At 40.0% G+C, this 72,089-nt stretch overlaps 3 protein-coding genes across 4 annotated transcripts; all 3 read right to left on the reverse strand.

The window, feature by feature from the left end:
• Nucleotides 1–25,792: 25,792 nt before the first annotated feature.
• Nucleotides 25,793–30,462, reverse strand: SPTSSA (serine palmitoyltransferase small subunit A). Its single transcript, XM_030240251.2, has 2 exons — nucleotides 30,293–30,462; nucleotides 25,793–27,029 (listed from the first exon to the last, which is right to left on the reverse strand). The coding sequence occupies exons 1-2, from the start codon at nucleotides 30,393–30,395 to the stop codon at nucleotides 26,926–26,928; spliced, it is 207 nt and encodes a 68-aa protein (XP_030096111.2). The 5' UTR covers nucleotides 30,396–30,462; the 3' UTR covers nucleotides 25,793–26,925.
• Nucleotides 30,463–35,270: 4,808 nt separating this feature from the next.
• On the reverse strand, nucleotides 35,271–40,341 carry EAPP (E2F associated phosphoprotein). Its single transcript, XM_030240546.2, has 6 exons — nucleotides 40,199–40,341; nucleotides 39,547–39,728; nucleotides 38,810–38,908; nucleotides 38,355–38,478; nucleotides 37,402–37,521; nucleotides 35,271–35,891 (listed from the first exon to the last, which is right to left on the reverse strand). Exons 1-6 carry the CDS (start codon nucleotides 40,270–40,272, stop codon nucleotides 35,627–35,629), a joined length of 864 nt encoding a protein of 287 aa, XP_030096406.2. The 5' UTR covers nucleotides 40,273–40,341; the 3' UTR covers nucleotides 35,271–35,626.
• A 754-nt stretch (nucleotides 40,342–41,095) lies between these two features.
• On the reverse strand, nucleotides 41,096–70,254 carry SNX6 (sorting nexin 6). 2 transcript variants are annotated; one of them, XM_030240125.2, is made up of 14 exons: nucleotides 70,198–70,254; nucleotides 69,989–70,036; nucleotides 64,395–64,499; nucleotides 62,534–62,644; nucleotides 60,855–60,976; nucleotides 58,786–58,909; nucleotides 57,506–57,601; nucleotides 56,190–56,295; nucleotides 53,708–53,783; nucleotides 52,376–52,415; nucleotides 51,167–51,253; nucleotides 50,103–50,262; nucleotides 48,976–49,061; nucleotides 41,096–42,410 (listed from the first exon to the last, which is right to left on the reverse strand). In XM_030240125.2, exons 1-14 carry the CDS (start codon nucleotides 70,201–70,203, stop codon nucleotides 42,357–42,359), a joined length of 1,221 nt encoding a protein of 406 aa, XP_030095985.1. In that variant the 5' UTR covers nucleotides 70,204–70,254; the 3' UTR covers nucleotides 41,096–42,356. The 2 variants fall into 2 exon arrangements, with proteins under 2 accessions (XP_030095985.1, XP_030095984.1); XM_030240124.2 differs by having other exon boundaries at nucleotides 69,989–70,039; nucleotides 70,198–70,251.
• Nucleotides 70,255–72,089: the final 1,835 nt, after the last annotated feature.

Here is a 72,089-nt window from a genome sequence, read left to right on the forward strand (position 1 = left end):
GGTAATTCTGAGGGCATCTCAAGCTCACACAGAGTCTCTGTCATAAAAAATTTCGCATTTTTTTCCTTCCTCTTTAGTATAATGGTGATATTGCAATACATTTTACCAAACTTCTGTGCTGAGACCATTTCAAAGGCTCTTTCCTATCCACTTTATCTAACGTCATGTGAAACCCCAGTCAGCAGAAATGAGAATATACTCTTGTGTTGATTGATATTTTAGAGCTAAACAGACACCTACATCATGCTTTGCAAAGTTTCACCCTAAAGGATGTAAAATTTCAAGGACCAAGGAAACACATTTGAAGGAAAGAATCTGACCCAGAGATCTCTCTCATTTCCACTGAGCTTTGACATTTCTCCTGGATCCGGCATAGAGACAGATTCAAATCCTCTAAATTCCACATTTCTCATTCTACATGCTTTTTGCTGCAAGTATAGACAGATTTGGATTACACACACAAAAGCAAAGCCTTAAAGAAACCCAAATGGACAGCTGAAGATCAGGCTTGTCACCAACTGGTTTAAATTCTTAGGTACATTGTATATTACAGCCCCTTCTCCAGAGCTCAACCTCATCCTCAGACTGAACAGGATCAGAGAATGGTCTTCTCAGACTCTGTTATGTATCACCATCCTTTAATTTATCCACAGATGCAGCAAATCTATTGAGAAAGAGACTGGAGAGATCTTGCCAGACCTCAGACATTGCTCTCCTCCCCCACAGCTGCCCACTGCCTACATCCAGGAGTCTCCAGGGAGAACAGGCTGGCCTGAGTCCCATGTCCACAGCCAGACCAGGAGCCAGAGATCACTGGGGAGAGGCTTAGCCATGCTCCCAGCAGAAGGCTCACAACAGCACCACATAAACCTTAACCTGCCTCTCCTCTTTCATCAGCTGGATCCAGGGCCACATCCACCTGCAGAAGGAAAACCTCTATGCCCATGTTGGTCTGAACCAAAGCCAGGTCAACATCTCTCACTACAACACTGAAGCCTGGTATTCCACACCAGCAGTGATCATGTGGTGGGAGGCAGGGAATAGAAGGGATTCAAATAAAGGCCTCTACCCTCATTCACGTGGTCATGAGAATCAGCTCCTGGCAGACTTGGGAAGAGAGATGCAGAAGCATTTCAAGACAAATCTCAAGCACTTAGGCAGCAAAATGGGAGATGCTTAGAGAGTCTCTCTATATGGCCCTTGTACAGCACTGTCTGTGTTGTACTGAAAAGGCTGCCTTTATTGTCTTCTGTGCTGGAGATTATTGATTTCTTTCTTTTGAACCTATCCAATCCATTTTTTAATTGGAAAATACAGCAAATTGCTTTAAGCAGATCTGCTTAGAGTAGGTTTAAAGGGGTTTTCCATTATATTCTTAAACAGCATTTGAAAATATAAGCTAAAAATGGGAGCATATAAGGAGGGGGGAGGGAGATGGGGAATTATAGGAACAGATTAGAGAGAAATGAGATACTGTGGCTACCAGTAACCCCAGGTCTCTGAAGCCTGTGACATCCTTTGCATGGACCAAGGAAACACAGGAGGGCCAGAGCTATTTCTAAAAGAAAAGGAAACATGTAGATTGGGCTGAACGATGTCCAGGTTTGGAGCAGACCCCGCACTGACAAAAGCTCATGTTTAGAGCTAGGAAAGGGTCCTTCCACTGCCGGCAGGTTTCAGTGAGGAGAGCGCAGCGGAGCCGAGGCCGGTGCTGCAGCACCATCTAGTGCCAGCGGGGACGGGCAGCGAGGGCTCCCTGCCGCCTCCCCACCCGCCCGAGGGACCCTGCGCTCCCCAAGCCACTGCCTGCTGAACAGTGAGCCTGCTGACCATCATAAACATGCGACTTCCCGACAGCCAGGCGGGCCAAGGAACATTCTGGCTCAGGATGCGGAGCACGGGGCTGCGGCAAGAGAAACGGGAGAACATGCTGGGCTCTTCACAGTTCTTTACAAATGTGAGTGGAGAAAGCTTTGGTTCTGACACTGATGACACTGTATTCATCTTGTCTCAGGAAAAGGATTTGTATCACTGAGCCTCCAAGACACTTGGTTTTTTGAAGGAAAACCTGTCTTTCCTTTAACTTTTTGAAAATATTGCTCCAATCCTCTTCGATGTTTGAGACTTTGTCATCATATAAATTGGTTAGATTTATTCCCCAGCAGAACACTGAGCAATAATAAACCAAAATTATGTTTAATACCCTCTCCACATAGAACATAAAAGACAATTTCTGCAAGTGGAACCATTTAAGAGAAGCCAGGGACTTGCCTTTAGCAATACACATGCTGAAATCCTGTCCTCAATGGAGTACACTGAGTGTTACTGCTGATTTCAATGGGACCATGATTTCTTTCAATCCTCCTACATCTCATATGGCAAGTGCCAGATGCTGATATAACTTAACTGAAGCCTCCTGTCATATGTACTGCACTTCACTAAATTCACAGGTGTGCCAAATAATGCAATCTACTGGAGCTCTAGGCAGCAGGATAGAGCTGAACATAGGAAGAAAATTGACTGCCTTTCATACAGGGCTTCAGTATTGACAGCTGATTGCTGTACTTCACTTAAGTGAAACAAAATCTTTAGAGAAGCATATTGACTAGTCCGTGCATAAAAATCATTCCATAGCTATAAAGCTGGAAAACACAGACTTTTCCTGACAGCAATATTCTGCTGTCCCTTAACAGGGATAGGGCTCAAGGAGATGATACTTTTTAGAGAAAAATAAAATTTCAATAATTAAGGTATCTTCATTTTCTTGTAAGCAGCAGAATAAGGACTGCTAAACCAACTAACTAGAGGTGAATTTATTCCTCTGCTTATAGAGCATCTTTTCAATATGGCCCTTGTCTCTGCAGACTTTGCACACCATAATAGCAAAAAAAAAAAAAAAAAGAAAAAAGTGGTAATATTTTTAGTAGTTTATTAATAAATGTTAATTTATAAAAACCCCAAACCTAAACATAATAACCAGAGACCAACAAAAATGACAGTTGTTTTTTTGCCATAGGTGAGATATATGAAAAGGAGTGAAAAGCATCAGTTGTTCTTTCTTTACCTCTTATCTTTAGTGGTAAGAGTAAAGAAATCTAACACAAAAACAAGGGGAAATCTAATGTGGAACTAATGCAACATTTACCACTTATTATCTGATTATTGTTCCTGATGATATTTCCATTTCTCTAATCTTTAATCTTCTTGTATGTAGATTGAAAGACCTTCAGGGCAAGACTCTTTCTACATCTCTGCGTAACATCTAACACAGTGAGATCCTGATCCTTCCTCTAGCCTCCAGAAACTTATGGAATTAAAACATACAAGTGATAAGTCTCCAAGCTTGACTCACCAAAGAGTTTGGGAAATACAGTACTTAGTTTCTCAGCACTCCTAGGTACTTTGCCAGCTTGCAGAACTGGGATTCCTTAATTAGGTGCCCAGGTGGCCTGGGCAGAAGCAATTGCAGCATGGATGACTGACCAGTGCCAAAATATAACCACAAATAGGCTAGTCAGGAAATGCATGATCTTGAAGGTCTCTTACAGAATTTTGATGATTCTATGAAGCATTAGTGGGACCCTGCAGGGCCCCACACCTCCCTGGAAAATCTGTATTGTTGATGACAGGCTCAACAGAACCATGTGCCTGCACATTACCCCAGAGCACACACAGTCACAGATTTGCTCTGTGTTTTATATTGGCTCAAACAGTTCCTCATTAAATGTCAAACTGTGTCTAAATAGGAGGTACTGAGCCCAGGTGCTGCTCAAGCAGAGCAGTGCTGTTCCACAACCCCACAACTTCTGCCTTGTTCAGAGCACAGACATGCAAGCAGGAGTCATGAGGTGGGAGATACAAAAGAGAATTGTAGGTGTAAAACCAGAGACCTGCTGTAAGGAACACTGTCCCTGTCTGATCTGGATGCACAACCTTCAGCTCTCCCCTGCATTAAGGAGCTAACCCTTTATGATGGAACCTGGTCACAAGTCACACCTACCAAAGAGAGATTTTGGTACAACTTCCCTCATGTCCCGTGGGAATTCATACTCACATAATAAGTGTGCAGCATCCAGGGCCAGGATGGTGTCAAAACCACCAGACTGAACAGCTGTTCTAATTTTTCAAGGAATACTTACATATTCCTTGAGCCACAAGAACAAAAGAAAGTCCAGCTACATGCTTAAAGCTCAAACTCAAGAGAAAAGAACAAATTCTTCTTCTAATGAATACTCTGCTGTTCAGATGTAGGGCCACATTAATATTAATTGTTGTGTTTAAAGCCAGCTATCATAGAAGTCTTTCTGAATATTACTTTCCCCTGTAAGTAAAAAACTACTGCCATAAAAATTTTGGTAGCCATCAAAGGGATATACGAACTGAGTAAGTACAGATTCAAGATCTCCACAAAATCTATTGTCACTTCCAACAGTTCTAGTAAAATTTCAGAAACTTCGACTAGGAAATTTTTAAATAGTCATTTAGTGCAAGATGCATTGTAGAGAGTTTAAATCATGTTCAAACCAGACACAGGAGCATAACTTTATTTTTAAGTTTCTAGAACATGCATTTCTTTGAGGGCAAGATATCACCATTCCCATATCTTATGAGTATAGCAGCATACCACTTTCATGCAGTGCAAAGGACCAAATCAGGCCAAAACTCACCTCACAGATGTTGTAAAAGCAGGGGGAAAATCAAGGAAGACACAACTTGGAGGGGAAGATATGAGTGACATGGCATGGCTATTTAAAAAACAAAAAAACAAACAAACAAAAAAAAAATCTTCTCCAAAGTGAAAGCCATCAAAAGACATGGCAGCCATCAAGGGAAGGGACATGCACCAAAGCATGCCCAATTGATCCCCGATGAAATCACAAGATTTCATTTCCTGTGGGGAAGGGAAACGAAATCTTGCGGAACAGCAAAGAAAGGCTTACAAACACTCTGGAAAGGAGATGTGATCAAATGAAATGCAATTGAAAATAAAACCAAAAAAAAAAACCCAAAAATCAGGAGATTTAGGGACTACAATGAAGCAGTCTGGGTGGAAATGAGGTGCAGTGCAAAGGACCAAATCAGGCCAGAACTAACCTGACAGCTGTTGAAAAAGCAGGGGTAAAATCAAGGAGGAAGACACAACTTGGAGGGGAAGATATGAGGGACATGGCATGATTACTTAAAAAAAAAAACAAAAAAAACCCCAAAACAAAAAGAAAAATCTTCACTAGAGTGAAAGCCATCAAAAGGCATGGCATGCCATCAACTGCAGGGACATGCACCAAAGGAAATGGAGGAGGGAAACAGAATCTTGCGATTTCAGTGGGCATTAATTGGGCATGCTTTGGTGCATGTTCCTTCCCTTGATGGCATGCCATGCCTTTTGATGGCTTTCACTCTGGTGAAGATTTTTTTGGTTTTAAGTAGCCATGCCATGTCCCTCGTATCCTCCCCTTCAAGTGGTGTCTTCCTCCTTGATTTTTCCCCTGCTTTTGCAACATCTGTGAGGTGAGTTTTGGCCTGATTTGATCCTTTGCACTGCACCTCATTTCCTCCCAGACTGCTTTTTTGTAGTCACTAAATCTCCCGGTTTTCAGGGTTTTTTGGTTTATTTTTCAATTGCATTTCATTTGATCACATCTCCTTTCCAGAGTGCTTGTTAGCCTTTTTTTGCTGTTCTGCAAGATTTCGTTTCCCTTCTCCAAAGGAAATTGGGGAGTTAATTAGTAACTGATCAGTTACTAATTAACAGATCCCAGGAACCTTACATTTGACAGCTTACTTTCACTGTCTTTGCAGTCCTGCGGTTACCCAGTTTTTTCCAGTCCAAGAGCTCTGCTACACTGCTGGAATACTCAGGGTACTACCTCTGCCAAGTTCCTTCACTGCAAATGTGGCTCCAGCCTGTCCCTAGATAGGAATTGTGGTTACAAGATCATTCTCAGACACAAACATGTCTTCATGACTCACACACACCTACAGCCACAGCCACCATTTAAATACTGCATCGTCTCCCTCCCTCAGACACAGCAGCACAGAGCCTGCCAAGATGCTCCACCATCTATCCCGGGGAAATGCATCAACGGCACGTAGCAGATGATGTGGAAGTATCTACCTCCTGACCACCTATACTGGGAGAGGTGGCAGATGAAGCTCTAGCCTGTGTGTGTGCCAGAGGAGAAGTCTGGCTTTGTGGGCAGCGTCTGAGTGACAGAACAGGCAGAAGTGTGCATGGGCCCCATGCAGCCTACACACTGCTGCTCACACCACACTGTCATGCATCATTCAGAGAAGACACTGTGTGCTATTACAGCCTTCCATCTAATGAAGCCCATGGTGAGGAAAGTAAATACTTACTACCCAGCTAGTAAATTATTCAAGGTTTTGATATCCCCTATTTAGCAGAAGGTTTTGTGACAGTCTTTTTTTTTAACTTACACCTTTTATTTTCTTTTTTTTTTTTTTTTTAATTGCAATGTTTGTGAAAGTAAAAATACTAGCACTGGAATGACATAAACAAATTCTATATAAACTTGTAAGCAGATTCCTACAAACAGTTCTTCAGCCCAGCCTGAAATACCCCTGCTGATCCTATGCAAAACCTTCCAGTTTCACACAACTGTCTGCTGCTGATGTGACCTTTCAAAGATGTCAAGTTGAAGGGAATTACAGAATAGTTCAGTACACCTCAAACAGGCACTGGGAAGAAAGCACAGTAGTATGTGTTGTTCAGGAGAGGGGAAAACACTGTTATGTATGTGCCTTGCTGGAAACCAGCCCTTCATTTCTTTCTAGCAACAGGGTCTCCCATTCTGCACTCATTTCTGCAAGGAGCACACATTGGTTGGTTTAATAACATCAATGTAAGCAACACAAAAAAAAAAGGGAGCTTCCACTCTCTTTTGATTTCACCCTCATCCCCCAGCTCTGTGTGTATATGAGATTTCCCTCCCCTTCTCAATCGCTTTATGTTGATTCTAGCAATATGCCTCACAGAAAGAGGTGCTGAGGTTGATTGGGACCCTTTATGGGTCATCTAGTCCGTCCCCTGCCCTGCTACAGATTTCTAATCTCTGTGTTACAAGCATGCAAAAGCAGAACACATGCAGGAGGTATTCATCCATGAACTTTTCAAAGGATTCAAAAGCCTTCTAGCCTATTAACTTATCCAGACATCATATTTTTCCACCAGAAAGAAAAAAGGTGTCTCCGTATGGCACCACGAGAAACAAGCTACGGCAAACTCCCATAAACACACAGCGGGGATCACCCCTCGACAATGAGCACGCAGAGGCAGGCACAAATGAAGGCTTTGTAAATTCACACACTCAGCACCGTCTATTGTCAATGGTAAAACTATTGAGAAGGTCGTGCTGCCACTAGGTGCCATCTGCCAGAAACTGCAGCAATTCAAGTCACTTCATCTGTAAATGTGAATACATCATTTGCAGCTCCAGCTCCTTTCCCTGAGAGCACTTTGCTAGGAGCTGTAAAAACAGCCCCACGCAAGAGCTGCCCCTACATGTGCTCACACGAGCGTGGGCTGAGGCTCCCCTTGTGCGGCTTCTTGGTGGGGTGAAGCAGGGACAACGTTTACCCGGGAAATTTTTGAGAGACTTTATGTATTTTTTTTTTTTTTTTCAAACGAAGATAAGCATTTATAACGTTGAACTAATATGTAAACACAGCATACCAGCCCTGCAGTAAAGAAAGAAAAGTACGTGGGCAATATCCCTAAAAACTGTCTGAAAATCGGGCTCATGCAGATGAGCTGAAGCCGGGCTGGGAGGCTTCCCACCCGCTCACAGCAGAGGGCTGTGTTGGGCTGAGCAGAGCCGGGAGACTGAGACAGCTGCAGAGAAAAAAAGAGCTTTCAAGCAGAAACAAATCCTCAGGTCGCTCATGGTAGGACAGGGAAGAATCAGGAAGGACTAGTAGGACCTCCTCTCATCTTCCCCCCTCAGAGCACTGGAGGTCCTGCCATCGCTTCTGCTCCATCCCAGTAATTCACAGTACATTGTGAACTCTGGGCCATGCAACCATCCTCCCCTGAAATAAGCTTACTTTTCCTGTGGTCTCACCCATTTTCAATTCCAAACATTAATTTATTTTGTTACACACATTTATTCCAGGAGAGAGCAGCTCCTTTGCTGCCACTGTATAAATCCATTGTCCGCCCTTTGCCATGGGCACACGCGCATTTCTGCTCGCTCCGCTGCAGAAGGGATACATCAGCACTGACAGTGTTTCTGGGACAAATGCTATGGATGATTAGAAACCCAGGAAGTGTAGAGCAAGTGCAAGGAAATGAAGCTGTTATCTGAGAAAGGAGATGGGTGCTACAACATATCCTTTCAAGCACCACAGATTCTATGTACCTGATAGAACATGAAATATTTCATTTCAGTGATATAAGGTGGGACATTCTGAGATGTACAGTATGCCCTGTTGCTATAACAACATGTCAGGAGTGCTGCCATCACAGCATTAAAACTGCAGATATTTGTGATGGAGCTTGATTCATAAGCAAAGACACAGGAGCCTAGAAGGCTGTAATGAGCAGAAGCCTGAGGTCAGATCAAATATGTTTAGGGGAGGAGGGGGATCTAGAACTGCAGGAATTGAACATGGAAAAACCAGCATTAGGTGGTTGCAATGACCATTCAGCCCAAACAACTGCCTGGCACCAACACTGCTTCATCATAACAGATTCATTTTGCTGTAATGTCAAAAAGCATCCCGTGTCATCATGAGGAAGAGCTCTGCTTCACCTCTTGTATGACTTCGGCACATGAGGCTCACCTTCAGTGTAAGAGGTGCTCATTTAAGGGTGAGCTCTTCTGTTCCTGGCATATCTTCGGAAAGAGGAGTTCTTATTTTGCTCACTGTGACATGTCAATACTCTGAAGAAATTACAAGTATTGTGGTCTAAATAAATCTATTGGTGAGCAGCTGCCTCTCATGTATTTTTGAGAAGTAATAGTTCTGGTGTCTCCTGGAGTTTTATCAAGGGAGCTCTTTCCTAGCAATAACATGAGGCAGAAGATCAGCAGAGAGATGTTCAGGCTTTATGGCACTTACTGTTGAGCGGGCTCTGTACCCCACTGCTTTTTTCACTGTTGAGTCACCCAAGCACTGAGGTACTTCTCACAGGAACAATTTGTATAGAAACCTATTTTGAGAAGAGCAAGGTTCACTCTCAGAGGTACAGTGATTGCACATCAGGCAACTCAGGCCGTTCCCAAATGAATCACAAAAATCTCCTCACAAGGGTAAATGTCAAGATACACTGGCCATGACTCACAGCTGTCATCCTCCCTTCTGTTCTGAAAGGTTTGAGTCCTTATGAACTGTCATTGAGACTGAGAATGAAGCATGATGCTGCTAAACCTGAAACACTGAAATTAAGCATTTCCACAGGTCTGTCCTAAAGCACTATTTCAGGCATCTGAGTTAGCAACTGGACCAAAAAGGTGAAAATTTATATAAATAGGAAAGAGCAAGAACTGTCAGAAACAGCATCCCACAGCAGCAGTATATTTCAAGTCTTATTTGATACAAATCTCATTTAGAGGTTGTGGATTACTGTCTCCCTTTTTATTTTCCTAAATATCTAGTATAACCTAGGAATGGGGATGAGTCTGAATATAAACAATCTAATCAAAGCAAAAATTAGGCAGTGTGAGAAACTAACAAGGTGGTGATACATATTTTTCAACCATCTTGTAAAAAGAGTGGGTCTCATTCAAGAGATACAAATCAACAATCAAAGACAAATTTAGCAAAGTGCTGCTTGTTTTTTCAGACAAAACTAGTCTGCTCATGCCAGCCTGATACACACAGTGATATACTAATGGAAACAAACTAATCCCACTGTCACATCATTTGAGGTTTTGAATAATTTGCAGCTAAATTCATTGACAGCTTACAATAAAGCTTAATTGGCTCTAGATTATTGCATTGTATTCTGTACACCTGGCTTTGTTTTAATTTCAATTAGCATTGCTGACATTGTAATCCCATTATTGCTCTTATGCTGGCAAGGAACAAGTGTTTGCACATGTTGTCTATCTGCCTCCAGAACATAAGCTCCACAACAGGCTGCAAGGCTCATCATTACTGAGCTGACCATGCCTCAACATTACATTCAGAAAGCAGTAAGCATCTAAAATCATGGGCCAGTGCAGATTCAACCTCCTCTTTTCAGGGCTGACAGCTGTGAGCACCACTTTCAGGCCACCTGCATGCAGCATCAGTACCCATCCCTGGAGATTGCAGGGTGCACCAACAGGAGATAAGCACTGCCCTGGCACAGCACCACCCACATTTGCTTAACTTCTCCCAGTCCATCACAAAATCCAAGAGGAGGAGGCAGTGGAGTCACCTCTGTAATTAATCAATCACCAGTCATTATTTAATAAATGCACATTCCCCTGTGCAGGGGAATAGATGGAGCAGGGATGTTGGGAAATCACCAGCACCGGTGATATCTCAGGTTAGACAGGCAGAGGTTAGATAGGTTAGAGTCTAGTTCAACAAAGCAGATGCTGCTGATCTGCACAACTGGTTCTGCACTTGGATGAGACAAGAGCAAAGCCATGTCCAGTGTAATTTTTTCTGTGGAACTCAGATTTTGCTATCCTAACACTGCCATTTTTCTTTTGTCTGTTCATCAAAACAAACCACTTATTGACTTTAAAACCCACAAACGTGCAGAGCAGTGAGAGTTGCCTCCCCCTTACACCAGACTAACTTAGACCATCATTACACTGTCTGAAGAAAGCTAATTAAAGGGGACTGCACCTGCCAGTCTGCTCAAGGTCACCTCAGCACTGGCAGCACAGGCCAGAACAGCGTCACACACTGGTCCTATTTGCAATAAATGATGTGGGAGTATTGCCCAAGAGTAGCTGAAACACTTCAGATCAAGCAGGTAAAATACCTTCCAGATTAGACATAACCACAGTGCAATTAGAGGTGTGGTTAGGAGCATACCCAGACAACCCTGTGGGTGTCCAGCAAACATATCTGACACAGTAACACAACCTACTTCTGCCACATTTCACCATGGAGGCAAGATTTATATGGACCTTGAAAACTACAAAAGCAGGTACTTGCTCCTTCCCCACACCAAAAACTTCTGATAAAATTAGCCAGCAACCTGGTTGTACAAGCATTCCCTGACAATTCCCAATTATTAATTCAAATTCCCCTCACAATTAATTAATTAAAATTACTAATAACAATTATTAATAATTAGACCTCTGTTAATACCCAGAAGCTGTGTCTGGGAGATGACACTAGGTAATAATCAGGAGTAATTTTAGGGCAGACCAAGCCAAAACAACATATGGACCCTGACTCATCAGGGGAGCTCCTAAATAATCTGTAACTAGCACTCCACAGTTCTTTCCTAACCAAAATATCCACAGCTAATGCATGAAAATGACTTCAGCAAACAAACACAACACAAGTGTAAATTGAAATGTTGCAAAAGCTAAAAATTCTGGGCTTTATTTGTTACAGGGTATGCTAAAAATCAGACCAAATAAAATCAGAATAGTAGGGTAATAAATATGGAGAGGATATCCATAAGTATTACTATCCTTGGTTATTAATAACCTTAAACCAAGGAAGATTATAACCAACCGAAGCCTTAGGAAATGGGATTAATTAGGAAACAAACTTTCGATGCAATAAGAAAGAGCACAAATTTAAAATAGCATGAAAACTGAAAGTGAAAATGGTGAGTAAAGAGAGGAAAGAGGGCCAACAGCAGAACAAAAGCAGGAGGACAACAGAAAGAGCAGTCTTGTCAACTTTCGTCTTTATAAAAATATCAATTCTGTCTCCAAAACATCATTAAACACAACAACAAAACTCCAACCAACAAACAAAAAAAATGCAGGATTTCAAGACTGAAAATATTTTCCTCCTCCTTTTTTTTTTTTTTTTTTTAAATTAAGAACGGCTTAGCCTCACTTTGTTTATTAAAGATTTTGACTGTGGGGAGCCTGCACTTGGGTGTGCCTTGTTTGGCACCGAGCTGCAATACAAACAAACTCCAGCTGTGATGCTTGAAAAGCTTAGGAGCAGCAGAGAGCTTAATGTCTCTAATTAATGTCTGTTTGGACCTAAAATGAGGCATTGGAGACTCCAGATAAACTCTGGCATGTAACACATTTGAAAGGGGAATTAGGAACCAGATAAATAGGAGCTTGTCACTACTGTGCCCTGGATATATTTTGCAAAACAGAGATGGTGATGAGATCAGAGTATTGTCTTCTGTGCTGTGCCTAGGCATCCACATTCTTGTGTCTCCCTTTTACTGCATGCCCGGTCAAGAAAAAGAGAAAGATGTGAAAGAATATCATATTTAACTTAGCTTCAGACCTACCCTTTAAGCACTGCAGCTATGTCCAGATTTGACTTGAAACAAACTACCTAAAAGTACAGGTTTGCTCCCCTGGAACAGGTTTTCAATGCCAATCTGCTTTTCAAATAAAAAATGACTGAAAGTCAGCTTTAAGTGAGGATAAAAAAGACCAGGTTTATCAAAGCTTTCATTAAACCCACAAGCCATAAAGTAATCATAACCTTTCTGGTCTCTGTGCATCACAAAGAAGAAAACACACACGGAGTGTGCTTCTGCACTGCTCAAAAGCTGAGTGCATTTGTGGGCACAGGTGATCCTCACTCAGGGGCACCATCCTCAGAGCACAGATCTTGGCTCTATATTCTCCTGTTGGGGTTTCACTGGCTGTGGTAAAAGTGCAATTAAAGGCACTATACAAATACTATCTGCCTGAACTTACAGTCCAGAAGCCAGGGTTTTTACTCCTCACATCAATACCCCTCCTTACCAAGCAATGCTCCACACTTCCACACTTTTGTTCCATTACCTAGGTTCTCATTACTGCCCACTTGCTCAGGCTTGACCACAAATACATAGATCCATAACAAAAAGAACCTTAAGTCACTGTTCTGTCTTGTGCTTAAGAAGAGACCCCAGACAGCCAGCATGGGGCAGAAAATGTGTGTACAGTAGGATACAGCATAGAAATAGTATGCTCAGAGAATGCAAAAATCAATTACCACTGTGAAAAACAAAATAGACACAGAGTCTGGGATAAGTCAATATAAAACAGAATGTCAGTCCCTTCTGTTCCCAAAACAAATCAGACCACTGTGAACAATCCACAAATCCTTCAGCAGAAGCTGGCCAGCACAGGGTTGGCTCTAACTCAGCACACCCAGTTAACCAATTTCCTCAGCTGCCCATTGGTCACAGCCTTCAGAAGGGGCTTCTAGGAAAAAGGAATCAGTGATGCCTTCTGGAGGGCTCCATCCTCCCTCACAAGCACTTTGTGAATGGGAACTGTTGACCTCAGACACAGATAATCATTGCAATTATCAGTGGTCTACTAATACAGTGGCTCATAATGAAAATAGTATTTAATGACCAAAATTTCAAAAAATTTCCAATGGTATTGTCATAATTATGAGCTTCCATTCAGGAAGACAGAAACATTCAATACCAGGTAATCCCATCTTTCAGATTATCACCAGTTTTTCAATACTGTATCAAATAAAGTGGCCCATACTTCAAATCAGGATTGAATCATCCTATTACCCAACCAGAAGCAGGGAAAAAGATATGGACTTCATTTGGATTACCAATTTTTGGCCCTTCATTATGCCAAAACAGATTGTGTTTAGCACCACTACAGGTCTGCAGGAATTAAAAATCTGATATTTTTTTTCTTCTCAGTTATCCATGATTACCTTCCACTTCTTCAGCTGCTGCCAAGCTCTGTGTTGAAACTAGGGGAAACCAAGGTGCAGAAGATGAGCAGTAGGAATCTTTGTCCCCAGTTTTGCAGGGCATGCCCCAGTCCCACCCCTCACATTTGGGTTGTGCTGCAGGGTGTGCATGGGGTAGCACCATCACCTGTGGTGCAGCATGGAGGTATCAATGCAATAAATGCCCAAGTAAGGGTGAGGCATTAAGTAAGGATAAGATGGAGTTTCATCTGACTTTGAGAGGTCTCAAACAGTATTATAAAGCTTATGGGAGTAAGCCCTACTTGAACACCATCCCAGGGAAGGCAAGACGCCTTTTCCACACAACTCCCTAAGCACAGCCTGAAGTGCAATCTAAATTGAGAGCAGCTTTTTAGGCAGTTTGCCACAGATATACTCATTATGAAGTACAGCAAATGGACTCTCACCAGAAAGCGAATTTTAATTTTATTCTTCACTTAAGTTCAGTGTGCCTAACTATAGGAAATAAGGTAAAAAAAAAATCTCATAGAACTGCTCTATGCTGCCATAGACTGATTTGCTGTACTGTAGTCAGATCAGGCTATCTGAAGTTCTCAGCCCCGTGCAGAACTGAACTGTTAAGCCAAGGACCTTGCATCAGAAGTTCCCAGTTGATTTGCCCTAAGGATAGAGATCTCCAGCTTTAAATCCTTCAAATTGGCACCCTTCACCAGTGCTACCTTCATTTTACAGAAGCATCAGATGCAGTAACACTGAGTGCAAGGCACATGTAAGTGTTCATGCTTTGAGAACAGACTTTCACTTATTTCTCACAAATATTCAGCTTCACTACAATGGATTTAGCTGGCTAAAGGTTTGAATATTAATAACCACTTACAAAGGGAGAATTAGTAAGTGCTAAATATTCAGCATTCAATACAGCAAGGTAGCACCGGATCTCCAAGCAGTATATCTGGTATCTCCAGACTCACTCAGACGAAATCCTGGCACTTGGCACGATACCAAGCCCAGACTTGAAGAGGCTGGGATAACTCAGCATTTCAACCAAGCTACCCTAACAGCACAGTTACCTACGCCCTGCTCTATCTGAGCACAGCTAGGACACTGGGCAGAAAAAGAGCAGTAAGAGCATTGACTGAGGCCAGCCAGGCCCCATCTCCTGCTTGCAGCAGGGTGCTGTGCCATGCCCATGAGGCCCAGAGCAGAGCACAGCGGAGCCTGCGGCCACGGCACCGCGAACACCACATGGGAGCCGAGGGCGGCCTCGGCTCCATCCTCTCTCACAAACACCCCAAGTGACAACCTGTACCCCTACTGGCTTCAGCAGAGTTTCAAAACAAGCTACGATGTGTTTGCCCCAGATAGAATATCAATAAAACCTAAAGAAAAAGCAGAGTCACTAGATTATTATCTGCTGCTATCATCTGTATATCCTGCAGTAGCGTTTGCTCTGTCTCTACTCAGTTTCCTTTCAGGCACCAAAAGGGGGACGTTCAGCAGCAAACATCAGAAACCCACCCAGGGTTTCTGTGGAATTTGTAGGGTTATCCAGTTCTGATGACAATCTGATGATTTTGCCAGCCTCAGTACACAAAGCTCTGCTCTCTATTTCAGAGAAGGGAGAACCAGCCATAGCAGCATGGGAGGGGAGCAGAGCAGGACATAGCCCTGTGGATGGTGATAACAAAAATCCTTTCTGATGTGGAAGGGAAGGATGAGGAAGCCTTGCTAGATTGGGCGCTAACATGTAAGGAGGGATCACCTGGGAAAGCAAAGGTGACAGCAACCAAGAATGACAGACTGACTGATCCTTTGGAAGGCTGAGTAAAAGGGATTAAGAAAATTACCTTCAGTACAAGGTAAATGTAAAGAAAGATGACAGTTACAAACTCATTCTGTACTCAGGAAATAAAAAAAAAAAACAGAGGAGTTAGGGTGCCAGTTCCTCAAAGAAATTACATAAAAGCTCTTTATTCACCTCAGATAAAAACAGGGAAGTATACAGAAAACAATCTAGGTTTTACTATTAAAGATTAATGTAGAAGAATTGTAGGAGAGCCTAGAGACAAAATCAGGAATGGTAAGACAAAGTGAGATGCAACTAAGAAGGAACATTAACATATACACTTTGGCAGCTAGAAGAATAGGAAATTGAGTTTAGGAATTCAAAAAAGAAAAATATTTTAAAAAGGCAAAAGTCCACAACACTTAATATCATCACAGAAGAGTCTTCACTACAAACATCAGCAGTATGCAGATGGTTAATAGAAATAATATCAAAACCAAAAAAGGTAAAAGATTACATATGGCACTGTTGACTAAGTATTTCCAAGAAAAATACTTTAAAATAAAGAAATAAAATCAAAGAAGATTCACAGATTGCTTGAAATTTAAAGCCAAAATCCCCAGTAAGAACAATAGGTTATGGTAACTTGGCCATCCTTTTTCATATTGGTAAAGCATCATGATGTTTTCTGTTCTAGGATAATAATAATTTTTTAAAAATTTAAAAATTAAAAATCACACACACACAAACAAAACCACACACCAAAAAACAAACACCAAATACAACCCAGAGGAAGTCAGTAGTCATCCTGAAGAACCCATAGGCAGTTTCTAGAAGGCAGAAGATCTACAGCACAAGGGGAGAAAAGAAGAGGAGGTGGAAACTAAAAACCTGTCATGTTCAATTATCAGAAAACCACTAGAATAAATCATACCATCTGTAAATCCACCAAAGGCACTAAAGCAGATGAATGGTAGGGAACAAATCATACCAAACCAGTCTAATTTCCTTCCACAGCAGGCCAAGAGGCCTTGTGGACAGGGAAGAAGAAATCAATGTCAAAGCTCACTTTCAGTAAAGGCCTTTGACATTACCCAGTATGACAAACTTGTAAGTAAGTAAGCTGCAGAAGCAGAGGTTAGATCAAACCACCATAGGATGCCTGCAAAAGTCATCAGACACTATTCCTAAGGATGAATTATCTGTGGTTCCCTTTCAAAAAAGGAAAACACATTGAGGTGGATATTTCATGGATAACTGCACCACTTCAACTCCATTCAGTGCTTTCACTAATCATTTGGACAATGGAATAAACAACCTAATAAAATCTGCACATGAGAAAGTAGGAAGAACTGCAAGTACACTGGATAGCAAACAGAATTCAACATAAGCAAACTGGAAAGCAGTTGGAACGAGGCAAAAGGACACAAACCAAGCAGGAACTTATGTCAAGCACTGTATTTTCATAATTCCCCCCAATTTAATGACTTTGGGACAAGAAATGGCTGGCAAGGTAACAGCTCTTGGGGGAGGGGAAGGCAGCAGATACCAAGCAAAAGGCAAGTCAATATAATGCCATCGTGAAAAGAGAAACATTGGTCAGGGATGTATGAAGAGGATTATTTCATGTGGGTTTCAGTATACAATTTGTCTATTTCAGTTGGCACTGATAAGGCTTCAGATAAGGTAACATCCAGTTTCAGAAAATACTTGAGGCAATTTAGTTTATGCAAAATTATTAATTCCCTGCCTTGTCCCTCCTGTCCTGAAGTAAATAAAAACTTATTGCAAAAGAAAAATCACTCATCTTTGCACATGGTATACAGGACAGGCTTAAAGGAAAGCAGGGTTATGGTTAGAAATAAGGACAATTGTTATAACTGGCAGAGTAGTAGCCCCACCCCACTAGAGATTACCTGGTTTATTTCTTTATTTGTACAAGCATATGACACATACAAAAAGCATCCTGAAAAGACATGTAGGGACAAAAACAATCAGACCACTTTTAGCTTCCAAAACTACAGAAGATCCTGCTGGTCATGAAAATAGTCTCCTTTCTCTTCAAAACCATGCACTGCATATTGCTGTGCTAGCAGTCCCCAAAATGAATCTCTAATTGGAACAGAGCTCTGCAAAAGCACACAGCTGGGAGCAGCTGGGAATCAGCCACTTGTAGACAGACAGGGGCCACTTCCTTTTCACTAGTGTAAATTGTAAAGATGCTGTCCACGGCTCACTTGACTTCATCTTTGTTAAAGAGTAATTCTTGCAGGGTTGTCGTTTTCTGATGGCTTTGGGAGAAGGTTGTTTTGACTAGAAACCTTAGACCTACCACTCATTTAGAAGCATAGCAGTTGTTTGATGTTTTTAATCCACTTGACATCCTGGCTTGTTATACCTGTACATCAAGATGGTATGAGAAACAGGCTAATTAAATGGAGAGCAGGGACTATTTTCACGAGCTTCACCCCACACTGTAGAGGTGAGCTCTAATTCCTTGAGTGCCATCATTCAAAACAAGTCACTGAATTTAGAGTTGTTGCCAGGAGAATTGCAGGGATCAGGTGAAGGTGCCCTGAGCTCTATCAACTGAGTTGTCAATGGAAAATCTGTCTCATTCCCAGAGTAAAATTCTCCATGAAGGTGTAAAGAAAAACTGGAAGTTAATATACTTGAAACCAAACACAGTGTGGTGAAGGGATACCTAGCCTGGACACATGCTAAGAAGGATGCTACAGTCTCCCTGATACTCTCCTAAATTTATTTGGATGTGAAAGCAATGATTGGAAGCTGGGTTTCCCCCAGGTGAGTGACCATAGTACTGCATTTTAGCTACCAAAGTTAAAGCTGACATAACTTCAGCTAGAAAGGGTAACCACATCCCAAGCCCATTAGACTGGACATAAAGACAAGAGGAATTCAGGTTACAGGGATCCCCACGTTTGCCAAGATATCAGAGACCTTATAGTCCAAAGAATATAAAAATCAGCTCCAGCAGAAGAAAAGCTCTCTCCCTTTTCAGCTACTGCAAAAGGCCAAAAAATAAAAGGTTGCTCTCTGACAGAAGACATCTAGGTGGCATTTTTAAAGTGTTCTGACCCATTCAATAAAAGAGTCACTTACAAGGTGCATTTTTTCTTGCTAAGGAAGATCCAGGGCTGGGAGACAACAGAGCATTCTTTTTAAACAATTCTTAACCACATGTCATTTGGAGATTCACAAAAGAACATTAACAGCAATTCTATAATAACCAAAAGGAAGGAAAAAAATTGGTCCATAAATATTTACTTCAAAAACAAGCTTTTTTTCCCTGGTTTGCAGTTTTCGAACTTCCATAAGAAGAACAAACTCCCAAAAAAAAGCTATTTTCAAGTTCCACATGGAACAGCCTCAAATTGAATGAGTGGGAATTAGATTCTTCATTTTGTTCTCTTCCAGAAACAATACTTTACAGAAAATGAGAAGAAATATTTTGATTTCATGGCAGCAGAGCCATTCAAGACCATATGTTAAATCTCAAATATAAAAGTCCTCAAACGTGAACAAGAACAAATCAATATTTAAGCCTAGAAGACAACTCAGGACACATATTCCAAGGCAAAAATAACAACAAAGTACAGGGCAAGTCCATGAGACACCTGTTCTAGAAACAGAGCTCATGAGAAGGTAAATAACTGCTCAGCTTACAAGCTGTTCAGTTTTACAGGAAACATACTTGCAAAATATTGCAGCAGATGCCTGTCTGAATTTTTTCCCCTCATTTCAAACTCAGAAAATAGTGGTGCTTGTTCTGTTGGTTTCAGTCTTATAATGTTTTATTGACTAAAAATAGCATTGAGGGAAATGCAGTATTGCTGTAAAGATCACGCTGGAATCATGTCACCCCTGTCACCTCAGCATGCTCCCTATGCTTTCACTCTGTCATCCTCTGAGGTTCTAACACTGGATTCTGCATCATTCTCCTAATGCCTATGTTGTCATCATATTGCAAAGCTCTCATCATCACCCTTCTCGGTGATTTCTCATGGGCAGCTCCTCACAGCACTGACTCCTTCTTCACAGCCTCCAACTCCCTACACAGCACAAGCAACAAACCCCAACTCTCTTCTCAACTAGCTAACCCACTCTTTTTTAGCATTCTTGTTATTGGATAGAGCTGTGGCCCATTAAGGGCAGGCCTGTTCCTAATCTTTGGTGATTAGAACAGCTGCAACTCCTCAGGTGTGAGCTTACCTTCTGCACTATCTTTATTTTCTTACATTCTATCCCTCCACATGCCTACTCCTTCAGTTGCTGTTATGAGCCATGTAAATACTTTTCTCACACTCCTTCACCTAACTTCTTCATTGTCTTTAAACAATAGAAAAGCTGTTTTAAAAGCGTTTCCTGAGATCACCTAGTCCAGCCTCCCACTGAAAGCAGGACTAATAGCAACACTAGTTCTAATCAGGTTAGTCATGGCTTTGTCCAGAGGAAGTCTTGAATACTTTCAAGGAGAAAGGTTTCACAACTGCTCTAGGAAACATGTTCCTAACTCCTCATTTTCTTTATAGTCTCTTCTCTTACCATCCTTCTGAAAATCAGACACAGTATTGCAGCAGCTGCTTTAGGACATGATGAGGACAAAAAACTTTTCTAAATTTGGTGGCCACATTCTTCTACCATAGTCCAGCATGCAAGCTGCCATGATTGTATTGTGAATTCACTGCTGGCTCATGTTCACACACCACTGATTCCAAGGATCTCTCTCAGCAAAGCTGAGAATTTTGCTTGTCAAAAAGCTTGAGGTTTCTGTCAGCCAAATTCTGAACCCAGGCTCTATCTTGCAGCATACTAATTCTTTTCCCCATAAAGGAACATTGACTAATAATTAGGGTCAGCTATGAAGATACTGATCATCAGCCCCAGTATCACCTTACAGGGTACTCCACTTATACCCACTTTACAAATAAACATTGAGTAACTGCTCTGAGTACAGCGATCCATGCAGGTCAAACCACCAAACAGTCCCTTCATGTTACTCATGGTTCCTCTGGTCCACATGCAAACACTGTGGGAGAGTGTGTCAGAAGCCATTCTAAAGGCAGTGTATGAGAATGAGATATCCACCACTGCCCTTGCTGATGTAACAAGTCATTTAATCTTATAAAGCCATCTGGTTGCCTAAGCAACTTTTTATAGCTTCTATAGTGTCCCTTCTTATTTCCACTTCTTTTTTGGTCTTCTAGTTCACTAACAAGCACCTTGCTTACATCAGTAAGCCTTCAAAAAAAAAAAAAAAAAAAAAAATTTCACATTGACCATCACAGAGCAGACCCTCACCACCACGGTATCACAAGTGATATTTTCCAGGTCTTGTTTTCCTTTGTTAATGTAATTCAATGCTTTACCCTTGGTAACTCCAGTCTTCAACAGTCAAAACACACCTGGTAACTCAGCAGGTGAAATAAAATGGACATGGATGGATATGGATTTCTGTTTCTCTCATCCCTGTTTCCCTGGCATGTCTGCTGCCTGTCTAGGCCTGAAACTATTTAAGAAACCATATAGTGGCTGAAACCAGTTTAATGCATAATGCAAAGGGTTTATCAGGAGTTTTATGGAGTTCCAATGTTGCTGAAATGTCAGACAAAAGAGGGTTTTCCAGCAAGACTGCTTCTTGCAGCAAGTAGAGATATCCATGTCATTGGTATATCATGGGATTTATCTACACTGGTTTCAAAAGGAACGAGTCATCATCTGTCAAATTAGAGATTACCAATCAGTGTAATTGCACCTGGTCCCCAGATTGTAGTCACCAGGCAAAGGAGGAAAAAAAGACTTGAAACTACACTTGCCACCCTTTTGAACAAGCCTTGAGATTTTTCAAAAGACACAAGACAGAACACTTGTGCTCACACGTGCACGTGACATTGTCAGAGGCAGTATGGAAACCCAAGATGTCATGCAGATACCTACAGGCTGTCTGCCTCACACCATGCAGCACAGAGACCAGAGCTGCCATGCTTTACTTCAACTTCTTCATGATTCCTTACAAACACTTGAAATTTTTCCAATGTAAGCACAGCTTAATATAACTCTCTTTTCAAGGAAATGTAGAGAAGTGGCATAAGTCCTTCTGCAGGGCACTTCTGATCTCAGCATTAGGCACCATCACATTGTGCAGGCAGACCCTGCAGCTGTGTCCTGACCCAGAAAGCCACAGAAGTTATTCTCTGGGTACAGACAGTCCCTTGATCCCCCTCCAGTGAAGTCAACCTTTCCATTTGATTAGAAAATCAAGAGTTCAACGGTCCCTCTTTGTAGTCTAAGACAAGCAGACTGCAGATTTTATCCTCAGTCACACTGAGCTGAGCACCACTTTTTTGCCCAACCTTCTGAAATACTCTACAACACAGAAAGGGTTTTGAAGTTTTTTTTAAAAACAAGTCTAACAAAAAAACATCCACTAATTCTATTCTGAGTTTGGGAACTATTTGCTAATTCTGATTAAAATTCAGGAAGTATTACCTAAGTATATAAACTTCTTGGATCCTGGGACGTGGCACAGGAGGCTTTCTCTCAAAAATGCTTACTTTGAACTGGTAACATAACATGAGCAAAATAATAAACTGTGAGCAGTCTAGCACTAGTCAGTAGTCTTAACTAGTTATTCAACTTCACAGTGCATGCATGCCTGTAGATCACTCCTCAGATGAGCTCACAGGATAATCCTATTATTCCAGCAAAAATATTATTCAAAGACATCTTCCAGAATTTCACAACCTTACCAGTGTGTATTAAATAGCAACAAAGAGATATGTGTTCTGAGGCATTCATTTCTTCCTTTTTGAAGTATGCAGCAAGAACATCTTGAAGATTTTCTTGGAAGAGAGGACAACAGCCAATCATTACAGAGGCAAGGAACATAAACCTTGGCCAGAAGACATTTGGTTTAAATTCCAATGTGATCATAGCTACACGATTTTTCTGCCACAGTAGACAAAAACAAATTTCACAGAAAGGACAAATAATGTCATTGCCATGGCTATTTTTTCCCCAAATAAGTTCTTTTGGCAGTTACACAGTGCATCTTCTTGTCACTGTAAAATCTGGGCCTGAGATATGCTATCCATCTCAAATTGCAGAGAACACAAAATGCAAGACATGCTGAGACAATTCCACCTGCAGATACAGGCATAAATAAAAAACAGATACATCATACAATAGGTTATCAAAGTGTTGATCCCCTGTTAGTTCCAACGATGTGATAGAAATTGGATCACTGTTTGACTAAGGTTTACATCAAGGTCTGTTCAACTATTATCCAGCTAAACTCTCAGAAAGGGTTCTTCATACCTTCATAACTTCTTTGTGTTCCATCATGCAGTGCTAGTTAAGATGGACTGATGTGGTGATGCACTGAAGGTTATGAAAAGCAGAGGGATTTCTGCCCAAATCCTACACTGGAATCTAGATCAGACCTAGACATTCATCTCTCCCCATTACAAGGAGAGGGCAGATCCAGCTCTGGGCTCAGATGACAGATTTTCTTCTTAAGTCATCACTACACAAACAAAAGGCAGAAAAGACAGCAGCTATTGTGTTCAGTGATGACTACTGTTTAAGGCTGACCTAGCAGATCAAACAGAGAAACAATGCATAAAGGTTTTGGTTTCCTTTTGTCTGAAAAAAGAAAAAAAAAGACAAAAGCACCACACTAGTAACAGGATAACAAGTCAGCAAGTGGGGAAAAACTGTCTTTCTACAAGAGCAGTTGTAGAAGACATGAGCAAACCAGCAAGTGCAAGGAATTTCTGGCACAGAAAACCTTTATTGGGGTGCCAATTCCAGAGTCCGCAGCTCTGGTATTTTACTGGAGCAGGATGGCTGCTCTTTCCACACCTTTGTTCACAGGTACCCAGTTCTCTTCAAGTTGTGACTCTTCACCTCAATATAACCTTTATTTGCTGTTAGTCAACAGCAAGTACCCCTTCTTCAGCATTTATAATGCACACTTCATTTCTTCACCTGAATGGAACAAGGCAATGCTTCACATCACATGAGTCTGCAGTAACACAATGCCCATCTATCACCAAAGATTCCCCTTTGCAGTGCTATGCTCCTTTCACACCTACTTTTTTTTAATATTGATGGATATCCAAAATATATTTCTTACAAAATTTTGTAAAGAAAGTCTCACTCTCTTGTAAAGAAAGTAAAGGATTCTCTGGTGTTTTCCTTCATAGGGAAATAGGGAAGAAACCAGAAAAGAAACTCCACTGCCTCTGTCTCCAAATAAATTGCTACATAATAATTTTTGACAAGAAATAAACAGTATTTACATATATATATATATATATATATATACACATATATATATACACACACAGACACATACTGAAAAAACAGAGTTTGTGCATATATGTGTATATAAAAAGATAGAACTGATTCAAGCCATACATACACTACACGGGTCCCGGATCTGTTTCTGGCTCCAGCCTGACATTCTGCAATACAATGCCTGTTTTGGTTAGAGCAGCTCCTTCTGCAAACGTTTTTAATAAAACATTGTACAGTACCCTGGAGGCAGTCAAGGAGCCTCTGCAGAGCTGGCTCTGGGAGCCCCAGGGCCTCCAGCACAGCGAGTCACCCCGGCTCAGTCTGCTGCCTCACGAACTGGAATTATCAGTTCTGCTATATGACACACCTAATGCATTTTTAAAAGCTTATTTTTAATGATGCAATCTAAACCCCAAGAGCTCTGACTATTAAAAGATTAACATACAGCCACTTGCATGTCTCTCAGGTAATTTTCAGGTAATTTTTTTTTCTCATTTCTCACTTTTTTTTTTCTTCCAATTTTACCTAAATTACTAATACCTCAATTTTTATCAACATGTTTGAACAAAAGCATGATTGACCAGCTGCCTCCAAATAATATTCAAAACTTGCACAAAAAAGAAAAGGAAGCTTATGGTTCTATCATAGAGGATATGATAGCTGATATGACAATAAGGCAGACTGCAGTGGGAAAATAACTTGGTAACCTTCTGATTAATTTATTATTATTCAAATGTAATAATTAATTAAATCCCTACCAATACCCCTACTTTGAAAAAGAAATCTCTGCTTTGTAAATATCACCACTTGAATCATTTCTTCACTAGCTCAACCTAAACAAAAGGACACACTGCAAAAACTTTCTTCTGGAAATTTAAACTTCAGTAAACACATCATATTTTATTAATGAAATTACTCCATTTTTAACAAAGTATTCAGAATCTAAAAATAACTGTCCAAGACGAATAGATTCTTGATTTATACTAAAAGAAATATTGAAAAAGACTGTACTCAAATTAGCAAATTGAATTCAAGTATGGTATCAATCAAGCCAACATAAGGCAAGTAACTGGAAATTAATAGTTACTCTTCTTTTTCTCAACAAAAAGCACACATCTAATAAAGTCAATATATCAAAGGCCTTTTATAAAACATTTCACAATTAAAAATCATGCTTAACATTCCTAATGCCACCACACAGAAGGGATTTTCTCACCCTTATACAAATAACATTATCCACTGCTGAAAAAGAGGTTATCAATCATGGTAGTAGTTTGCAAAGAAACATCACAATCAAGTACTGATTTAATTCACAGAGAGATTGGATTTATGCTATGTTACTTCAAAAAGAGTACATTAACTTATCATTATCTCCATGTATACACTTGAAATACTCACATACAACTCTGGATACATTTAAATAAAACCACACTAAAACACCACAAAAAATAACAAAAAAACATGATCCCAGAAAACTACCCATGTTTTGTTGGCCAGTTATTAAGAAGTGAAAGCACTGAATTAGAGGGAGACTCCTACCAACTTCAGGAAAGCTCAAGTTCCTCTAAGAAGTTTAAGGCTCACTCTTTTTGGTTCCCAAAACAACAACAGGGTTTTTAATCAAATACATATGAAGTTTTTAAATACAGGGGAAAGCACTCTCTTCTCATGAGTACACATTTGAGAAAATGAAATAATCTGAAAGACAATATCTCTATAGATACTGTGAATCTACAATTTCTGATGTCAACAGACGTTGCATAAAAGACGTAACAGTACCGATTATTGGGCCATTAAAATCACAGTACTTTGGTCAAGTATCACTTTTGGGAAGTTCTAAGAAAAGCAAGCAGCACTCAGTAACACATTAACTTCTCCAAGAAAGTTTTGCATCAAAGCTCTGCTTTTTAACTTTTATTTTTTAAACAACAACAACAACAACAAAATTGTCCACTTAGGAAAGTTGTTACCCTCTTACATTTCAGAATACAAAACTGAAAAAAATCCCTATTAAAAAAAAGACAGGACTTCAGCCAAGTATTCAGCTACTTATTGCTGTAGTTGTAACTCAAGTCCCTTGAAACCCCTATGTTTTGGTTGTTTGTAGCGAAAACATGTTTGGAACACTAGCAGCAATAGAAAACCCCTTGAAAACCTAGACGTAGTTACACTGTTGAGTGAAAATCATCAGAAACCATAGCCACTGGAACAAAATAAAGAATCCTGTAAAAGTGAATTGGTAGCTAGAAAAATGGTTGATTTAAAGTGCTATCCCAAAGCCATATGTGGGCCAATGCCAGTAAAGAAAAGTCCATTTCCCCCCCAACTAGATAGAGTCCAGAACCACAGCACTACCAAAAACCACAATGAATGCAGTCTTCACTCTGCTTCAATGCCTCATCTCCCCCTCCCTCCTCCCACAGGTAGACTTGAAATAATTGCTAATTCCAAATTTAGGTGTTATGCACAAATATACTGTTGAACAAAGTTTGGACAGCGAACAGTACACCTGAGTTCAGTCATACAAACTAACTTTTGTAAATAGCATTAGACTAATATATCCATGTCTCTAATATGAATCTAGATGTATCTTCTTACAAAATGCATTAATAGAAATATCCAGGCAAATACATACCATACAATAGCAAAAGCTTTAAGCCCCATTTAATAAGATGACTTTCTGATTAAAAATAGAAGGCAATTAAGATTTACTCAAAATTACAATTAAGAAAAGCTTTCACAGTGCAATATTGAAACTGTCACAAAGTTAAGAAAATACTGATATCAAAGTACAATCACAATGTTAAAGTAGACAAAACTACTATACAAGGGCATATCTTGTAAAATTAAAGGGAATGAACACAACATAGGGGACATCTCACGTCCCTGCTCTACATATCTCATTTCCTAGTCTTCAGAGTCATAATTGTGTCTTCCGGACATCAGTAGAAATCTTGGTAAAACTAAGAGGTTCATTCTTCTGTGTAGACCAGATTTCAAAGCCCGGTTACTTCTTGAAAACATGTTCTTCATCACTGCACAATTTCAAAGTAGTGCAATATTGCCATGATGTGCTGAGGCATGAACACATAGCCTGTGTACAGTGCCATTCCGACAATGGAAACTAGCATGGAATCTGAACCACAGTTGAGGAAAAAAGCATTTGAATTAGAAACAACAGAAGACATCACAAACTACAGCATTAAAACTTCAGTGGTTACTATCTTAGAACATTATATTACTGAAACAGACACAATCAACTCTATTCAGCAATTATAAGCCAAAGAAGAACCTACTGAACACTGAAAACCAAAAAGAGTAGAAGCAATCAGCTGAACTGCAAAAGATGCCTTGCAAGTTATCCACTGCCTTGTCAGTGACACAGGAGGACAGGGCAAGAGCATGGGAAGCATGATGGAGAACAGAAACTGGGCACTGAGAAAACACACGTTTTCACATTCATCTTCTCAGATGTTGAGCAAGTCTCGCAGAAGCCAGCCCCACTCGGCCAAGCAGAAAAAAGTCAACCACCACAAAAATACAAAAGAAAACAAAACTACAATAATATGAGCAGCTTTACTGAATAAGAGCACAATAAATTTGTAAATATCACCACTTGTGATAGTTGTGGACAACTGCCTTTTTAAGCAGACAGCATTAGATGTTTTCTAACTACTTCACTCATAATGCCTAAAGCATAGTTTTGAGTCAAGGTGTGTACTTAAATAAACACACTCATTAGTACTTTACTATAGGAAATTGCCCTGCAAAATAAACTTCATGTGAAGCTATCTGCTAAAAAATCTGCAGATGACTACTACTTTATTAGCTGAACTCCTAACGGGGAGCTTTTGTAAAACTTATATAGAGAACTGAGACAACAGCTTATAAAGTACAAGTACAGTTGGACTTCTGTCAAGCTGTAGGGCTTTTGAAGCTTTACCTAAACAAATTCTAGCATCAAAGGAGACAGGAAAGCCCCCCGCTCAAAAAAGAAGGGGGGGAATGATCCCTCAGGTTTTAGTTTTCATATTTTTTAGATTCCGCACTGCTTTAGTGTGTAGCTCTGAGATTCATATTAAGGGATGGTAAGGTCCCTTCACAGAGTAGCTAGGCAAAACAATTCCGTTTTCTAGCTTGGGACAAGGACAACTTATCCAAATTTCAGGCCCAAGAGCATAAACAAAAACAAGAAGGATGGGACTTCATAAACTAAAGCTATAATACGACAATTAAATCCAATATGCTAATGGAGCAGAACTTATAAAAGAGAGAGACCTCACTTTCGAAGGGTTGTCCATTTTGTGGCCATTCTGGGTTCATCTTGGGTGTAGCCCTGGCTGGATTCTTGTACTGCCCAAGGTGTATCCATTGAGGCCTTTTAATAAATATCTTCCTTATTCTTTAACTCCGTCTAGCCTCTGTTCTAGGTCAGCCTTGAAAAGGCATCAAGATTACTACAAGATGATGGTTTCAGAAAGCTTAAGTTTTCAGAAATTCAAAAGTACACAAAATGAGAAAGAAAAGCCGTTGATTTCATCCAACTACCTGCAGAGATTCAGTAAACTTAGCCCGAAACACTGTAAAACACACTGGAGATTAACAAGCGTGATAAGGCCAGACAGCAGCACTCAGTTTCCACAGGTGAAACCAGAGGAGCTGTGCGTGCTCTGCGCTCTCCTGAGATCAAGTCTGCACAGCACAGGCGCTCCACGCCCAACTCATCCACGGCACAGCAGAGCTAGGAGGTGCACCTATTAGAGCTGCTTGGTGTATTTATAGTCCCAGAGGATTATGCAGTAAGAGATACTAAAATGAAGGTCAGCTCATAAAGCCATGTTTCCATATCAGTGCTCGCTTCTGATACTGGAGCACAGCCACGCACCATTAGTTCCCAAGGCCACTGTGCCCGCACTGCATCCATACAGCACCGGGCACACATGAACCACCTACAGACAAAGCATCCAGTTTGGGGACAAAAAACATTTTTGCTGATCTGAGATCAGAAGTGATGCTTGTGCTGCTCTTTACATTTGTATGTTATGTGGCAATTACAATATGAACATTTTATGAAAGTAAACATGCACAGGCTTTCATTTACTTAAATACTTCGCAGAAGGTAAAAAGGAAAAAAAAGTACTCGTGACTAAATATAACTGCAAGGAAAACAAAAATTAGGCTTCCTCAGTGATACAGGCATGGCATAAAAGGAAGAAGGTATGTTAACATGGAATACAACAAAACAATCCCAACCTGAACAATTGCAAGCAGTCTATAAAACTTACTACTTTTCTTTTTCAGTAATCTCCATTTATACTGACTTGACACAGGAAGAAAAAAAAAGACTGATCACACCGCTGTAACTTGGGCAACCACTTTTACAAAACAAATGTGAATTTCTTTACAAAACTAAGCAGAATCTGAATAAAAGCAGCTTCTTGCTACTGCTTATACCCTTCTCTATGTTAATGTTTTAGTTAATTTCTCTCTCTACCACTCAGCATTAACTGGAGACAGCTCAGGATCACTCATAATGAGACATCATTTTAAGTCAAGATCAAAAAATCAGAGAAAAATACTTGTGATGCCACAGCAATACTTTGTAAAATGCACTATCTGTATGAAAGGGCCGGGTAAGGAAGCAAACCTATAAACAGTCTTTATAGAGACGCCTTTACATGAGCATCTGTCAAGCTCTTCCATCCTAAAACAGCCAAGCAAACTTACCAGCTCGAGGATTAAATACCGATGTAATAAATGCCATGTAACAAAGCAGCATGAAAGCTTATGTTTGCAATGTTTTGCAGCGTGTACATTTACTTTCCTCTAGGTAAAATACAAAAGAAATCATTAAAGACACTTATCCTTAACAAAAAGGTCAGGATTTCGGTGCAAAAGACACAACTACCATAACTCCAAAGATATTAACTTATGCCGAAGGAGAAATGGACTAGGCTGCCAGACGCCCGGATACAGCATGCGAAACAGCACAGCGAGGTTCATGCCCAGCCCGGGCAGGATGTTAGTTTGGAAGGGTGAGAAGCTGAGTCCCCGCTAGGAGAGGTCAAGCCTCGGTCCCAGGCGGAGACTGCCGCTCCTCCGGCCGCGCTCGGCGCCTCAGGCCGGCTGCCCCCGGCTCCTCCGGCCGGCTCGGCTCCGCTCCCCTCCCGGCCCGATTCTCCCCCGCCCCCGGCACGACCAAGGCCGGCGCCAGCGCTCTCAGCACGACCACGGCCCGGGCGCTTCCCGAGCACCGAGCAGGGCCGGCGGAGCCGCCGCACCCGTCCGGTGGCCTCGGGGCAGCCCCGGCGCGGCGGCCGGACACAGCGCGACAGGGAGCGGGGCAGCCCCGGCCCCGCACTCACACCTCCCCGCCAGGCCCGGCCGGCAGAAGGATACTGAAGACGGTGCGCTCCCAGGGTTCCAGCATGTAGAGCGCGGTGACCAGCAGGTACTGGTAGTACAGCCACGACATCTGCTTCCACGCCGAGCCCAGCGCCATGGCGCTCCCCCGCCCGCCAGCGGCCCCGCGCCGGGCCCAGGCCGAGCGGAGACGGGGGCGGCGCAGCCGGGACCGCCCTCCCCTGGCCCCGCCCTGGGCCCAGCCGGCCGCGCTGCCGGCAAGGAGGCGCCGCGGCCTGTGGGGGTTGAACGGGACGCTGCCCGCGCTCCCGGAGCGGGGGAGAACGGTGGGATTGCACAGCGTTTCCCCGGTTCTCCCCGCTGAATGCCGACATCGGGCCCGATCTGATTAAATTATACGGCTGACCCTGAACCTGGTAACCTCCCGGCCCGAGTCACGCCGAGGAGATGGTGCTGCAACCTCCTTTCTCTCATCCTGTTTAGTCTGAATTGGCGTTCTGAAAATCGCGGAAGAGCCAAAGCCTGTGCTTGGCCGGGCCTAAGGGAGACATCTTAAAAATGATCTGCACGAGTCTTGAATTTTATTTACTTGTTGGAGGGTAAAGCCTGCCCAAAAATGTGGCTCAGATAAATGCGACCTTAAGATAGGCCAGCTTTGTCGAGGTTAATCCATCTGAGTAGGAAAAACAAAGAGGTGATGAATGGCTGTTTACTGGGACTGTTCCTAACGTTGCACTACCCTAAGGCACTCGGAGCCAGAAACCAAAGACTCCCAGAGACTGGTTTGGGACTGTGTGATTAGGAAAGCCCTTGGCAGTTTATGCTGGCACTGTAGAAGGCATGGGTTGAAAACCCGCTGGAATAGGATGGCACAATCATCAGGCACCTTAAATGAGCAGAGCGTGTGTTGCAACTTTCAGGCCCTGGGTCCAGGCCAGTAGTCCAGACCACACATTCCAAGTGAGCACAGAATAGCTAAGAAACTGGAATTGACCCACTATACTTACTCTGCTTAGTAAATCAATTTGCAATTATGTCACTGAGCAATGTGATTCTGTCCTTGTAGCCGTCCCACCCCTACCTTCACCTGTGCTATTTATACAATGAAAAGTAAGGAAGTACAACCACAGGAGAATGCACATTTGAGTTACTGATACAGCTGCAAAATACAACTACAGGACCAGGAGATAACAGCAAAAAAAGAAAAGCAGCTGGCAAAGAAAACTTGAGTGTGTACTATTTTGTGTGGCAAGAATTTGAAATGGGATTTGATTCACCCTGAAGACATTTAGACACACTTTATCTATGCAGATTTATTTGAACGCCAGGAGAATTAATATCCTGACATAACTGCCTGTGGGAGCTGTTGCCACTCTCCAAGTCCGCTGTTGCTTGTTGCAGTCTCTGCTGGAGAAGTCCTGTGTTGGTGTTGCTGCTTGAGTAAACAGTGGTAATCATGAAAGGTGCCTTTCTGTATAAACATGTCCAAAGTTCAAGGACAAGTGGGGTATTCAGCACAACTAAAGCATTATTCCCATTCAAAGCTGCAGGAAGAGTGTCAGCATGGAGCAAACGGGTCCAGTTCCTGTGATTCCTAACAAAACACTCTGCAATTCAAGTGGTAAGGCAAGCAAAATGCAGCATCAATTAAGGATCTGGGATGAGAGGAAAGGTAATGCCTAGAGGCATGCCAGCTTCACAGTCTCATACATCTGCCCTAACCTGGCCCCTTACACTTTTTAGTATGGTACATACTCATGACAGTTTTTTTGCTAGTTAGCCCCTTATGGAAATGGACATTATTCCTCTGTCCAGTTTTTCCTCCTTTGCCAGCTCCATTCTACCCCTGCTTAGGTACTGTCATCACATAATTGTTTTCTCTGATACCACCTGCATCGACACTTGAGCCCTTTAACTACATTCTCACGTGCTCATGTTTCCAGCAGGTCAATGCAAACATCCTTAACCTGACACTACAGAGAGCCTTTCTGTTTCATCTGGAAGGTAAAGAGAAGTAAATCAAGGCCAGCATGCTCCAGAGCACAGACCATATTCCCTCTCACATGTATTCCTCCACACTTCTACCAAGAAACAGTTCTTCGTATATTCAAAATTTCCTGTGTACACCTCTTGGCTCGTGGCACAAAGTAAGAATTTATCCCACTTCACGTGATCCCACGGCTATCTGATACTGCAAGTTAGATACTTCACTCTTGAGTCTGAATGTAAGTAGTAGCAAAGATGAGATTGAAATCTTGTCTCACACATACCCCAAGAACCAGTAGAGCTCCATTTTGCTGCTAGGTTGCATAGGCAGGGGAAGGCACAGCATACTGACCAATAACGTGTTCAGCTGCTGCATCAACAGTTCTCCACTTCTTCAAGCAGAGGTCAAGTTTCTGGTGATTTGAAAATAGTAATTCCATGTTTTGCTTATGTAATCCTGACAGAAGAACCAGCATATTTATTTCTTCCTAATCTCATGTAACAGCATAGAATGAGTGTAGATCAGTAAAATACCACACCAGGGACTACAAAAGGTAATCAAAGAGTTACAAGATTTTATTATAATCTAAGGAACAAAAGATGTTATTCAGGTTTCTTCCTCCTAAATTCAAATATTTCTGACAATTCCTTAAAGCACATATAACTAGTTATTCCTAGTACTATTATGAGAAAAAAACAAAAAGATTAGGGTTTTTTTTTTTCAGACAGACCCTTGTTCATGGTACAGTTTAAAAATATCAGGCTATAAGAGATGTTACAAATAAAAAGTAAGAGTGTGCCTCTAGGGAACACACCTGAATGAAGACAGAGAAGGATCCAGAATTAAAAATTCAGTGGCTTCATAGACATAAATACCAAGTACAGAAGCTCTTTGTGCTTCCATAAAGAGGCTGTAAATGTACTAAAGCAACAGAAAAAGCAAACTAGTTCTATGGTAATAGATCTGACTATAAACTTCTTCTTAAAATGTGTCATCATAAGGATAAACAGCAATAAAGTCCAGTACTTTCTTCTACTATGTATATGTAAATATACATATTTACATGTACAACATTTAGCTGTATTACTAGGCATTACTAGGCATGTTGATTTACATGATCAGTGGCAGAACAGTCCATGCCAGCAAAATCAATATAAGCTCATCTTCCACTCTGTATAAAGGTTCAATTTTTTGATATTGTAATGAACCAAAAATCCAAATGTCATGACAATTCCTTCTTTATCAGTGTCCTGGTTTTGGCTGGGATGGAGTTCATATTCTTGTCAGTAACTTGGATTTAGTCTGAGAATAATGTTCTCATGAACACCATGATGTTTTGGTTGCTGCTATGTTAACTACTAAGGCCCAAACAACAGCCCCTGAGCCAAAGTAAAGCTCTAGATGAACATTCCAGCCAAAAGCTACGTATATATTCACTATTAATAAAGTCTTGTTATATATATTCATTTATTTGCAAACCTTTCCATATCTAGAAACCTGGGAATGCCTTACTAGGGGTGTTCAGGATCAAAGACAACTCCCTTGGTTCCACCTGGAGCCTTGGTGAGGCTTTAGTGAAAAGCTAGAAGAAGAATGAAATTTGAAATTATGTCAGCTTGTTTGTTTAACAGTATAAAATCTGGGCTACTTTCACAGCAAAGTCAGGGGAGCCTGGAGGCCTGCAAGGTGGACACACCACTGGAGTTCTGTTACCAGGCCTGGTTCTCCAGTCCTTGGCTGTGACAGCTTCTCCCCACTGTTGATCTTTTGAGGACATGGATGCTGGTCAAGTAATAGGGTACCTAGTGAGGTAGTTGTCTTAATCACTGTAGGCACTCTTCCATAGTAACAATTAGGTGCATTGCTTATCCTTTTCTAATTCTTTGCTAAGGATTATGTGCATTGCATAGCCTATCCTTTTATGATTCTTTGCAGTTTTGCATTATAGTAAATTACACTGTTCCTTAAATTGGTGTCTGTTTGTGTCTGTGTCTCTGAACTTCCTCACTGGGAAAACACTAAGTGGCACTTAGGATAAGTTCAATGTCTCATGCTCTGCCAGTGAGGAGCGCCACAAAAAACTGGGAGGTAGCCTGGCCAGGACAAGTGACCAAATTGGCCCAAGAGATATTCCATTCCCTGCAATACCATGCCCAGTATATAAACTGTGGGAGTTACCTGGAAGGCAGATGATCACTGTTCAAGGACAAGCTGGCTCTGGGTCAGCAGGTGGTGAGCAGTTGTGTTGTTGTGGTGGATTGACCCTGGCTGGACACCAGGTACTCAGCAAAGCTGCTCTATCTCTCCCCTCTGCAAATGGACAGAGGAAACACATACAAAGGTCCATGACTTAAGGATTGGGAGAGCTCACTCACCAAATACCATCATGGGCAAATCACACTGAACTTGGGGATATTAACTGAATTTATTACTAACGAAACCAGAGCAGGATAATGAGAAGAACAAAATCTTACTTTCCCCTAACTCACCCTGCTTCTTGGCCTCTACTTCCTCCCCCACCAGAAGCGCAGGGAGACAGGGAATGGGGGTTATCTCAGTTCATCACCCATTGTTGCTGCCACTGGTCCAGGAGAAGTCCTTCCCCTGCTCCAGTGTGGGGTACCTCCCACAGGACACAGTACTCCACTAACTTCTCCAATATGAGTCCATCCCACAGGCAACACTTCTTCCAAAACTGTTCCTTTGTGGGTCATTTTTCTGGAGTGCAGTCCTTCAGGCACAGCCTGCTCCAACATCAGCCTGCCAGAGGGTCACAAGTTTTATCAGAACACCTGCTTTAGTGTGGGCTCCTCTTGCTGTGGGTTTGCAGGTCCAAATTTTCCTCCCCACTGGGGGAGGAGGTGGGGGGGAGTGAGCAAGCAGTTGTGTGGCCTAGTTGCCAGCCAGGGTAAAACCATAACACAGACCACGTGTGCAAATCTATCAAGAACAGCCTAATGACACCAAACATTCTGACTGAATGTTGTTTATCACTTGCTAGAAAATAACCAATGCAGCTATGGAAAATCAGTTACTATTAAGTATTTATTCCAAGAAGCCATTCTAATACACACTGAGATGATGAATGGATAGTATATATACAGGGAATGATCATAATATACAGATCTTACATGGTATTTACAAAATATTTAATCCAAATGATACAACCGCCCACAAATGGTGGGAACGAATATTGCTCTCGTATACACGCAGTTAACTGTACGCCTTTTATAAACTTTGCAAAAAGTCCAACCATTATAAAGTTCTCAGATGAAAATGCACATTTTTAAGACCACATTTTCAAGAAGGCGAGTGTGCTTACATTTCTAACACTTCCTACACTCTGAAAAACAGCACAGGATTTCCCCCACTGCATTTCCACATTAGGAGTGGCTGGCTAGAACATTGAAGAAGTGAAAAACTTCATCTTTATCCATTACTGCTACTTCAGTTGAGCATTCAGTACATAATACTGGATGATATATTTCCTCTTCTTCTTGATTTGATTGTATAGAGCCAATTTCTTTGCTGTGCTTTATTTTCTTACTTCTTCTCTTTACCTTCTTTCTGTATTTCAGTATTTCCTCTTTGTTAACAACACAGTTCATCACAAACATTGCTCTGTACTGTGTTTTGTAAGATTCATGTCTATGGAGAAGGAGAGAAAATGCAAGTCATACCATTCATACAACTCTGCTTCCAAGAAATCTGTTACCATCACTGAGTATGGGATTAAAGACAGGAAGTAACATGCCAAAGGGCTGAAAGCCAAATAAGCAGGAATTTTATAAACAGAAGTCACAGCTACAAAAATAATAAAAACATAGAATTGCAGCCATCTGTTGTTTTCTAAGGCATTTTTTTAAAAATACTGTCTGCTGCTGAAAGAAACACCCTGGAGTACAATGGTATTGGTACTGCAGAATTATGCACAGCTACATATACCTCATAAGAGTAAAAGATCAGGAAGCTGTGAGTGTAAATGACTTATCTAATGGCACTGACATCCTACAATGTCAGGCAAGTCTGAAATTCCTTATTTATAAATAATATCATTGACATACCATGCTAGAAGCAGCATGTCTATAATAAAACATAAAATTTCAGCTGTCATCAGTCTTAACAACTGTATATCTAGAGTACGTAGCAAAATTCAGTACTGTAGTTCAATTTAACACAATGTCCCTCAGGCTGCAATTTTACAGCAGCCTGAATGAATGCAACAGTGGCTGCAGAAGTCCAATCTTGAATTCTGCTGGCTTATTGCTTGTATGACACTGTGCTGAGCTACTGCAGTGGATTAAACCCAAGAAAGACCATAAAAATAGTTTTCTGTTAGCTTAGCAAGCTGAAATACTTAACTACAGAAAAAGGTCAAGGAGTACCAGAGCCAGTAAAGTGAAAACAGAGAAAAACATTTCCCAGTGCTTAGATGATTTCAGGCTGCTGTCGAATTTCATCCTCTATCACCAAAAATAATAAATACAGGTACAATACTCAATACAGGTATTTTATTCCTCATTTCAGAAGATTTCTTTCTACTTTACTCCCAGTTCTAGAGTCCTTTCCTTAGCACAGGTTAGCAGCACTAACTAGGCCTGCAATGCAGTCACATACTGAAGAGTAGCAAAACACACTGTGGACTCTCACCTAAATACCTTCCTGGCACTTTTAAATGTAACTGCACTCAAAACCCTAACTGCTGAGATTCAAACCAAGCAAGAACACACCATCTTTATTTTGCTTAATCCTCCTTAAACAAGACATTTTTAGACAAAAATAACCTAGAATAGTTTTATGCCTCTAAACATCAAGCCAAAATATATATATATATATATATAGGTATCTCTAAAATCCCCAATTCTGCCTGAAATGCCTGTCTCCGCAGTTACTATTTTTAAAAAAAATTTACCTACTCCACTATGCTAACATTCTACCCTATTCTTCCCCATCTCCACACTGCAGGTCAAACTGATCATCACTCTTACAAACCAGTATCTTACCCTAAATCTGACTCACATCGACCTGCCTTCTCGTTATTAGGGCCACCTTATGAGACAGTTGATAAAAATCCATAGATCAAGCTGAATATACTAACAATACTACCGACCAAGAAAAAGAAATTACAAAGAGACCCCTTATTGTTCACTGTTGTTACCTCTGGCAGTCCAGGCATAATGTTGTCATGCAGGCAGGGCAGTTCAGAACAGCATCACTATTTGGAACAGCTGCAGGTTTTGCCTGCCGCTGCTGTGGTGCCCTTCTCTGGTTCCGGTACCTACCAATTCGAGAGAGGAGGAAGCAGAGACAAAAAGTGAAATTACATGCCCTCGCTGTTGGTCATATCAGTTCAATGTCAAACCTCTCTTTGCATTAAAATACACCAATTAGTACCTGGCTCATTCTGGACACCTTTTGCATTAACTCAAAGAACATAAATGAGAAGGTGAGGGGAAAACACATACCAGTATCTTTTGATTTACAGAGTATTTTCATTTGATGAGACAAATACATCTGGCATGAGAATTTGTGCCTAACAACCCTCTTCTCTGACAAAGCAGGTATCTCAAGTACTATCTCTGCAGGCAACATTCACTATCTTCTTCAATAAATTTCGGTGGAAAATTTTACTTCTGCTGCAGCAACCATTTTTCTACTTCAACTTTCAAAAAACCCTCATTAAAGTACCTTTGTATTGTTCCTGTTTTCTCTGCACATTTTGTGGCTTGCTAAGTTCAAAGTTTTCCAAAACCAGAAATTCACTATTTAACAGGAACAAATATTAGTCAGCAATCAAATTATCTTGCAACATTTTAATTTATAGTGTGATTGTTTAGATGAGATCTACAGATGAAACTGGCTTAGAAAATTTTGAAATCTTGATTTAAAAATTTTTAAAGTTCTGTGTCCTTTTGAAGACTCAAATTCTATTACATACACCCAAAACATTTTACAGGCTTTTAAGTTTCTTATGCTTTAAGTTTATATATAAAAAATAGCTTCATATCATGGATTTGACAGCGTTGGCTTTTTCTCTACATTTACCATTTTAATTTAAAAGTTTTAGTTGATGTTAAGCATCTTACAATTCAAATATTTATGGTTGCTTACCCTCTCCTCTGTGAGTCTACCCACTCTTGGTCTCTACTGTCTTCTTCTGGGTCATACAGCAGCTCATCATTGGAGAGAATCCGACGTTGCTGATGTTTTCTGTTTTTCCGGACATCCTGTGTATCTGTTTGTGCAAGAACATAATACATCCATCAGACACAAATTATCAAAATACACAATATACAATTTCCAATTTTTACTTTCCATTCTTGCAATAAATCTGAACTGAAACTTACAAGCCTGGCTTTTCTCTCCTCCAAGTGCATGACCCCAAAGCATTATACTGGGATAAATCATAAAATTGCAGGAGCTGTGCTGAGCTGATATAGGCTGGTAATTCCTCTCAAAAATGCTGCCTTCAAACACAGCCTCTTGAACCACCCCCCCAGGGGATTTTACAGGATCTGAGAGAGTGAGTGGTACTAAAGATGCCCTCCCCTTGCCTCTGCATTTACCTATTTTATCTTCATCCTCTGAATCAGAATCAAAGTAAATGTCATCATAGTATTTTGAAGTGCTGGCAGATCCAGTCAGCCCAGTACTCGAGGAAGTACCTGTAGGTGAAATTAGAAGTGTTAAGAACACCCTGCTAAAAGGACAGCAGGTATATAGCCCACAACAAACTTTTACTTTCAAGTTACTTTGTTAGAGTGCTCTCTTCTACCTGGGTGTGTTAAATAACAGCTCTCCCAGTTTATTGCCACACCCATTTCATTCACATCACTTGTGCTACTTCATTTACAGGCATTCTCAGAGCAAAGCTGCTCCCTTCTCCTTTGAAGATGAACCTCAGGTACCATTTGAAGGACAGTTTCTCCCCACACTCCCTTTAGACACAGAGGACACCACCATCATTCTGTAGGGCCTGTCTGTGCCCTACAGAATACACAAGACATCTTTGGTAATGCAAAAGAAATACATGTGTGGCACATTGTTTCACAAACTTTGATTACAATAAAATTCACTAAAAAAGTCCCCCAAAATTTCAGGGCCACAGAAGTTCAAAAATGCCTACATGAACTGCCAAGCAGTCACTGCCACTGTGCATCATAATTCCTATTCTGTGCTGCATGGATGTATTACTGTAAATACTGCTACATATTCTTAACTATAGAACCAAAACCTAAAGATTATTTGGCCAGTAACATGTAATTCAATATTTCATACACAACAGATGTTAAGCTTGATTTACCCATTTCGGGTGATTTCCATTTGCCTTCCATAGTCTTCATGGTGGTGTTTAGTTCTGCTTCCATCTCCTTTTGGAACTCATCGTCGCTGGAAGACTCGCTCTCGCCAGTCAGGCACTCCCGTATCAGCTTCCGCTTCTGGTCAGGAGTGCCATGTAGGAGCACATCCACCTCATCCTCTGAGCTACAAACATGGAAGTGGAACACACCTAATTACAAACAGGCTAAACCGTAGCCACTTGGAGAATGAACATCTGAATTGTGTGGGTGCACGGGAGAGCCCTTACTCCTATGTTTATGGGCAATGTGCATATTAGAACACTTTATTAGCATAGGAGTAGTAAAACTCTGGTTGAAACGCAAAGGAGCTTCAGCCGACTGCGTGCGGCCTGCCACAACGGCCCCGGCAGCTCTCGCTCCGCGCAGGGCGCTCTGCGGTCAGAAACAGAAATACGCCGGTTTCAAGGAAATCGCCGCGGCTGATGACAGCGAGGCCCAGGCCGATCCTCCTGCACTCCGCGGGCACGCCGGGGTCGATGCCCACGGCTTGGCAGCGCCAGCGTCGCTGCGCGCCCGGGCCAGCACACGCCAGGCAGGGAGCGGGGCCCGCCGCCGCCGGCCCGAGCCCACCCCCCGGCCGGCAGCTCCAGGCACCTGCTGAGCGCTCGCTCCTCGTCGCTGGGCTCCTCCACCACGTACGGATCATCCTCCTCCCGCAGGCGGCTCATGGTGTTACCGCTGTGCTCGGCCGCTGCCGCAGCCAGGCCCGGCCCGGCCCCTTCCGGGCGCCCGGCAGCTTCCGGCGACCGAGCCCCGCCCGGCCCGGCCGCGCCCTGGTCCCGCCCCGCCCCGCCGGGGAAAGGCGCCCCCGCCGCCAAGGCCCGGGGCAGAGCGGAGCCCCGGCAGCGAGGAGCGGGCAGGCGGGTCTTTTCCCTTTTTTCCACGGTGTTGCAGGCCCTCGGGTCACCTTTTAAGCACTTTTTTCCCCAGAGTTGCCGAGCCAGAGTTAGAGCTTTAAGAGACACACCCAATACCAAGAGGCTTGGAAAAAATTTAATGAGCTAGTAACACTCAACAGCGAGGACTAATCTAAAAACTGTTCCCACATCCTACTTAAAATATTTACAATATTCTTAACTATATTTACATTGTCAGCGTTATCCCTTGTAGTCTATTTATAGATGAGTTCCTTAGGAATTATACCTGTTATATCTAGAAGATGAACAGCACATTATTAGTGTAGTAGGCATTGCTGGGAATATTCTCTGTACTAGGTAAGTTGCCAACACCCACTGGGCACTGGGCACCGAAGCCTGAGATGATGGGTACATGAATCAAAGCACAATGCAAACTTCTCTGCCTTGGCAATGTTTTGATGTTCAAGGCAGCAGGGTAAGTATACAACACTGTGCAATTTACCCTATCTGAGAAAAAAAAAACGAACCGCACGCCTCTGTGTGGCGGTACAGGGCATCTGTCATCAGACACTGACTTACACTGATCTGCATTTCCAACCACACCATTCACCCAAACTTCGCTGCTCCACTGAAGGCCTGCAAACAGCATATATTGCTTATAAATCAGCAATCCCACTGTGAAGAGCAGTTCATCAAGTAAAGCCTCATTTTATGACATCTTTAAATTACACAACATAGCAGCACCTCTTTTTCAAAAGAGTCATAGTTCAAGGAAGGGAGGCCAATCAATACAACTAACAATACTGGATTCATAGCTCTAACTCTTTAAGTCCAATGAGCAGAATGAGATCCTCTTAACACACTCCTCTTTAGGGGATACCTTTTTTCTTGAAGCAAAACATTTTATCTATATGACAATGGGGCAGTATTACTTTTCACTGATATTTTATGCACCTTCTAAACTCTCTTCTGTTACTTTATTTCCCCTTTCTCAGAAGAAACCCAGGAAGTTCTCTCAAATGTATTTCTGCCAAAGAAATTGCAGAGTCAGCCGCCAAGCTCAAAACAATTTAAGTACACTGGATAGGAAAGTCACAGACAAACAGATAAAACCTGAGAATGCAAGTGAAAAGTACTGGGTGAGTAGTGTCAGACCAATCCAATACTTAATCAATGGTTTTTACACAATGAATAGAGAAAAAAACAAATTAATCTAATTTACTAGAAAATACTAAGCTTATAGATGATTCAGTGTCTGCGTCATTTTAGAAAAATCACCGATTTCATGGTTTATTTTACAATAATTGGATTAGTCTACAAGTTAAGGCAAACATACTAATGCATCTGCTTTTCTTTTTAAATCATAGTTATAAAGGTTACACAAAGTTCTCCAAAATTTCTAAGAAATGTTCACAATTGAAAAAAAGATAAGTTTCTTGATATAAGTACATGGAAAAAAAACTAAGACAGTGTATACAATGCCATTATAGTAACAATATTCAAATATCTAATGGTAATATTTAGGCCATCTGAACAATGTGCTTCAAATGGTGATCTTCAGAAATTACTTACAAAGGTAAATAAGATTGCAGCTGTATCATAGTATTCATAACATGAACATTATTATATTGGCTATTTTCACAAAACCCGAGCATTTGGTTTCTGAACAATGAAAGCGTATAATGATTAAATAAACATGAATATGTATGTATAACAAGTATGCTGTTCATATAGTCTGGAGCTACTTTCACATGTTTAATTCTTTTGAAAGAAGAAGCTTGCTTATGTGCACTTTGTCAAATGTTTTCTCCAGGGAATTGTAAATGCCTATTTAAAGTCATGAAAACAAAATCCAGAGGAGGGCAGCCCTTGTTAGTGGGAGGACGGAACGTAGCTTATGTGTCACCATTTAACACTGCCAGGCAGCTCTGCAGAAGCTGTAAGTTACCCTGTAAAAATAAAGAAAAATATCACCACATTTGTCTTCTTTCTTTTACACTTGTGACAGAACAATGTTTTTTAAATAGCAATGAGACAACTAAAGAAGAATAGACAGGTTTTAAACTCGTGGAAAAATATGTTTAACTTTTCTATTAAAAGTTTTTTTGAATGTAAGAATAGTGTCATGGAAATAAAGAGAGCCAATCTGAGATTCAAAAATAAGCACTTAATACCCTTTAATGGTACTTCCCAGAGATCTAGTCTGGCCACAAAAACTATTCACTGCAGAGCACTCTCTCAGCAAAGAAATTCACAGTTGAAAAGTTTAAAATATTTTATATAGCAGGGCCATTGCTCTGTCTCTAGAATGAGATCCCCGAAGTATAAGTATTCATGTGTTACTGAATACTGTGAATACTCTATTCATCAGCAAATATTAAACAATTCATAGCACTCAGGATCTCCTCACTTATAGCAGCCATTCGAGCTGACAGCTTTGTTCAAGGAGGAGGCCATGTTAGAAAGACAGCAGACTGATTTACATGCTTAGCCAGGTGATTTAGCCATCAAATTGAGTTTAGCCATTACAGCTGGAGCTACAGAAGTGATTAGCAGAACATGAACCCAACTCTAAGCCAAGCTCTGGTTGCCTTTCCAAACACAGTTTCTAGTCTTATTTAAAGCATTCTGGCTCTACCATAAAAATATACAGACTGGTTTTCAGGTATCTGAATGAATTTACAGAAGTGATACTGTTGTGAATTAAGCAATGTGATTGATAAGCCAGAATTTACTGTGCAGGAAAAAAACACCACTAAAACAACTCAGTATTCATATGTTCATTCATGTATGCTTACATCACTTTAACTACTAGCTATTCACTATGAAATAGCTGTACTACATTTGTTCCCAAATCTGAAATCTCTACATAAGAAAAAAATGTCAGGCTGTCGACAGTGTTAAGAGTAATTCCTATCGGGTTTAGATAAAATGCAGGAACAAAGCAGTCTGAATGCCCAGTTATGAACATGGAAAAATTGCTAACTTCTAAAAAAATGTTTGGATCAAAAAAGACATGTATAAAAAATTCAGACACACAAAAGCATGTAAGTATCTGTGATTTCCATGCCTTTCATAAACAGTGCACAGAAGTCCTTAAGAATTTGTAAATACTACTTCAGTGAAAAGCGCTCCAATAACTTGTGATATATAAACAGGACATTCATCCCTCAGCCCCAAAAGCTAAAATCATAATTCTATGCCTCCTTCAGGTTCTTATAATCCAGATTAAGCAATTAACTGATTTAAAGGCTTGAAAGCAGATTCCCAGTTATGCCTACTAAATCCTTCTCAGTCTTATCAAGAAGGCAGCAATATCAGTTACAGCTTCAACAGCTTTTTTGTCTCTTTATGTCTATAGTGGCAGAGGACAGTCACAAGCTATTTTTCAGAAGGCTTGTAATTTGGCGACATGAATAAATTCTATATAAGCAAGATACATGAAGACTTGGTGGCCCATCTTTGTGGTGTACAGGATTCATAAATGTAAGGTCTCTGCTACTGAAAAGCTGATTCATGACTGTAATGATCTAATGAACTGAAAGGAATACTTCAGTCTGAAGTCTTTGGTCTTCAAATGGAATTCAATCTGAAGTACGCTTATGGACTGCACACATTACCTGTAACTAAAGTGTGACAATAATCTTTGGCCATCTTATTACAGAAGCATGAAGTATATTTGTAATTTACAGACCATATTGTAGCACCCTAAAAAAAAATAAAGTTACCAGAACATCTGTGCTGGTTTTGCCTGGGGTAGAATTCATTTTCTTCTCAGCGGCTAATATGGGGATATATTTTGGATTTGTGCTGAAATTTATGTTGATAACATAGAGATGACATAATCATTCCCAAGCAGCTCTGACTCTGCCTTTCCTGCTTCTTGTACTGGCATGCTGGAGAAGTGGCTGGGGGTGCACAGGAGATGGGAGGGGACACAGTTAGGACAGCTGACCCCAAGTGCCCAAAGGGATATTCCAGACCATATGACATCATGTTCAGTATATCAGGTGGGGGAAATAAGAAGGAAGAGGGTGTCATTCAGACTGTTGTCTTCTCAAGTCACTGTCACACATTATGGGGCCCTGCTCTCCTGGAGATGGATGAACATCTGCCTGCCCATGGGAAGCAGTGAATGAAGTCCTTGCTTAGCTTTGCTTGTGTGCATGGCTTTTGCTTTCCCTGCTAAACTGTCTTAAACTCAACTCACCAGTTTTCTCACTTCTCTGAGTTTTAGTTGCCAGCTGAGGTTAAACCATCACAGCATCCTTTACACTTCAGTCATTTCCAGATTAAGCCAGCCAGTCTACTCAAATTTTCCAAATAGGCACATAATTCATTTTCATTAGATCAAATTTACAAAGTTCACAAAAACCACCTTACTTAATTTATAATAAAACAAGGACAATAGAAACTGTGAGCCATTACTCCTTGTGGCTGCAATATCTGACATACTTGACTTACATCACCACAGCTTGAGAAAGTCCAATACGTTCATATTCAGAAAAGTGTTTCTTGCCAGCTCACACTCCTAAGCTGTAGATATTAAAATTACTGGCAGAACCACAGTGAAGAAAAATCCTTTTCAGGAAAGAAAAGGATGACAAAACATTTCAGCAAATCCCTTAGCACTGCATTTTGCTTACTTCCTTCTATCAGTTCCAAACAGACATCTGTTGCTAGTACACAAGAAAATCTTTTTCCAAAAAACCCAGAGAGGCAAGAGTGCGTATGTTAGTATTTGTGGAAATTACATGTTTCTGTTTATTAAGGTGAAGGAAGTCGCTGAGTTACAATTCAATGTCAAAAGACTCCCAAATGTACAGCCAAGGCTATGAATACTACATTATTACAACTGTAGCAGTTTCACCAGCTATCAAACCTCCCTTCCTGAACATGAAGTCCAACACAGGAATACCACAAAATCCAACCATTTAAAATACTGAACAGTACACCAAAAGCAGCTTTTGCACCAAAATGGCCAAACACTTACTCAGGTCTTACATTAGGTACAGCTGCATTAAGTCATGAAGAAACACAGAACTAGCAAAACAGAATCTTATCACTACCTAGGGGGATAATCAGCCAGAATGGCCACATTAAAAGAAACATCAGTGTTTAGAGTAGGTCACTGACCAATGATAATCTAAAGCTTCAGTTTGGCAGCTATTCTAAATAAATCTAGGGTACATGCTGCTGCTAAGAAGGCAGCTCTCTTTTATTACCAGATCCTCCCAGACAAAACTGTGTGTTTTGATACATGTTGCAAAAACAGGACAAAGTAAAGCTTAGGAAAACCCAGAGCAACTTTCAGCGCCTTCTTACTATGTAGCTGCACACATAATTGTGCCAACGTAAGGGAAAGGAAGAATCACGCATCATCATCCTTCCTGGCAGAGGTCTGCCCTTTCATCAATTTAAAGCAAACTCAACCCACAGTCTGATTTTTAGCTTTTTCAAAAGTCTTGAGTTGTAATTCAAAAGGATAAGAGGATATTAACAATACTTCCAAGAAGTATGTTACAGGGAAGTAGTATGAACAAAACTGGACAGAGAGGGTTTACTTAGAATTTGTATGTACAGTGTCCCTGATTTACTGAGTTTATTTCCCTATGGCCCTCAAGTCTTCTAGAGCTACAGGCAGGTATAGCTCACAAAATGCAAGCTGTGCCTCAAAACCTTCTCTCAATTCTTTGGTCGCTCTGACTTCCATGCAGCAACCTCTGTATTTTAGGATTTGTGTTTTTCATCCCACACAGAGCAAGTAACTTTAAACTGCAAGTCAAGAAGCAGCCTTCATTGTGTCTGAATTCCTCCAAAAGAGCCTCTCAGGTGAGTTCAGCACCCACTGCTACATCATATTTCAGCTCTATGTTTTTTGTGTGAGGCAGCTCCAAGTCCAGAAGACACACGGCTAGACTGATTCAGAAACAGATGCACCTGCATGGCATCTAGTCTAGAGGCACTCACTACTGTAAAAGAAAACCCATGACAGAAGACTTCTGGCAAAAGGCTGCAGCAGTGGGTATCCATTGTCCCCAGACCTCTTCCCCTCTTAGCATTTTTGCTGGAAGCCAACACGTACACTTGGGTAATAGGTCATGTTGCAGAGTTTGTCAGTGCTGTGCTCCACACTCGACTGACCATGCAATTGCCATTTTGTTGCTACTAAAACTTCACATGCCTGCCTCCAGCAAGTGCAAAAGCACAGAGACAGAGACTGCCAGCATCAGGCAAAGAGTATTTTGCCAAAAATCCAAAAGCAGGTGGCTTTTGATCTGACGCAATTAATTGACTGCCTACATGAAAAACACAGCTTTCTCTTATGCTTCCACTAGTCTTCAGGAGGAATTAGGTGTCTAGAAACAGCCCAGCTTAGCCCAGTCAAAACCAGGACTACCTAGTCCTTGAAATGGAAGCATTGTTCATGATTTGCATTTCAGTCATATTCCTCTAGCACTGCTCTTCCCACATCAGGGCACAATACTACATCAAAAAAAAAAAACCCCAAAAAAACCAAAAAAAAAAAAAAAAAAAAAAAAAAAAAAAAAACACAAAAACCCAACAAATGAGTCTTTTAGTATCATATTTTTCCTTTTATGGAACTAACCTAGAAAGTGTCAACCAAACCATTTCATCCTTCAATACTCTGTATAGACTAAAAAAAACCTATCCATAAGACTCTCTTCAAATACCTTGGTTACTGCATTAATAAGAACATTCCCCATTATAAAATGTTGAAAAATACAACCTACTGTACTAGTAAATTTTGTAATAATCAAACCCAGAATTCACAGAAAGAAAAAGACAGCAACCAAACTGATCCATCTGTAGCTTAGCTTGTTTCTAAATATAAAACAGTGGCATTGAAAAAGAGATTTTTCAAACCTAGTGAGAAATGAAACATCTTTCATTCAACAGGTTATAGTATTTGTTGATGTTTCAAGATTTATCATTCTTAGTCAAACTGACATTTATTATTGTAAAGCTTTAAAGATTCAAAAGTTTCTGGTGAATGTTGTGCTCCATGATGAAGTAGGTGAAAAAAATCAGCAAAAAAAATTCATCTTCAAAAGGAGAACTACAATTCAAAGCTTCTATTACAGCTTCATGGACTCCTTGTTATTAAATTTACTAAGACAAGGTAAGTCACAGACAGACGATTCAAAGAAATTAGTGTTAAACACAAACTGTGGCAACAAACTAAAGCTAAAAATCTTCAAGCACTTCCAGGTACTGAGGACACAGGAAACATAAATCAAGTTGAAAGCTACAGAATTTAAGCATCTTCCCCCTGCATTCCGCAGTTATTAGCTGTCAAAATTAAAGAGAATATTATTCCAACATTGTGACTTGCAGAGTTAAAAGAAGTGATTCTTTAATAGAAGACAGAGACATTGTCTAAGCATGCCACTTCAAGGCATGTGGAGCAAGAGTCAGTTACAAGAGATGATGAAGAGTCAATGATTGAAACAGGACAGAAGCATTCCCTTACTAAAGCACAATATGGCAAATCAATAAAAGCTGTTCAAGTAAGATTGATTGGACTATTTAAAGTAAGGACTGTTCATCAGAAAAGAGAGTCATGTGTTCCATACATTACTGATTGCTTTACCAGCAATACATAAATATCTCATTAAGCTGAACTTACACCTACAAAGATCTTTAAAATAAAAGTCCCAAACAACCCTTATTACTGCACACGGGTTTTACAAGCAAAGGGTTTAGCAGAAGGAAGAATGACACCAACACTACTGAAAAGAAAATAAAGCAGCAATACATCTCTCAACAAGTCCTTTCAACAGATATATTCTGAGTGAATTCACAGCTTCCTAACCAATGCAGTTTCAGATTTGAAGAGAAATCCTAAAGAACTGATTTTTAAAAGAAAGCTGCCTCCAGGTATAAGATGGTTCAAATAAGAGACTGTTGTAGTCATCCGTAAAATCAAATACATTGTGAAATTTAAGGACAGTACAGGCCTCCTAAAGTTCTTTACCCACAAAAATGTATTTTCCTGAAAAGGCTATCTGCAACATGCCTCTTTTGTTATTGGTTTAGAGTTTAAAGGCAAAAAGGTTCAAAATGCATACTCGTCATACCAGACAGGCCATTGTGATCTCATGCTTAATATCCTATACATCAAGTCCCAAAAACTGGCTAACAGGAGAAACCACTTCCTATCTCACAGTGAAATGGAGAGATGAAGTTTTAAAAATAGGTAAGTTTTCAAATTCTGCAGATGTAAATATCAAACTGCCAAATAAACATAAAACTGAATGCAAAATTGTCTTCCAGGATACGAGTTTTCCAAAGGCACCTCAAGCATACCAATTTCTCAGATTACTTCACCTATACTTCATTTTCTCTTTATTAGAGAAATTTAATCTTTCTGGACAATTCACCTTCCTGAATGTGAAGTGTGTATCATACAACAACTGTAGCCATTTTGGCTAATCAAGCATATAATACTAAAAATCACTTGAAATATAGGCCAAAAAGGATCACAGTTACCTTAGCATGCTTTAATTCCAGTTCCGCTAGTTCCACCAGATTTTTTCTGAATGCTGCAACTCTTCTTGTCTTAAAGTCTATCAGTTCTATAGAAAATAAAAATGGACTCATTAACAGCATCCCTGCTAGTGACCTCAGCTATTAACAGACATTCCTTCAGGATGGAAGAGGTACAGGGTGAGAGAAGGAAAAAAGAAAAATCTCAGGTTTAATCTCAGCACAGTCTGGGCTCAAAAATACTGCAACTCAGTTGGAAGAAAGCAAACCATCTCTGCAGTTCCTCATCTCTAGGTAACCTTTTGTGGACACTGAGCTCTTTTGAAAAAAGACTGCCAAGTGGATGCTTTTAACATTTATTTCTCTTATTCCATCTGCACTCTTCTTTCAAGGCTGATACTTGAAAGTCTTCAGGGAATATACTAAGCTAAAACTAAGGTGAACAACAGTATGCCTTCTGCATATACCATTGTAGCTAAGAGGATCACTCGTTCTCCATTGTCTCGTTTACAGGAATCATTAACCAGATTTACAGGCTCAAACAACTCTCCAATGATAAAAACAGGAGAGCATGGTGTTTAAACCTTGAACAGATCTGCCACAAATGATGACTCAGATACCTACTAACTCACTAAAGTTTAACCTAAAAAAGACAGTAAGTTTCCAGAAGAAAAGTAACATGTAAATAAGGTTCCTTTTCTCTATTAACTCTGTAATTCAGTGAAATCTCATTTCATTATTTCTCCCTTCTCTAATGTAGTATCACATCTGTGACAGACTGGTGCCTTCATAGGAGAAAGCATAAAACCAAAAGGGGAATTTTAACAACACTAAAACATTTGTTTGCTATTACTGCTAACAGTTATCATTTCATATCCTAGCTTATGTATGTGGAAAAAGAAAGCTTAACAAGTAATTTGCACCTAGACTTTACCTATCCGAGCTATAAGAAGCTAAAGAAAAATATAATTTGAACATTCTAAAATAAATAAATAATAATTAAAAGATAATATTCCTGCTTAGGAAACAGTACAAAAATCTATTCTTATTAATTACATTAATTCTCATTAATAACATACTAAAATGTTAATTTTCAAGTAGTAACATAGGATCAAGGACCATCCAAATACCTTGTTTTGCTGATTCAGAAATTTTCTCAAATTTCTGACAGCATATTTGCTGAGTAGTTTCAGCTTGCAGCACATCTTTATTTTTTGCTCTTGCTTTATCCAATGCCTTATTAGCATTTTCATAATCCACTAGTGACCTAGATCTTCTATATAGGAGATCCTATTAAAAAAACAAAGGTTGTATGGAGTTTATAAGACTCTACCCAAGGATTTTATTATATTCCAAGTAATTTTAAAAAATCAAATTAATTTTAGTCCTTGTTGCTGTAGTTCAGTTCTTAGTAAATTATTTGCATTCACTTTACTTCATCCTCCAAGTCACAGGAATGTCCATACTAGATCAGATCCACAACATAATACTGCTTAGTCTCCATCTTGTCTGACAGAGGCTAGCAACAGATGGCTTAGATCAAACTCCAAAAAGCCAAAGAAGGCAAACCATGGGAAATTTCACAGCTTCTTAGATTAGAAACAAACTACTTTAGATTATGTATCCGAAATACACACAGAGCCCAAGAAGCAATAGTAACATTTTTTGTGCAACAGTTTGTGATAATCTAACTACAGACATTTACTGTCAAATGTTTGCTCATTCTGTGATGTTATTTAACTATCTCACATCAAACAACAGTAAGAATGAAATTTTCTGTAAGCACAGAATATCAAATTCAGCCCATGTGTTTTTGTATCAGCACTAGTAGATTATATGGAATATCCAATTTTAATATTTTAAAAAAGCAGAATTGCTTGCAATTACAAAGAGCAAACACACTGCAAACACGAGAACAGCCCTTCTATGTTTCTCGTTACTGTATGATTTGACCTTGACAAGTGGCTTACTCGGTTCCACACAGTCAGTCCCACATCAGCAACTACTTTGTTACTCCTTATATTCAACAGAAACAGGTTTTACAGCTAAGGGAAAAACTGCAGGCTAGAGGAGGCAGCATTTTAACCTATCTATATTGTGAGCTGATGAGCCTGTAAAGATCACTTTCTCTCTCTTTTTTTTTTTTTTTTTGTTAAAAAAACCCAATTTCACTGAACAAAAGCAATAGATTCACCTTAGCAGCTTGAGATTCCCTAAGGTAATATTTCAGAAGATCAGAAAGCTTAAGATCTTCATCAGCAGATACTCGAGCCTCTATTTTCTGGAAAAACAAAACAAAACACCACCATGAAACAAAAAAAAACAGAAAGCAAAAGGGTCAACTTAAAAACAACCAGACTGGGTATTCATCTGTATGATACAAATTAAATGTACAATATGCACTACACAACAGATGGTCTTTTTCAAAAACTAAGATCAGGCATTAATGACAGGATACTTAAATGTGCAAAATGAGAAGCCGCATTAGGATTTTGTATTAAAATGTAAGGAATAAGCTACTCTGTGAACAGTAATTGACAACTGGCTTTCTACATTAAAAACTGTTTTTTTTCCCAATAGCAATTATATTTATCATATCCTAGAAAAAAAGTAAAGAAACAAACTTATATTAAGAGTTGCACAAGCAGTTTATGTTGTTGAAATCAAAGGATAACAAATTTTTAAGGCACCTTTGCAGACTAATTGTGTAACTGCATGCACTAAATGGTCTAAAAAACAATAAACTAATTTGCTTGTATTTGAAACAGATTAGAAATAGAGTCTGAAAGTGCATTTTTAAAACCCTAATTTTAAAAAGATAATTTCTGAAATGCAACCTTTTAAGTCAAAGCAAGTAATTCTGTCAATTTTCTTCAAAATATGTGTTTATGCAGATACAATTGACAGTTTAGGAAATGAACACATTTTTCATTTGGAAGTTTTCCTGATACATGGCATACATCTTCTCTCTACCAAGACAAACAAGTAAGGCAAAAGAGAAGATACACGAAAAACTGGTTACAAGCATAAGCAATATTAGTTTTGAGTCAAATAATTGCAGAAACAGATCTTGGTTCCAGAAAAAAAGCAGCTTGACCACCATTTTTTTTTGATTAAGGATTCAATGTCTTCATTTCTTTTATCCATAACAAGTTCTGTGATTCCCAGTAACAAGTATGGAAGACCTCAATGCATTTTAGAGGAGCAGAAGGGTGTTACAGCAGACTGCCAGAAATGTTTAGTAGACTGAGGAGTCCAAAGGTTCAGTTTACAAAACCCGACTGAAATCTTACACTTTCTCATTCCATACTACACATTGCTTAAATGCTCCATCTAGAAGCACCCATATTAATCCACACATTAATGCCTTGCTGACACATAATGTCCGTTTCATAGTACATACCCTTGTTTTGTCAAATAACTCTGACACCTTCAGAAAAAACCTGTGCAAAGGAAACAGCTCATATTACAACATTGTTTTGAACAGTCTAATTACTTTCTAGAACTCACACTATGGTCTGTGTCTGGCAATAAAGATTGCAAAGGCATTGCTTACAGTTATAATTCACAGAACTCAAAGAACATACTAGTTTCAAACTTCAAACATGTGGGAACTGTGCAGTGTAAGAAAGGCAAGAGACAAACAAAGCATAACAGATGAATATTTTTAAGTAAAGAATAATTGCTCAGCTCCTCAAGGATTCTTTATGCTTCTGTGAATTAAATCCTTAACACCACCACCATAGTCAATGGTCTTACACTATAATCAAGCGTCCTTTACACAAATTTGAATGTACTTTTCCTCACCCAGTAAACAGGACATATGTCCTACTTGGAATTCAGGGATGCTGAGCAACAGTGTGGCAATATCTCCACTGCAGGAGACAACACAGGGCTTCAGTCCTAGAGCAGACTGAATTACAGTCAAATGATACTATTTTGACCAAAGACAGATGTGATTTCTGATGCACCCTAACGGGCTACAACAAATATCAATACTACAACAAATATCAATACTATCATCAAAGTATCTGGTATATAAGCTATCACCATATCTGGAAGTATATCACTGTAATTCAGGTATATTACAAAGTTAACTTTCACGTCCTACCTATCATCACACTGACACCAACATCACACTAACTGTGTGTGTATGTTGACAAGCAATGACTTCTTTAAGCTAGAAACTAAGTTTTATTGTCAGATATACCAGACTTCATCTTCAAGCAAATCACTGAAAGATTAAAGGACAAACATCTGTACATAGAAACACCTTTCTAAAGTTCTGGAGATCCCTGAAGATTACTTTGTTTTCCTAAGGGCAGCAAACTTGCCAGAACAGCAGGATTATTCTTCAAGATGCTGCTACACTCAAAAAAAAATCCATATACTCAGACTGAGACCTGTGCTTGCTGCATATATCAAAGCATTTGGAACATTTTTTTTTTAATGGTGAAAGAATTGTGGGTTTTTTTCCTTATTTCATGAGGACTTTTCCATTTCAGCTGTGCAATTTCTATAGACTTTAGAAATTAGCATTTTTAACAGACGAATATTACAACAAAACTGTTAAATGCAGCCTGCTAAAGCAATGAAATACTAGAGGGGAAAATGTTTTAATGTCATACAGCTGTAATAAATTCTGGTTTTCTCCTAACAAGAGCTACCCATCTTAGCAGGCCATCATTAAGACTGCTGCAGCAAATTACCCCATAGGTTATTAACAATATCTTACTTGCATATATCTGTGGAGTCCTGTGTTCCTAATGCATATAATGAAGAACCAATTCTATTATAGTCATCCGCCACATCTAGAAAAACAAACAAGCACTTGTTTTACTACCTCATTCCTCTTCTTTCTGAAAATTTTGAAATTCCTGTCTTCAAAAATTTTTCTAAAAGGACATGCGTTAACACGGAAGTAGAAATAAAATTGCAATCTCATCACTTAATAGGAAAGATAACTTCATACAATAAAAACAGTGGTTTCACCAAATTGTGCAGTCTGTAATTTATCTAGGAGTATTTCATGCAATTCATTAACCTGCTAGGTGAATTAATTTTATTTTGGTGGAAGATGTACAAACTTAATGATTAAAGTCTGAATTTAAATTTTATTTTAAAAGTATTTGGAAAAAAAATACAGTTTAAGAATAACAAAGCCTGTGTGCTTGAGAGCAGTTAATTGACTACAAACTACAAAAAATACAGCACTATATGCACAACACATCTTCTAGTACATCCCTGTTTTTAGAAAACACCTCTTCAACAAGCAGTCACAGGTTAAAGTATTATTAATGTTAAAGCACTTTAAACAATAAATTAGAAGGAACATTTGTAAGAAAGCTGCATAATTTCACTAGTGAGGTATTGCTATATAATTTAAAAACCATAAAAAACAAATCTTTGCACACAGAGCTATTTTAAAAAGCTTTAAGTATTTTAACTAAATTGATGATGAAAACTAACAGATCCAAGCAATGAACAGGAAAATACATTTGTTTGTTATTTCTGAAGTTTATATGCCTTTAAGCAGAATTATTTTTTCCTAATAACACAACCTTAATAGATTGAGTAGGTCAGCTTCCACATAAGTCATTACTCCACACATTATCCATGCAGCTCATTACAGTGAAGAATGGTATTAGGAAGCAATTAATTTCCCCTTCTATTCCTCAAATTCCAACATAAAAATTGATTTTCTGCTGGAAATAGCAAGTTGGTGTCTTCGCAAGACCTGTAGCTCTCTGTTGATCATGTTATCCATAAACTACAGATTGCCCATTTCCAAAACAGGTTTCCCATGTCATTGCTCTACTCCTCTAGCCAGAATTTCAAAAGGTGCCATTTATCCCAATTCACAGTTTGGCAGAAGTTGTCAGTAAACATTGTATGTGATTTGAGCCTGGAAACCAACAAAGCTTTGTCATGAGTTTGATCAATCCTTTCCCATCAGATCCTCTACAACCTAATTTCAAAGGATTTGCCCATTTCTACAGCCAATGTTAAAGCCTTTCTCACTCTGTAAATAAATCTTGGCACTTCATTATCAGGAATGAAGTTCAGTTCTCATTTTAAGAAAGCAACCAAAACCACCAGAAACCACTTCAGGTGGGAACTGAATACAGACACGGGGCCCTTAGCTCACTGAGCCATAACTGACTCTTTCCATTTTCTAGCATAGATACTAAAACTACAAAAGAGTCAGCGTTCATGCAACAGCAAGAGAAGCATCTGAAGAACTCAGTCAATTCTTGGTTTAACATCTCATCCAATAAACATTTTAGACCTCTAATCAATAGAGATTCATGAAAGGTTTGTGACCTGGCTTTGTATGAACTATACTACTGTAGACAGCAAAGACAGTATCTGTGAATCAGACCCAGACTTTAAGGAATAGACAGAATCTGGAAGATCAATTTTGATTTATCTAGGCAGGAAAACTTAAAATCAAGGGCAACACAGACCAATTTCTTCTGAGCTTCTCAAAACACAGTAACCCTAAATCAAACACAGTAGTCCTAACCCAAAGATTTTTCATTTTCTCAAATAAATGAACTGCATTGAGAAGACTATCTAGAGCTTTCAGAAATCACAATGGCTAGCACTCAGCTCACGAAGACAAATCAACAGGCAAGCGGTAAACCTTGTCTAAGTAAGAAAAGGGATCCTGCCAACCAGACTGCTCAATGTACATACTGCTGTCTCCACTCTAAATGGCTAGAAAAATGGAAACCAGGTCTAGAACCAATGGCCCAAACAGGAGTTTGCTACAAGCAAAGGTAATTTTGTTAGCAAGGTAATGCAATGTCCACTTTGCAAGAGATTGCCCTCGATGGAATCAACCACATCCAATCCAGAACAACTGCACTAGGAGTAAAATCACCTGTCCTGCCATATTACCCACCTCTACACCTAAATGACTAAGTCAGACTTAAAAAAAATATTAATACTTAAAGTGTATTTCTTTTCAGCAGACAGCACTGAGAATAAACGTATCCTCAGTGTTGCACCAGGCTCTTCTTACTCCATCTAGTCTACTGCAGCAAGGCCTAAACTTGGAAAGTCAGACTGAACTTCTTTAGACTCAGAAGGCACACACTTGGAGAAATGAATTCACTTTTCACATGCAAAAAGTAAACTAAAAATTACTTTTCCTCACTAACAACTTCTGTACACTTTAACCAGTACTATTTTCACCCTGAAAAAAACCTCACTTTTATGTGATCTTGTCATTTTATCAGATTTGGCAGAGGCATCTTTGACTCGGTTGTGATACTCTACAAGGAATGTTCTCTCATGTTCAAAGAAGTCATCCACATCCTACAAAAAAAGGGAACAATTAAAAAAACAGGATTTCACACACTCTCCACAGAGCAATTGCAGAGTAAAGTTGCACATTTCACTGCTGCTGTGACAGGAAATGCATTTCGTTTTATTCTCTAAACCACCATTGATATGAACTGATTTCTTCTCCACCTATATTATGACCTTAAGTTTTATTAAGAATTAATAAGAATTAAGAATTTGCAACAAATATCCTAAAGGTTATAAAACTAAACATGAAGGAATAGCAAAGGATCACCAAGGGTGACAGAAAAATAGAATACAGGTAATCCACTTAGAAAAAGGGGAGAAGGGATGAGACTAACACCACAGAGGCTGTGGTCTCAAGATGATTTGAACTCCTAGCTCAGAACACTGATCCTATTGACAGACTTCTTTCAATTTGGTAAACAAAGGTAAATGTTAATATTGTCTGTATTACAATTTGAGATAACTTGTTTACATTTTTTTTAAAAACCCTCTAAAATAACACAGATACTCAAAACCATGGAATAGCCTCCAACGTGGGTGTTGAACAATATTACAAAACTGGAAGTTATTTGGACTTCATATTTTTCTCCAAGTCTTAATTAATCCATGGTTATATCCACTTTCCAGCAGTTTCAAAAAAAAAAAACAAAAACTTAAACTTAGAAATTTTTAACACTTGCAAAAATTGCTACCAAATGGAAGGTCACCACTAGAAAAAGATTAAAAATCATCCTCCACAGAATTTTTGGAAAAGCAAAAATTAAATTGAATTTTCATTACTTTTTTTTTTTTTCCTCAGTTACATTCTTACAGCTAGGAGATGGGAAAAATCATAACCTCTACTGCTGCTCCTTGAAAGAGCAAACAGATTCTAAAAAACTGGGAAAATTCACTCCATTAGTAACTTCTGAACAGAAGCAGTTCTCAGACCTAGTTCTCCTTTCCACTATATAAAATGGCAGGCCTGAACAAAAAAACCCCAACAAGATTATCAATTATCTATGTATAAAAAAAGGTGCTTAATTTCATAGAGTCCTGAAAGGCCACAAGAAAGCTCTCAGTTAATTTGTATCCAGGCCACAAGTTCTCACCATGGTCTGCCACTAATTCTTAAATTATATATCACTATAAAAATGCATTTTTGTACCTATGTAAAAATCTGCTTCATTAAAAAACGTGACAAATGTTAATCCATGCTATGTGAAGCAGTAATCACCTTTACTCCTGAAACAATGACACCATCTGCTGATTTAACCATATTTTTGAAGAAGTCTTCAAGTTTCTCTTTCTTATTTTTCCCACGAACACTCAACTGAAAAACAAATTAATTTATTATGTTAATTAATTTTCTGGAGGTAATACAAGCTTAAAAAAAATTAAATAGAACTACATACTCCTACTAACTATTCTTAAAACTCCTGTTCTCTGTTTATTCTTATATTCTGCACTAATGGGGACAGGGCACCTTGCATACAGAATGAAGACTACCTCATTTACCAGATTGTTTGTCACCTAAAATACCATTCTAGGGGGAAAAAAGAAAAAAAAGGGAAAAAAAAAAAAAAAAAAGAAGATATCAGCACCATTCTAGCACCAACAGATACCCCAACACAGTGTTTATCATGCACAGTACAGCTGAGTTGATGTAACAACAGTTGAGTTAATACAACTATGTTTCACTCTCTGGTGAATGGCAGATCCTTGACTTCCAGAGGATCACACTGGTTTAAGCCTCTTCACACTCTTCCTGTCCATCTAACCAGTCCCAGTTTAAGTGAACTGAGTGCCTGAACTTGTAAGCATTTCCACATCAACAGAGGAACCTCTGTAACACATTTTGAATTAAGTATGTACGCAGTTGAGCCAGTCTGCACAGTAATGTCTTCCACTCAATGTTGATTACTGCAATTTTAAAAAGTAACTGAAATAGTTATGAATCCAAAAGTACTCTCCATTATCTCAAATCAGTATGTTACATGTGGATAGCCACACTAGTTCAATATTCAGAAAAAAAATTAACCACGTTTTCACTCACATCATTAACATTATCAGAACATTTCATCAGAAATTCTCTCTAGTTTTGTTAGCCACAGATTTTAAACCAAAGTTCCAAATCCTAAAAAACTAGTGTTCCATTTTGTTGCATCATTCTCCCCCGCAGCAAATAAAAATCATTCAAAGAGTGGAAAAGTAAACTGTCAAGTGAAATCACCACCAAAAGCTCATCTTTTAATCCAAAATATACTAGATTTCCAATAACATTTTTGATGATGAGATTAAAGCATATAGTGCATTTGGTTACTTGGTTACCCCGGTGGCAGAAAATGAACTCCTACCAACTAAACAAATTTCTAACTTTTAAGACACAAGTATGTCTGGCATGAAGGAATTGATGTAATTTGCTCCAGGAGGTAATTCCCTCTTAATCAGTTTTCCATCCTACCACAAAAGCACATCTTGATTTCTCTTGCCAGCAATTCAGTTCTCAATACTCACATCTTGGTTATATTCCAAGAATACATGGAAATTTAAGTCCTTTCTCAAAATAGGATGTGCTGCCACGCGACACAAAAACACTTCATGCATTGCAACTGTCTTCTTGAATATTGCCAAATATTCACTAAAAACAAGAAATAAGACAGACATAAGAATTTCATATGAAGCAATTAAGTTTGAGATAAACCTAGTGAGCAGCTTTAAGAGATCCTCAGTAAGGGTACAAAATTACAAGCCGATATATTGGAGTTTATCACTCCAATGTTTGATATAGACATAAATAAATACTGCAAAGTTTATACTAGGGAGAAATTTGAAGCCCAAATACATTACAGAGAGACTTTTAATGAAGAGTCAACAAATACACTCTAATTTTTATGGTTAGCTAACAGACACTGGTTTGCTGAAAGTGTAACCTCATTTCATTGTCCTTTCCCCAGCACCCCAAAATTCAAGAAACTAAGGTACAGACTACAGTCCTTCTGCACTGTGTATTGATGTGCAAATTCCTTCCTCCCCATCTCCATCCCCTTGCCCATTTGCACCCTCCTTACTTATTTATATGTTTATGTAGTTTTTGTTAGCTGTTTATACAGTCTTTTATTTCAAGTTAAAGCACCTAGCCTTTTTGAGCCAAAGCTTACATTGATGTCTTGCTTCATAGTGGATCTAAAAGTGAAATCAAGAGCTGCATTTGGTAGGTACAACAAAAATCCACATTTAACCATAACAATCACATATTTGCCCAGTTCAGCCAACTCAACTTCAAAGCAATCACTCACTTGCAATTTAATTAAGAGGAAGGCACTCTTATCAATACAAGTTTGCTAGAATTCATTGTGCTTTGCAAATTCAGTGAGTAAGATGCAACTCATCTAAAAATGAGGAAAGGGCTCTTTTTCCCATTCTGAGGTCAAACAGTGAAATTATAGTCAGTGCTTTTCCTTCCACTATGTGCAAGGAGGTAAGATTTACATACCAGCAAACCAGCAGGGCCAGTGTTGGGAGATGTTTGATCTCAGTGAGAGTAGTAGTCATTCAGTGAAGACAAAAAAGGAGGATGCAGAGGATGGAGGTGGCAGTAGAAGAAACCCAAAGTTTTCTGTGTTATCCAACCCCTAACCAGACCACAAGAGAATCATGATCAGGGCCGCTGGAAAACCAGATTCTTTAAAATCTATAGTGTTCTGCTAATTTCCAGTTTTCTGCATATGAAGTGTATATCTACTCTGCTATAAATTATGTTGTACATATCACTAATACAGAGCTTTTTAAGACATTTGCTCACAGCAGCTGAAGTTCGGAGAGAAAGCAGCAGTTGTAAGAGTTCTATGTACTTTTCTTGCCAATTCAGAGCTCTTGATAGAAGCAGTCTAGAAGCAGCGTAAATATACACTTGAAAACTGAAACCAATGACAGGAAAAAGATCAAAGAAGTGAATGCATGATAAAGAAAATGGACGAAGCAAGGAGAAACTTCACTGTGTAACTCAATATGGAACAAGAAGCTTCAGAGCAGTTATTTCAATATAAATTAAATTCATAGTAAGGGAAAATAGTATTTTCAGGAAGTATATTCTCCTTGTGCAAAAATTAAAAAAGAAAAAAGAGTGTCAAAAAAGGAATTTTCTAGTAATCTTCATATTTCTTGGGAAACAGAAGGTTGGCATCTATGGTTACAGTACCAACCATGTGCACAACTCCCTACTCTCAATCACTGAGTGTATTACCCTGAAGTCTAATTGCAGTTATCAAATGTGGAATACCAGAACTAAAAAGATGTTCTGTGAAGAACAGGATCTAAGTACTTTCTTTCTTATGAAAGAACGCTCAAGAACAGGCTAATTCATTTCCTATTTCAGGAGATCTTCCATGAAATTATTTCTACAATTTTCCTAATGGCACTGATCATGATCACTAAGATTAACCTTGGTTATATAATAATTGGATTCTCAAGTCTTGTGTTTCACAGAGAACCATTACAGTGAGATCAGAAACATGGGACAGCAAACAGCATTAAAAGTTTTGGAATATAAATAAATTAATAAAGTAGTAATCAAGTCTACATACGCTTCCAGTTCTTGTTTCATCTTGGTGAATTCTTCTTTAGTCATTGATCCTTCCCCTTCTCCAAGTTTCTGCAGTTTCTCCCTGGAGGCATCAAAGTCAGGCCTGGGTGGTGCTGGTGGAATCTGGAATTTAATCCAATTTTTTTTTTAAGTTCTCATTTTCTCAGAGAAACAACACCCATTCACAGTACAGGAACCGTAGACTGCCTGCAGCTTTTTAATACATGTTTCTATCTTTCATCATTCATTACAGCATTTCTGGATAAAGTCTCTTATTCATGAGTTATTCGTGCTGCATTACTACACCAATTTCAGTCAAGTGTCCTTGAAGATTACTAAAGTATTAACTAATGGCTTCAGTTTAATTACAACAGAAGCCAAATAATACTTCATTTCCCATGACAATGACTTAAAACTTGAAAAAATTATTTTTAATTAGTTTTGGTTTAGCTTATTTGGTAAGGATTACTTCTTGTTTAAAGAAAGAAGAAAAAAGAATTCCACAATTGTTTTCACACCATCCATTTCTAACTCCCCAAAACTTTAAACCAAGAAAACCATTCCCTATTGTTTGGAGGCAATACCACTTTCTTGCAGCACTGTTGACATCAGACATGTGTTGAAGTAACAAAGCCCCCAGTAAACAAGGCTCTAGGTTAATTTTGTAATACAGTATATTAACACTGAAAGAGAAACACCAGAGTCAAACTAAACCTAAATTGGTGCCAGGAAAGGAACACAAAACCAAATATGTTTAAATTTTAATTTACTAATATTGGCCCATTACATTAACATATTACCAAAAAAAAAAAAAAAAAAAAAAGGAAAATCCACATCTAGACAGTACAGCATCTGAAACTAGTTATTACCACACTGAAGGTCTAACCACTTCAAATAGCTTTTCTGACTAAGAAAAGACTAGCTCAAGAATGGTATGACCATCACAGATTATACTCATGATAAATTACCCACTAATCAATTAGAAATATCTGTTTACCCTCTGAATCAGCAAACTCCCCCCAAACACAAAACAAATACCAAACCAAACTTTCATACCAAGATGACAAATATTCCTATTTGCAACTAATGTATGAAAAGCAGCACCATTTTTAAGATGCAGTATCATACGGTGCTTGTTTTGGGACCTCTGTTCCTGGAATGCCTGAAATTAACTTCAAACTGTAAGTTATTATATATTGAGGTTCCCTGTAGTTCTACATGGTATTTAAATTGGTTTTTCCTTCCTCTTATTTATGGAAAAATGATTCTGACCTTTATAATGAGAACTCAAAAAGTCTACCATTCCAGCTAAAACAAAGGCAACATGAAACTTGTATCTCAGTTAAACATTAGCTTGCAGAAACAATACCACCAAGTTGTACAGTTCAACCCTCTCCCACACTTTTAACACAGTGGCATAAAAATACACTTGGAGACAAATTAAACTACACACTTGGGAGTAAAGGGCAAGAAAGTATGACTGCTACTGTAGCTTTCTTCCAAGCTTGCTTCAACCATTAATTTTGTGGAATTGCATAAAAGGAAGTATTAGAGAAGCTTATCTGATTTTATAAGGAATGAACACCTGCTGTTTCCACTGCATTTAAAAGCAGTCTCAAGTAGTTTTGATCCAGCCCACAGAAAATGGCACATATAAACCAAAAGAATACCAGTACTTACAATATAGCCAGCATAGTCCTCGTTCTCAACAAAAGAGTCATGAAGCCAAATAAACTCTTCGTGTTGCCGGACAACAGAAAATTCATTTTGTTTGAAATTTGGTAAGGAACTCTAAAAGGGTAAAAGGAGGTAGAATTATGGGGGGAAAGGAGATATGGAGGAAGAAAAGCTCAACAAAAAAAGAGGTTTTTCATTACTACATGAGAAAAAACCTTGTGGGAACAACAAAAATGTCCCCAAAAGATCATTCCACAGTAATGACCCTCATCTTAATTAGCGCAGCAATCAACTGGCATGGGTTGCCATAACAGGATGTGGAGTGTCTGCTCTCATCGACATGTCTAATATCTTTATCAATTTAATCCTGGAGTTCTATTTAGTATCTTTATTGATGATCTGGATGAGGGGACCAAGTGTCCCTTAGTCAGTTTGTAGATGACACCAAGTTGGGTGGAGGTGTTGATCTGCTGGAGAGCAGGAAGGATCTGCAGAGAGATCTGGACCAGCTGGACCCATGGGCTGAGGCCAGCTGTAGGAGGTTCAACAAGGTGAGGAGCCAGGTCTGCACTTGGGTCACAACCCCAGACAGTGCAACAGGCTGGGGGCAGAGCAGCTGGAAAGCTGCCCTGTGGAAAAGAACCTGGTCAACCGTGGCTGGACATGATCCAGCATGTGCCCAGGTGGCCAAGAAGGCCAATGGCATCCTGACTTGTATCAGAAATAACATGGCCAGCAGGACCAAGAAAGTGACTATTCCTCTGTGCAGGACACTGGTGAGGCCACACCTCGAGTGCTGTGGTCAGTTCTGGGCCCCTCCTGACTGGAAAGACACCGAGGGGCTGGAGCATGTCCAGAGAAGGGCAGCAGAGCTGGTGGTGGCTCTGGAGCACAAATCTGATGAGGAGTGGCTGAGGGAGCTGGAGGTGTTTTGGCCTTATCACCTTATCACTCTCTACAAGTATCTGATATGAAGCTACAGCCAGGTGGGGGGTGGTCTCCTCTCTCAAGTAATAGGTGAGATGACATAATAGGTGAGATGACAAGAGGAAATGGCCTCAAGTTGCATCAGGAGAGGTTTAGATTGGATACTAAAAAAATTTCTTCACCAAAAGGGCTGTCAAGTTTTAGAAGGGGCTGCCCAGGGAAATGGCTGAGCAACCATTCCTGGAGGTACTTAAAAAACATGTAGGTGTGGCACTTAGGGACATGGTTTAATGGTGGACTCAGCAGTGCTGGATTAATGGTTAAATTCAACCTTAGAGGTCTTTTCCCACCTAAGTGATTCTATGATTCTGTAATCAAAACCCAAATGGACAAATACTGAGCAATGTGCTCTTGTGCACTCTAATTTAATGGTGAGAGTGAGGGAGGCGATAGGATAAATGATGTCCAGATATTTTATTCAACTTCAATTATTCTGTCACTCTGCAATCAATAAACATTCAAATCTAAAAAAAAGCCATAAACAACAGTAATTAAAAATGATCCCTGAATATAATACAATTACAAAATATGCTTTTAGAACCTGAAAGTATAATAAGAGCTAAACAAATTTAATAACTATACTGAAGTATATTCGTGTATATTAAAGATTCTACCTGCAAACAGGCTAATTAACAGGCATGGGGAATGGCATAACAACACATCAAAAAAAAAAAAAGAACATAACTTTCTTCTAAAGTTTTTTAACTTTTAGTCATCTTTTTCTTATGCACTGCAGCTATACAGTCTTGTAAACATGAGATAATTCTACTTTCTCATTTCCTCTGGATTGTGTTACACTTTGTTTCAACAAACAGTTTAAGCACACTCTCTTTTGTATATAATTAAGAACTGTTGCGTGTACAAACCCAGGTTTTACCTTTGTATGGACTGTGAATTTCACTTTATCCCTCTCACTCAGTGCATCTGAGATATCCACTTGCAGAGCAGCATCAGTCTGGAGATCTACATTTATTGCTCTAAGCTGAAGAAAAATATATTTAGCTTAAAATTAAAAAAAAAAAAAGGCAAACTATATTTCCATTATTCTTCCTTTAAAATGAACCCTGATCCTGCAATGGTGAAGACAAATCACAAAACCCCCCAACATTAAAAGATTAATTCCAGCAGAAAAAGAAATTCCAGTAGTACTCCTTATGAACAAATAATACAAATACATACAAATAATAATCACCTTTACAGTAAGCCTTGTTAGTGCACTATTTTCTTTTCTGTAGATTGTTAACTTGCTAGTAATTTAGGTGCTCAAGACAAAGTACATTTACAGATAGCAACAAGTTTGGTAGGTTTTTCTCTTTATTGTCCCCATTCCTCTGAACTGACAAGCTGCTCTAAATATACTTGTAAAGGTAATTATAAAGATATTATCAATTGGTAAGGTACTTTTAAGGGGAAAAGTGGTTCTATATTTCAAAGAAGCAAGAGCAGTTATAGACCTGATTTACTCACACTGTCTTGCACTATTCTGTTCAATATATCTCATCATATAATGAAAAGCTTAAAAGAATATCCTGAACTTCACAGAGCTAAGTCTTCTTGGAAATATTGTTTTTCTGAAAAACCCCAAAGCAAAACACTCAAACCCAAGACTTTGATGTCTTCAAAATGAGCACGAGAAATGGCAAAAGTGCAAGGAATACATGCATTTTTTTCTACAAGACATGAAACCTGAACTCTTTCACAAAATAATTCCAGTCACATTGAAAAAAAAAAATAGAGACAATGATCAAATATAGCAAAAACTGTTATCTGAGCACCACAATATTTGGCAGTAACTGGACCAAAGGCTTCAGTACTTGCTGTAACCTCATCTAGAGCCCAACTGGAAATTTAAGTCCCCTCACCCTTGCACTCTTGTTGTTCTAGAGGAATTTGTCCCATGACAATTTCATCATCATGGCCAACTGACATTTGGAATGTTTTTACAAGCACTAATGCTAACCCTGAAATCTTTTCCAATCACATTGTCAAAAAATATTTCAACATCATGCTCACAAGGCATGCTTTTTACTGAGACATGGTGTTTTCTCTGACGCTGCATTCTTTTCTACAAATATCCCATTCTACAGTATAAAAATGTTTTACCATACAGAGATTTGGACTCTTCTCCAAAATGTTTTCAGTATTGCATTTTTAAGTCAATACTTACATACAAAAATGCTTTAAGTATTCTCAACACATAGCAGGGAAGTTACACATGAGCAGATTTTGAAGGTAACACTGTGAGGCACTAGAAAAGCTCTAGGACAGAAGGATCAACTGCCACGTTTGTTTTCCATAAGTTACCTTTATATTAAATCACAATGGTCAGATTCCACTCTAGTCTTGCTGTTAACCCCAATGCATGTACAACTCTTGCCTATGTAGCAGCAACCAGACTCATGGATCTTAGAATTAGTGTGTTAAAGCAAACCAGAATCATGCAGTCTAGTATATTCTGCTAAGGCTAGCAAAATGTAACTGTTCAAAAGCTCTTACACATAGCTTTTCCTTACAGTGAAGTTTGAAATCATTAAAAAGACTGCACAGTAACATATTCACACACGTGATCCAGGCATTGCCTTTTGTTTTGTTTTCCCAAGGTTTAGAGGGTCACTGCCTCACACAAAGGCGTATTATCATGCAATGGTTTCTTGCAGATCACTTCTCAGAGGCAGAATCTCCCAGCTCCTACTGAGCTTCCAAAGTGCTTACCATCTAATTTAGGAAAGAAAAATATAATGACATACCAATGTCTCTCTTATGTCAAGACACCACATTTTTCAGGGTGTAAAAAGGTTTTTGTGGTTACACTCTCTGGGGTACTGCTTGTTTTTCTCCGGTCCCCCCAGAATACATTAACAGACTGAGTACTCTCAGAAAATAATCGCAATTTTCTAAATGGTATTTTTGTAATCTTTTACAGGTCACAAATATTTCTATCAAAATACTTTTTGCACAACCTTTTCTTTTTTTTTTTTTTTCAAAGTGGTACTACACAAAATTCTAGAATTCAGTGTAACAGCTGATCAAGTTTGGCATTAGATGCAGTGCAGCCTGATCATATGCACTAATCTCAACTTCAGACACAAAAGTCCTATCTGTGCTGAGAAAATTAAGAACTAAATATGACAACTTCGCCCATGACATACAGCTGTAAAGGACTATTTGTTTGATTTATACTGAGTTAAGTTTGTAACAGTTTTGAAGAGTTTAATCATAGGTTGAGTTATGCCATGTAGCCTGACTGCCAACAGGGAATGTTTTCATCTGCAATGGTAATGAAGCATTTATGAAAGGTGTCAAAGACAATCAGAAAGTTGAAGGACTTTAAATGTATTCATGTGACACAATTAATCACATTGCATTACTGGAAATTTAATTCACAAACAACATCACCACACCACAAACTTAAACAAACTCTGCATCAATACTTCCAAAATAAAACTGCCACCAATGGATGGTTTTCTAGTGACAAAGGAAGTAGAAAATAAAAAAAATAAAGTAAGTCTGATACAGATGAAAACTGAAATGAAAGTACCTTAAAGTATGGAAAAAACAGAGATAGGGTAATCTTTATCTTGCCCCCCAACAAGTCTAATACATACAACATTGCATAATAATTTTATGCTTACATATGTTATCTACATCCATGCTGAACAACTTGCAAAACAAACCTGATTCAATTACTTTACAGTTCCAATGCTATACCGAGAAAGTCCCTGTTCTATTCAAAGGGTCTAGAAAACACCAGAAGCCAAAACCCAGGCCAAGCGATGTTACAGTACTAACTGAGAACACAATGCAAGGAGAGGATTGAACATCTAAGCTCTTGCTTAAGGATCAATTATACTTCAAATGATAATGGAAGGAATCTGGTACAGACAAGGGAGACAACCAAGTGTTACATTCCTAGGTAATGTCATCCATTAACAGTAACTTCCCTGCTCTAAGCTCTTTCAAAAATGTTAAGAGTAAGAAGGACCCTATCTTCAGCTCGTTCTTTACAGGCAGACAAATACACAAAACAAGGGGACAAAGAATACCTTCACAACAAAACCTTTTGAAGTGTTTTCACAGCATTAAGCTTCCAGCAGACCTGTTCTAAAGGATAGCTCATTTCCACTGAATGAATGTTACCTAAAGATTATATAGATATAAAATACACAAGGCAGTACTAATGGAGCAATACTTCACCACTTTACAAAGCATGTACTGTTGATGTTAGAGAGAGCACAAAAATCTCAACAGCACCCAAGTTACACCAAGCAAATTCATTCCTATCCTATTTTCTAAGTGAAATTCAGAAAAGCAATTCCCACAAGTTCATTTTATGCAGACCATTTATAATAAGTTCCTTCTACAGACCACCCACTGCTACTTCCTCAAAGATGATTCTCAGTGCTCTGTTTTACAGTTCTCCAGAAAAGGCTCCATATGGTGTAACACCATTGTCTGAGAATTACTCTTCTGTGTGGCATCAGCATAAATTCCAGCCCTCTTTCATCCCACCACCCCAAGATTAAACTTAACACAACTGTAGCCAACAAACATGTTCCTGCAGCAGTAGAATTACAGTTGCCACAGCAATATCTGAATTCAACAGAGGCAAGAGTATTGATTTTCAAAACTAAAAGCTCAATTACTCCAACTAGAAGTTGCCATCCATGCTTTCAAGTAAAGGCTTGACCTACTCATTATTTAATTGCAGAGAAAGGCAACAAATCAGAACTAGAGAATCACTTTATAAAAAGATGCTTATTTTACTACTTCTACTCAGCAAAATGTATTACAGTTTTGAAGATAAAAGCACAGCAAATCCATTCATGAACAGACTGCCATATTGCTTTTGATTAACTTCCTGTATCACAAACAAAATCATGCAGATAACCTGTGTTTTAACCCCAGACATTTAGACAGAAGAGAAAAAATTAAACCCCCACAGTGATCCATGATTGAAAATAAAAACCCTAAAAAAACTAGGCAAATGAGAAGGCCACTGTTCTAGTTTAATTCCTCAGTACCGGATGAAAATGCAGGAGAGAAAAAAAAATTACTGCATTTGGCCAACTGAGATGGTAAGTCTTACAACAGTACAAACAAGACTGCTAAGAGATTTCTTAAGGTTTTCAAATTACCTTGTGAACTCTTAACGACCTGTAGAGGGAAAACTAATAACCAGCCAAACAAACAAGTTTCACAGGAGGTCAGATTCACATTGTTATGTTCTACCTGCACTTCAGATAAAGGCAACTTAACTGTGCACATCAAAGACTGTTCCTAAGTACCAGGGAAAACCTATGTAAAATACCTATGTAAATAAAATTTCACAGTTATCAAGCTCTTCGATCCTTGCTCTGAAGACACTCAAATGACAACAGCAACAACCTCCTCTCTCTTTTATCTGATATTCTTAGTAAAGTAGCTGTACCCGTAAAGGCAAAAGCTTTACAGTGGCCAAAACTGGCCAGATACAATATTAGAATGCCTTTTTAAATTTCTGGCCATGAACTGGAACATAAAATGCACTGAATTTAATATCAGATTACGGTGTGCATGATAAAACATCACACCAACACAGTGTGTCTCAGATTTTTGTATTTTCAGTAATATACTGCATGCAGTCACTTCAATAACCAACAGCCAAGTGAACCAAAGCGACCCTGAAGCTGCTCTCCTACCTTGCTCACAGTTGGTCTTTCTCAAGATACTAAGTGACAGGGATAATCAGTCTGACTAAATTGTACTAGGTTAGCTGATTTGTTGCTTAAGTGAGGCAGGCAAGTTAAATAAAGATGGATACAGCAGTCAGAAGAGAAACTAAGGCCAGAAACAGGCAGAGAAAAAGGCTTTCTCAGTAAGAAACGCAATTGTGGCATCCTGTCCCAACAACACAACTTCTCTTGAATAAAGAGTTTATTATGTAGCATGTGTCTCCAATGAAAATGTCCCTTTGTTATCTATGGGAGAGCCCCCTGGGCCTGAAGGGAGCAGAGAGGGCAGGACTGCATCACCCAGGCCCTAGATCGCGGCTGGCAATGGAAGCTGGCGCTCCCCAGGCTGCTCAGCCTGGGCAGGACCGGCCCCGCCGGGCGTGTGCACCGGGAGAGCGGGGGCCGCACGGAGAGAGCATCCATCTCCGGCCACGACCCCCTCCCCAGCCATTCCAACCACAGCATGAAAGAACTGTCCTTCCAAAACTTGGGTGACAGAACAATGACGAGCACACGCACATAGACGCCGGTATCACCGGGAGGCTGTGCCAGGAGCAGATCCTAGCGGGCGGACGGACGGACAGACAGACAGACAGACGGCCAGCCCGGACGCTCGCAGCCCAGCATCCCGCCTCCGTCCGACACCCACGCGGCGGGCTCGGGCCAGCAACGCCCGGAGGCCCCCGAAGAGGGGCCGACCCCGTTTCCCCCCACGCCCAGCCCCAGGAGCCGGGTCCCGACGCCTCCCCGCGGTACTTACACCTCGGTCCTCCTCCGAGAGGAAATCTGGGCCGTCGTCCGAGCCTTCCTGCTTGGGGGGCGAGGCGGCGGCGCAGGCAGGGGGCACGGAGTGGTACAGCCGGCGGCAGGGAGGGTGAGGGGAGACAAAGCGCACAGGTTAGCGAGTGCCCGGCCGCGCCGCCCGCCCTGCCCCGCCCCGGCCCGGCTCCGCGGCCGCCCCGGACCCACCATCATGGCTGCTCGCGGCGCTCTGCGCCCGCCGGAGCCGCGGCCGGGCGGGGCTGCGGCGCGCGGGGCGGGGCGGGGCGGGGCGGCGGCGGCGAGCGGCGCCTCTCGCGAGGGAGCGGCCGCTGAGGGGAGGGAGGGGAAGGGGGAGGAGAGCGCCGGGCGGCGCTTCGGCGGCGGCTGCGGGGGAGGGAGGGGAGCGGGGCTGGCCCCAGCCGGGGCGGTGGTTGCTTGTGTCGCAGCCCCGGGGTGTTGCCGTGCGCTGCTGGGGCTGGCGAGCGCCGGGACGCGGGCGCTGAGGGCCCTGGGCGTACCCCGCGCGGGGGTGCGGTTCTGTTCGCTGGAAGGCGGCGGCAGCGGCGCGCCGGCCTCCGGAGCGGGCAGCGCCGAGCTCCGCAGCTCCGGCCGCAGGCTCCGCGCTGCCCTGCGCTGCTCTCCGGCCTTGGTGCGGGAGACGGGCTTCGCGCGTTTGTGCAAGCCTGGGTGTGAAACTGTGCGATGACAGCGCGAGAAACGAAGAGGCTTATAATACGGCTTTAATTTTTGGGCAGTTACGTGATTTAAGATTAACAACTGCCTGTTTCACGCCAAGGAGTGGAGTCTTTAAATCCGACTTGGTCTGATTACAGTGGAAAAGGTCAGCATCCGCACACTAAAGCATATGTAAGCGTGGAGGGAGTCTATATCTGACACGGGATATTTGAGTGAATCAGAGCTAGAACGGCCAAGAAACGGCCCCAGGGTGGGGTTTCATGATCAGCGTACTCCGACCTCGTTGTTGCAGAGGGATGCGGGCAGGTGTGGACATCAGCGCTCCCGTGGGCCTGCGCTCACACAGAGGAGGGCACCAGCCCACTTGCAAATTAAGACTGCAACAAATTCGTGGTTTCCATCCTAGCTGGCTCCCTAGCCAAGTCCATCCTTAGATAGAAACACGAGTGCCACCGCAGCACCATGTATCTAGGTGGAATTAAGCCCATCAGGAAACTGCTTCTTGAGAAATGATGTTGTGTAGCCTCAAGATAAGTGAAGATAATGCTTTTGGAACTCCGCACTGCTTAGAAGGCTGCTTTAGGACTCAGAGAAGGAAATTGTCTCTTGAAAATTGTTCTTGGTATGGAGAAATGTATTTGAGTATGCATTTTGTAAATAATTTTAAAAGTTGTACTTTAAACAATTTTCAAATATGCAGCCTATTTCAATCTTGATACAGACGTGTGCAACATCATCCAAAATACTGACTTACTTCTGACGTCGAGAGAAATAAAAATATTTTATGAAGTATGGTCAAAGTATGAAAGACCTCTGGTTAATGACCTTTGTCATCTGAAGGGGTAAAGACAAAGCCACACAGGAAACTGATTTCTGGGGTTCACCTGTATTAGTATCCTATTCTGTGCACATTCTGGGTTTAGCATTGTATATCATTCCACTCAGCAAACATCTGTTTTCATGGTAAAAAAAATTGGTGACAGATTGAGTTTGCTTTCTTAATATTTATTATTTACTGCTGATACCTTTTATTAGAACCCAAGAATACAGAAAATGTTGAGGAAATGCTTCATGAGGAACAATGACATGATTTTTTCATACAGGGGAGAGCTAAGTAGATCAGCTGACTAGTATGAATCTAGCAGGATGACCATCTCAGTTCCATCTACATAAAAAAAAAGGTTGTATAGCTTTCCAGTGTGGCTCTGGGAGCATGGGCTGGTCATGTTTTGGTGGGCACAGAGGCTCATAAGAGACCCAGTCTGGTAAAAAGTGTCCCTGCCTCCATGGGCATTCAAAACTAGGTGATCTTTAAGGTCCCTTCCAACCTAGCCTATTCTATGCTTCTGTGATTCTATAGTATTCCAAACAGCAGCAGTACTATGGCACTAAAAGTTGATACC

The sequence above is a fragment of the Serinus canaria genome, chromosome 5 (genome assembly GCF_022539315.1).
Source record: "Serinus canaria isolate serCan28SL12 chromosome 5, serCan2020, whole genome shotgun sequence".
Taxonomy (NCBI): domain Eukaryota; kingdom Metazoa; phylum Chordata; class Aves; order Passeriformes; family Fringillidae; genus Serinus; species Serinus canaria.

Coding starts and splice junctions, on each gene's coding strand:
- SPTSSA (XM_030240251.2), bottom strand. CDS start 30,395: ATGGCGCTGGGCTCGGCGTGGAAGCAGATGTCGTGGCTGTACTACCAG. Junction 27,030..30,292: donor CTGGGAGCGCACCGTCTTCA/GTATCCTTCTGC, acceptor ACTGTGGTTCAG/ATTCCATGCTAGTTTCCATT.
- EAPP (XM_030240546.2), bottom strand. CDS start 40,272: ATGAGCCGCCTGCGGGAGGAGGATGATCCGTACGTGGTGGAGGAGCCC. Junction 39,729..40,198: donor GAGGAGCGAGCGCTCAGCAG/GTGCCTGGAGCT, acceptor CCATGTTTGTAG/CTCAGAGGATGAGGTGGATG. Junction 38,479..38,809: donor AGAGGATGAAGATAAAATAG/GTAAATGCAGAG, acceptor TTGCACAAACAG/ATACACAGGATGTCCGGAAA.
- SNX6 (XM_030240124.2), bottom strand. Junction 62,645..64,394: donor AATTCACAGTCCATACAAAG/GTAAAACCTGGG, acceptor TTACCCTTTTAG/AGTTCCTTACCAAATTTCAA. Junction 52,416..53,707: donor GACTCCACAGATATATGCAA/GTAAGATATTGT, acceptor TCCTTTGCACAG/GTTTTTTCTGAAGGTGTCAG.